The sequence below is a fragment of the Ipomoea nil genome, unplaced genomic scaffold, assembly GCF_001879475.1.
Source record: "Ipomoea nil cultivar Tokyo-kokei standard unplaced genomic scaffold, Asagao_1.1 scaffold2387, whole genome shotgun sequence".
Classification (NCBI taxonomy): Eukaryota; Viridiplantae; Streptophyta; class Magnoliopsida; order Solanales; family Convolvulaceae; genus Ipomoea; species Ipomoea nil.
The window spans coordinates 382,267-454,355 of NW_017618815.1; the positions used below are offsets into that span (position 1 = coordinate 382,267).

General features: G+C 36.8%; 6 protein-coding genes and 1 pseudogene across 7 annotated transcripts in view; 5 read left to right on the plus strand and 2 right to left on the minus strand.

Moving 5' to 3' along the window:
• Nucleotides 1–15,182: 15,182 nt before the first annotated feature.
• LOC109152124 (cytochrome P450 CYP82D47-like) lies at nt 15,183–16,805 on the plus strand. The gene is made up of 2 exons (XM_019299699.1): nt 15,183–16,088; nt 16,182–16,805. Exons 1-2 carry the CDS (start codon nt 15,183–15,185, stop codon nt 16,803–16,805), a joined length of 1,530 nt encoding a protein of 509 aa, XP_019155244.1.
• A 6,170-nt stretch (nt 16,806–22,975) lies between these two features.
• LOC109152155 (cytochrome P450 CYP82D47-like) lies at nt 22,976–38,044 on the plus strand. Its single transcript, XM_019299724.1, has 3 exons — nt 22,976–23,054; nt 33,222–34,181; nt 37,283–38,044. The coding sequence occupies exons 2-3, from the start codon at nt 33,249–33,251 to the stop codon at nt 37,907–37,909; spliced, it is 1,560 nt and encodes a 519-aa protein (XP_019155269.1). The 5' UTR covers nt 22,976–23,054; nt 33,222–33,248; the 3' UTR covers nt 37,910–38,044.
• On the plus strand, nt 23,006–25,239 carry LOC109152154 (cytochrome P450 CYP82D47-like). Its single transcript, XM_019299723.1, has 3 exons — nt 23,006–23,506; nt 23,696–24,187; nt 24,261–25,239. The coding sequence occupies exons 1-3, from the start codon at nt 23,063–23,065 to the stop codon at nt 24,882–24,884; spliced, it is 1,560 nt and encodes a 519-aa protein (XP_019155268.1). The 5' UTR covers nt 23,006–23,062; the 3' UTR covers nt 24,885–25,239.
• Nucleotides 38,045–40,658: 2,614 nt separating the features above from the next.
• On the minus strand, nt 40,659–43,317 carry LOC109152164 (auxin response factor 9-like). 2 transcript variants are annotated; one of them, XM_019299733.1, is made up of 8 exons: nt 43,149–43,317; nt 42,965–43,057; nt 42,743–42,882; nt 42,175–42,269; nt 41,939–42,040; nt 41,559–41,645; nt 41,426–41,482; nt 40,659–40,801 (listed from the first exon to the last, which is right to left on the minus strand). In XM_019299733.1, the coding sequence occupies exons 4-8, from the start codon at nt 42,175–42,177 to the stop codon at nt 40,718–40,720; spliced, it is 333 nt and encodes a 110-aa protein (XP_019155278.1). In that variant the 5' UTR covers nt 42,178–42,269; nt 42,743–42,882; nt 42,965–43,057; nt 43,149–43,317; the 3' UTR covers nt 40,659–40,717. The 2 variants fall into 2 exon arrangements, with proteins under 2 accessions (XP_019155278.1, XP_019155277.1); XM_019299732.1 differs by having other exon boundaries at nt 40,659–40,804.
• A 2,758-nt stretch (nt 43,318–46,075) lies between these two features.
• On the minus strand, nt 46,076–47,935 carry LOC109152163 (annotated as a pseudogene).
• Nucleotides 47,936–55,017: 7,082 nt separating this feature from the next.
• On the plus strand, nt 55,018–56,742 carry LOC109152159 (cytochrome P450 CYP82D47-like). The gene is made up of 2 exons (XM_019299728.1): nt 55,018–55,987; nt 56,082–56,742. The coding sequence occupies exons 1-2, from the start codon at nt 55,052–55,054 to the stop codon at nt 56,703–56,705; spliced, it is 1,560 nt and encodes a 519-aa protein (XP_019155273.1). The 5' UTR covers nt 55,018–55,051; the 3' UTR covers nt 56,706–56,742.
• Nucleotides 56,743–65,636: 8,894 nt separating this feature from the next.
• The window catches only part of LOC109152161 (cytochrome P450 CYP82D47-like), a 6,923-nt gene continuing 470 nt past the window's right edge, over nt 65,637–72,089 (plus strand). Inside the window, exons 1-3 of the mRNA XM_019299729.1 lie at nt 65,637–66,453; nt 71,612–71,760; nt 71,884–72,089. The exon at nt 71,884–72,089 is cut by the window's right edge and continues 470 nt beyond it. Of these exons, the coding sequence (XP_019155274.1) occupies nt 65,658–66,453; nt 71,612–71,760; nt 71,884–72,089 (1,151 nt within the window). The 5' untranslated portion in view covers nt 65,637–65,657. The remainder of the gene's footprint in view (nt 66,454–71,611; nt 71,761–71,883) is intronic.

The window sequence follows — 72,089 nt, forward strand, 5'->3', positions numbered from 1 at the left end:
ACACTTTACCCTTCCCCATTCTAAAACCCTCCCCCACTTATCACTTCACAAGAAGTGCGTCGAACTCTAACTTAACATTCTTATAAACGCTAACCAGAAAGACGATAGCATGGCACCGAACAGAAGGCAATCCAGAACTCCAGAGCCCGCCACAGACGACCCCTTGACCCAAACCCTACAGCAACTAACACAAGTCGTACAGGCACTAAGTGATGCGGCCCTTCGCAACAACAGGCCCCCACCGCCTCCGTCAAACGCAAACTCGGACGTCGCACGACAAGTTTCAAATCACCGACCACCCACGTTTTCGGGAGAAGAGGATCCCGCGGTCCTGGAAGAATGGATCCGGACTCTTGATAAGATTTTTGGAGTAGTAGAATGCCCGGAAGGACGCCGCGTAGAGATAGCCTCGTTCTACTTCGGGCACGAGGCCGATCTCTGGTGGATCCACGAGGGGCCCACTTATCAACAAGAACCGGGGTTCAATTGGGAGAACCTCAAAACACGACTACGAGAGAGGTTCTACCCGACACACGTGAGAGCGTCCATGTACGAGGAGTTTCTCCATCTGAAACAAGGGACAGCGACCGTTATGGAATACCACAAACGATTCCTTGAACTAGCACGCTTCGCACTCGAACTCGTCCCCACCGAGGTAACCAAAATAGAGAGATTCGTATTGGGCCTCAACTTTGAAGCCCGAAAAGCACTAGTGGTAAGCAGACCCCGGACTCTCAACGAGGCTTACTCCAGTGCCGCCAATCTCTACCGAATCCAACTACTCCAACGCGGGGTTCAGGAGCAAATGCAGAAGAGGAACCCCGGAGGAGGGGCGCCACCAGTAAAAAGAACAAGGAGCGACACCAACACGAGACCCGGCAACCCGACCAACCAAAGGCCACCTCGGGAAAACAACGACGCCAGCACCAGGGGCTTCCCTTGCCCGAAATGCAACAAGAGCCATAGAGGCAAGGATTGCATGGGCAAACCCTTGCGATGCTTCAACTGCGGAGAAGAAGGACACAAGGCCTTCCTTTGTACCCAACCCCAAAGGCCACGCACTACCACCATGGGACAACATGGGGGCACCACTCATCAAGGAAACTACGGCACTCCCGGAAAAATATTCGTCATGAGCCGCACTCAAACCGACCTCGGGAACGAGGGCGATCTCGAGGAAGGGAACCAAGGCCCAGAAGAAGAGGACCACGCAAATCCCGTGGGAGAAAGCCAAGAAGACGAATTCTGCCTAGGTTAGGTTGGCAATTTCTTGTAATCACCTTCGTAGTAGAGTTACTTACTTAGCTTTATTACTTGGAAATATTATAAATAAAAGATTAGTTCATAATTCGGTTCTACTTGCAAACTAGCCAAACCTCACCACTAGAAGCCGGAATAAGGAAAAAGACAAAGGCCCCATCATCAAAGAGCCTAGTGTTGCCAATGAGAATTGAACTCTAGACCTCCTATTTACAAATCCAAGCCCCTAACCACTAAGCCATGAGTGTTTCTTGAAACCTCAAGAGAATACTCCCTTGTTAAACCCCTCCAAATCCCTAAAACCCACAAAACCCCCAAATCAAAAACCCTTCTTCTTCTTCTTCCTCCCCTTCTTCTTCCCCACTCTTCCCCTTCTCCTTCTCACACACCTCACCGCCCCACCCCAAAGAAACCAACAACCACCCATCGTCACCGCCGATCGACCGCCGCCGCCGGCCGAACACCACCGCACCAACGCCGAACCTCCACCTCGCCGCCGTCCCCCTCGAAAACAAGAAATCACGCCGCCTAGAAGCTCGCCGGAAAAACGCGCCGGAGCATCGTTCACCCCGCCGGAAAAACACGCCGGAGCCCCGCCGCCGCCTCGCCGGAAAATCGCCGGAAAATGTCGCCATCAACCGAAGCACCACGATGCCAAAGAAACCCCTCGGAACCCGCACCCCGCAGTGGAGCAACGCCGATTACACCGTGATCGGAGGTAAAGCACTTGAACCCGACCAATTCTCTCCGAAATTGGTTGATATGCTCAAACATCAAGGGCTTTTAGATACGTATCTCACCATCAAAGGGGATACGTACCCCGAATTGGTGAAGGAGTTCTATCAACACCTTGTAGCCACCAAACGGGGGTGACAAGGTAGAAATCACCACCAAGGTCCGTGGCAAGGAAATTGTGCTTTCCGAAGGCCGTTTGGCCAAGCTCTTGAAATTGACCACCACGGGTGTGTCTAACTATGACCGAAAGGGGTGGATTGATACCCAAACTACGGGATACAAGGACTACCTCGGGTACCTACTCGGGAAGGAGGACGGGTTCACCTCGGCCACTCGACCAAACCGAAAGTGGCTATCGGCGGAGCAAAAGATATTGGTTATGATTGTAACCGATAGCCTCTTTCCCACCAATAACAAAAGCAAGGATGTGGGAAGCTTGGAGTGCACCTTTGCTTACCTCCTGAAACATAAAATCAAGTTCAACCTGCCGGCACTCATGTTAAAACACATGGAATTCTGCAAGTCAAACAACCGGCTTAGCCTACCCTACGGGATGATCCTAAGTTGGATCATGGAGAAAAAGGGGGTAGACCTAAGCCACACCGAGGTCAAGACCGCAAATGGCATGGTTTTTAACGCCCAAAACCTCCGCCGCAACGACATCTACTACACCGAAGGGGGACATTACCTCACCCTCGAAGAAATTTGCCAAAAACCCGAGGAAGAGCAAAGGGAATTGGTCGACCGACTGGACATCTCCAACAAAAAGCTCAAACGAGCCATGCAAGACTGCGGAGGTTTGGAGGGACATGAGGACCAGGAGGAGGAAGACGAACCCAACCCAACAGTGCAACCACAATCAGGAGGAAATCCAAGGGAGCAAGACGAGGACTCAATCCATGAACGCATACTCGCGTAGCTCAACCGATAAAACCAAATCATGGAGGAAGGATTCTCATCCCTGATCCGTACGACACGCGCACTAGATCAAAGGGTGGCAGCAATCGAGGCCACCTTGGGCACTCGCGGGGCACCCAGCTCGGGAGCAGGAGACCGAGGTAGGCCTTAAACCCTTTCTATCGCAACACCACCAGAAATCCAGTCTACCTCAGCTAAGGCAAAACGTGGGGCCACATTCCTAACCAGGAGGCCAAAATGCGGGATGCCTGGGGGTGAAAGAGTGGATTAACACACCGGGCTTCGGGGACGAAGCCCCTCATAAGGGGGGGAGAGTGTAACACCCCGTGTTACGACCCCCAAGATCAATTAAATCATTTAATCAATTACCCAAAAGAAAGAATTAAATCAAAATAATTAATTAGGAGGCCCACCATAGTCCACGGGCCCTTATCCCTAAACCCAATCCCTAGTCCCAAAAGAAATAGAATTAGCAAGCCCATAATATTAGTTCCTAACTAGGACTCCTAAATATATAAATAGGGGACTTAAGAGGCACCTAGAAACCCCCCACCACAATAAACGCCCACCACCCCAAAGAGCTCCAAGAATCCCCTAGAAGAAATCAAGAAAGCAAGAAAGCTTAAAGAAAGACCCTTCATAGCCAAGGAATTAAATAAAGGCTAAGAGGTAACCCATGTCTCAACAAAACCTATTTTCGTAGCTATGATTTCCCCCGTAGGATTTCCCCATATTATTGTGTATTAATGACTTGTGATGATTATGATGGATGATTGATGTGATGATCCCATGGGGGATCTTGATAATCTTGATATTGGGAGATTCTTGATAATTATGATGTTCTTGATGATTATATGGAGTTCTTGATGATTATGTGTTGTTCTTGATAATTGTATGATGCCCTTGATGCTTATGTGTTATTCTTACCGAATCTTGCAATTAGAAGGCGAATCGTATTCTTGTTGATATAAAAGTGATTAGAACCCTAGGTTGTATCGTATGATGTTATTCTTGGGTTATCGGGTGGGGTAATCGCATGTTTGGGTGTTGATTATGTTTAGAAAAGCATGATAGGTTATGTGTCGTTCGTTTCTCGTATTTGATCCGTTAATTGTCTACGTGTTGTCGTTGATTGCTTTGCAAAGTGTCTAAGCATGGTTTCGGGTTCCGCAATGGTTCCCGGGGCGAATTTGTATGATAAGAGTCAGTGGGGGGTAGGTGGGGGGGTAGGGGACCCGCCACCTACCCACGGCCGGAATAGTGATCTCGGCAGCGGGCAGCCGGCGGGCGGGCAGCTACCCGCCGGCGACCCGCTGTCCGGAATAGCAAATCCGGCGGGCAGCCGGCGGGTGGCCCCCACCCACCGGCTACCCGCTGGAATTTTCCCCATCTTGGGTTCCCGGCCTCCCCGTTTGATGTTTCCCCGTCCCCCGTGGTGTCCCAACGGACTCCGTTAATCGTGCCTATGTCTAGTTTGATATTTCGGGTACCGTTCGTAGGTTTATGAGTCTATTATATTGCATTCTAGTTGAATTGGTATCCCGTTGACCTAGGTGGACGCAGTATGAACCCCTTAGGACTATTCTTAGTATGTGATGGATCACGCATAGGTTTCGTTATACGTTTTCTCCCCCTTCCCAATGTGTTAATGTGGGTTGCATGTACTTGCTATGTGTTATGTGTGCATGTAACCCCGAGTTGGTTAAGATCAATCGGGTGGGCTGAGAACCATACCGGCTGTTAACCAGGCTGGTAGAGACCGGTCAGGTATATAAATATTATATAGGACTAAGTTCCACTATACGGGCAGTCGGGTGGGCTGAGAACCATACCGGCTGTTAACCAGGCTGGTAGAGACCGGTCAGGTATATAAATATTATATAGGACAAAGGTCCACTATACGGGCAGTTGAATGGGCTGAGAACCATCCCAACTGTTAACCAGGCTGGTAAAGACCGGTCAGGTATATAAAGATTATGTAGGACAAAGGTCCATCAATCAGTTGCGATCGGCTCCTCCGTAATGTGAGACGGGCAGGGTGCTGCGGGGCCGTGTCATGCGCTAACCCTCATGTATGGGCATGCGATTGGTCCTGTGGCGCCAACAAAGTGTGTTATGTGATGAGATATGGAGGAGTTGTGTTTATGAGTATATTGGGGGATGTGACTAAGGGGTTTATGCTGGGGATTGTTTATGTTGGGTTGTGATTATTAATTGTGCTTATCTTTATCTGTCTTGCCTGTTGTGGATCATATACGCTGGTTATAACTGTTGCTTGTGTCTAGCCTTATCTGTCGAGTCATTCCCGGTTTTAAAAGTTAGGGTCTCGTAGGATATATCTTCATGCTTCGAAATGACTTTTCGTATATCTATATATATATCTCTATAAGTAATGTATTTCAACGCGTTGGAGTGGGTTACCAGCATCTATCGCTGAACAGATATATTTGGCTTTCAGGCACAGAAGATTAAGTCACTGGAGTGCGCTAAAGCTTGGATTATAGAAATAGTTAGTTTTCCTTTCGGCCTGCGTGCCATGTTTATGCATTCATATCTTTGAGACATTAGTTAGTTAGCCTGTGCACCTGAGTTCTCTAGCTCAGGTGTGGCATAGCACCCCGTACACTCGTACTCTGTTTGGGATTTAATGAGATTTCACCCTTAATTTATAAGTTTTAAATATCCTGAAAATCTGGGGTATTACAATGGGTATCCTCCACCCCTTCTACGAGTGGTGAAAATGAGTCTACGGTGAATTTTTACTGCTTTTATTAAAGTTAAGGGGGCGGACCACCTTACAAGATAGAAATACTGGAAGTACTTGAGCGGGTGCTCGGAGTTCCATACTCTATCTAGAAGAGAAGGTGTTATATTACGAGGAGGACCATGTAGGTCTCTGAATTGGACTTCTTGAGGTCCTCCACCCGGGAAATCTTGGAGATTTGTTCGGGACCAAGGTTGAGGGGTTGGGCCGAGTAGGTCCCCTAGTGTACCTCCTCAATGACTGCCTTGCCTCCTCGGGGTATAGGTATCGCAATAGGGGGTCGTTATAAGACTTCTTGTAGAGTATATCACCGAGGAGCGAGTAGGTTCTCCTTACCTGCTCGACCTCGGCCTTGTCAAGGGGCAAGCAGCCCGTAATAGGTTCTTCCGTTAGGTAGTAGTGAGCGGGGGCGTCCCCCGATACTACCGTTAGGGAATGTCAAGGTCGGGCCGGCGCGCACGACCGCAACCATGGGTTGATAACTCTTCTTCCTGCTAGGCGAGGTTGGACTTCGCCGATTCTACTAGGGAGAACATATGCCGTTGTTCGGGGTCAAGCCCCCCACTTTGGGCTTCAGGGGTGAGGTCTCTAGGTGCCCCCTTTTTTGGAACAATGATATTGCTCGTCGCGGCCCAAGCCCCCCGGGTAGGTCATGGGGTACGCCTTGTTGATGTTGGTGTGGTCCACGCACACCCTCTAGGTGGGCAGCTTGGGGTTTAGGACCACGTTGGCGGGCCACCCGAGGTACATGACCTCCTCAATGTGCTCTATTTCGCGGAGGGCGTTGACCTACCTCTTCACGAACTCCTTCCTCTCCGCGGAGAGGTACCTCTTGCATTGTTGCACTGGCTTGATTGTGGGGTCGATGGCGAGCCTGTGGGTGATGACATCCCTGTTGAGGCCCGGCATGTCCTCGGGTCCCCATGAATTAAAAAAACACCTCCTTGTAATCTAAGACTGCCCGGCATGTCCTCGTTTACATCAGTTTATGTTAACATTATTATTGTCTAACATTTAGGGGTCGTTTGGTTCACGGAATGTCAGATTACCTTAGGGAATGTTAGATTCCTGTGTTTGGTTAAAATTGGGGTATGTAATATAATCATGTTTGGTTCAGGTTATCTTTTATACACACTATAATATCCTTAACATATTTTCATATATTTTAATAAATTTAAAAATTAAAATTAAAATAAATAAATAAGATAACGGTATCATATATAATTACATGATTTTAAAATATTAACTAAAATCTTAAACTTGAAAAACAAAATTATTTTATATGCTAACATAACATAATAAAAATAAAAATATATATATATAATTACAAAAATTATATATATATATATATATATATATATATATATATATATATATATATATATATATATATATATATATATATATATATATATATAAAATAAACTAACATAACCAAGGTTATCTTACATTACCTAAGATTTTGAAGGGATTCACATTCCCTTCAAAATCCTATGTGGAGGGAATGTGACATTCCTTGGGAATATTAGATTCCCTAAGATAATATGAACCAAACACCGAAATGTGAGCTTTGGAATGTCACATTCCCTTGGTTATGTTATATAACCTGAACCAAACGCCCCCTTAGAAATTCGAAAAATGACTTTTGAAAATTATTTTTTGAGTTGTTATTGTTTGGTTAGAGGGGATAATGGAAGACAATAAAAAATAGGAGTGTGGTCGATGGAAAATAGGGGTGATCGATTTTCTAGAAAATGACTTCCTCTTTTTTTGGGTGAAGTCATTTTCTGTTTGCAGCAGTGGAGCAACCAATCACCTGTCGTCGCCGCCACCACCACCATCATTGTATATTTTAAATATTTAAAAATTAAAAATTATTATGTTCCACACCAGGACAGATTTCTAGAATGCAACCAAATACTGAAAAAGAAAATATTTTTTAAAAAATAACTAATTTTTCAAAAGTCATTTTCTTGCTTTCCAAAGACACCCTTAAAGACACTCCAAAAATTGAATAGCAATTCAGCCAACCGCTTAACTCTATTCGGTGGGGCAGAAAAGTGCCCACACCAAATTACTGAGAGCCCAACGAAGATGCAATTTAATGATTTTAATCTATGTATCTACATAATGAATAAAATTAAGCTTATAATGGAAACTAAAAAATATTCATCTAATTATTTGATGAAATGAATTCTTCATATTATTTTGATTTTAATATTTTTTTTCAAAAAAAATTCCTACTATATTATCCATTATATTTTTTTTTTCTTAAATACACTCGCATTCCGTTAGTATAAACTTTAGTAACTGAATATTTCGTTAACTATTTATTATTCTTAACATACTCATTGATTTCTATAAGAAATTAAAGGTCTTAGCTTCAAACTCCATACCAATAAGAGTTGACATAATTGTTGAACATATACTACTGCCAAATATCAACACAGGCGCTTGCAAGATAAAGAGTTCATAGTACAACTAACATCTCAGTCATATACACAACAAGGCAAATTCATAGCTTCCTACACCATAATCTTATTGCATGACGACGCTGCTCTCTATGCTACCATTGGTAACGGTAACCCAATTGTACATGTTATACTATCAATTAAAAAAAAAAAAAAAAAAAAAAAAAAAAAAAAAAAAAAAAAAGAGGACACGTATTGAAGATGAAGATAATGACAATGTTAACCAAAAGAGTAGAATTAAGAAGACTTAGAGATATTCAAAGCAAAAGTAGAATTTATTTATATTATTTTAGACTAAGTATATTTAAACTAGCGTTTTTACAAACTTGTAAACATTTATTTTAATGATAATTATAATCAATCACTCATATATTATCTTGCATTCATATACTTTGAATTACCAATTTAAATAAACAAATTCAACAGTCAATTACCTAAATATCATCTCCTATATAATCTCATATTGATATACTTTGAAGTATTTATTTAAAAATAAATATTAGACATTATCTCATTCGCGCAAATGCGCAATGTGGGTGAAAGATTATATATACAGGGGCGGACCTACAGTGGGGGCAGGTGCCCCCACTCACCCCATCCCCACCCCATATATAACCCTTGTATGTATATGTGTATGTATATATAGTACACGATTTAGTATAAGTAATAGAAAACAACTATAGTTAATAAAATAGTAGTCAGCTCAGATGGTAGCTAGAGCTTACACTTTTGCCTAAGGAAGGGCAGGGGTTCAAATCTTTCTAATGACTTGAACGCGTAATTTGTAATGTGTTTTCGATTCGAACTATTGTATTTTACGCGTAATTTGTAATGTGTTTTCGATTCGAACTATTTTATCTAATTAATTATGTTTTATATTTTGTTTTAAATATTTTTTATTGTGATGTATTTTTAAGTTTTCATCTTTATTTATGGCTAGGTCTCTAAGTGTTTTTTTTTTTTTTTTTTTCAACATATCTCGTTAGTAAAATTCTCGCCCCCACTGGAGAAGATTTCTGGGTCCGCCACTATATATATACTTCCACTACTGGAAATTATGAAATTTCCGACCACCTGAAAGTGATCTTAAATCAAGTCGAAAGCCTTGTTCCGACCACTTTTGGTATCCGAAAAAACCTTTGTTGCTATTTCCGACCACTTTTTGGTATCAATTTGATTTAAGATCACTTTCAGGTGGTCGGAAATTCCTTAATTTCCAGTAGTGTTCTTCTTTTTTTTTTTTGAATGCTACTGGCTCTATTACATTGTAGTATCTGTTCATATACTTTCTCAACCTACTTGATATCACAACCTTCCAAATGAAAATCTAACCCGGATACCATTAGACCACATAGTCTTGGTATATATATATATACTTCTTTATATATATGTTTAATCAAATACAGGAACTGTTTTAAAAAAAAATACAGGAACTATTTATTGAACTAAATTGCTAATAAAACAATAACACGTCTCCTATCAGTTACAAAGTAAGTTTAAGGCAGCTATGTGTTACAGTGGCAGTCAAGGTTAAAGGAGCAGTTGTGGCGTTCTACATTTATTTAGACAGTTTTGTTTGCGCCCGCCCACATTCTGAAATAGGCGAGGTGACCTGCATGCATAACAGATGTCTCTTGTAGGCCGGATAGATCATAGAATATTCAAATTTTATTTTGAAAAATTATAGTATATGTCGGCTAATAACTCTAATAATAGTATAATCAATTCCAGAACTTTTAACAATTATATTTCTTCTAAAAGATCGAAATGGTAGCATGCATGTTAACTATTTTGTTTTATCAATTCCCACCTTTTTCATAGTGTGAATAATATAAGTTTCGACTCTAGAATTGTTCACAATTTTTGTACAAAAGACGAATAGAGAAGGTAAAATATAAGATGTGCTTCTACAAACTTCTAAATACTTGTATACCTAATTGATCTTGAACCATTTATTTGTTCATCTATTTTTTTATTAGCTAGTACTCACAACTACAATTATATGATTTATATCAATTTTTTCCTAATTTATATCTATTATTAAAGTGACGTAAAAGGTATGTACTAACATAATATAAAATTAATTTAACATGAACTTTGGCGAAATAATTAGTCCGACTAAATACATAGCATTCAAAGTTGAGCCTTAAAGATTACAAATAAGGAACCTTGAACTTATATTAAAAATAAAAAAAAAATTAGGATATGTTTTTTTTTCTTTTCTTTTTCATTTAATTTTTTTTGAGTGTCACTGGCTCTATTACATTGTAGTATTTGTTTTTTTTTTCATTTAATTAATCTTATTATTATTATTATTATTATTATTATTATTATTATTATTTAGAACAAGACTCAATATTTCAATTATGCTTTTGCATTATTGGAAATGATTTAGATCATTATGGTATTAATACTTTTTGTTTGTATTTCTATAATGGTACAATTGTACATCACATTACAAATATTGTATTATTATTTTTTATCGGATAAAATTGTTAATTTAACATCATTGTCAGACATGCGTGACATAACTACAAAATCAATGGGTTGCCTTCATCTGTCGGAGAGCTCTTCTCCGATGAATAATCCGGCGCGGCAAAATCAGTGTTAGAACAAACAAATTTTAACAATCTAACCTACCAAACATAGATCGGAGCTTAGGCGAACAACGGTGGTGCTAGGAAACAACCAATTAGTGAAAAACCTATCTAAATTTGTAGATATTAAAAAAAAAAAAAAAACAAAATTTGTAGGAACAAACAGTTACTGTCATTAATGGCCCAAGAGTCAACCGGTTGCCTTCATCTGTCGGAGAGCTCTTCTCCGATGAATAATCCAGCAACACCAGCCACTGCAAAATCAGTGTTAGAACAAATAAATTTTAACAATCTAACCTACCAAACATGGATCGAAGCTCAGACGAACAACAGTAATGCTATGAAAAAACCGTTTAGCGAAAAACCTATCTAAAATCACTGCAATTTCTATGAAAGGGAGTTAGAGAGATGTTGGAGAATGAAGGGTGAGAAGAAGTGAAGAACGTTCTAGAGAGAGACAGAGCAGCGTATTACGTAGTATACTCATTGTCAGCCCTTACTCCTTTTCTCCTTTAGTGGGATTAATTTTAAAATAAAATAAATTAGAATGTGTATATTGAAAAGTTTAAATAAATATATTTTAGATAAATTTAACAACTTCAAAATTGTATTGACTACTCAATAAAACTTTCTTATTTTGTATGGTTGTAATTATGGTTGATATTCATACATCTTATTTTGTATGGTTGTAATTATGGTTGATATTCATACATGTAATTAGAACCTTAATTATTCATGCTCGCGGGCAACTCAACTGGTCATAGAGGTATAATTGTATTATACTTTTTTAAATTGAGTGTCAAACTTTAATTACTTAGCCAGATTTACACAAATTAAACTTAATTACTAAAACAGTTATAAGTTGTTGTAAAAATTGAACAACGTAACTCCGGGCAGTAAATATATGTGCAGTCCATTATGGCGGTCATAATTCATCCAAAAATGCAGGTCAAATTAAACCACGACAAAGGATGAGTTATCTAGAAGTGTTAAGTTGTACGTCAATTGTAAGATTATGTTTCTTTGTATATTGTCAAATTATAAACAGTATGTTACCTTCAAGGGTAGATATGTTAAGAAAATACTTAGTGTACTCTCATTTTAAACTCTCAACTTGTATTTTTTCTCACATGTTTTAGATGTAGACATTTTTTTGTGAATTCACATGATGAAAATAACTAATTCTGATTTGTCACCTCAAAAAGTATAAATAAGGGAGCAGAATTTTAGGAGTCGTAATAGAACTCTGGCTGCTTCGTCAGACTGTCATTGTTGATAATGGTTAAAGGATTTTTTTTCTAGCTAGGCTCTGTATCTCCGAAGACTAAACTGCTCCATATATAATTGAACAACATCTTCATATTCGACCGATCACAATGGACTAAATTATTTCAAAATTGAACAGCCATCGAACCGCCTACGTCTCGGCTTTTGCCATGTTGCACAATCCTCACTCTTTAATTTATCCATTTAGAAAGCATTAGGTCCAAGAAATTTCTTATTATTATTATGGGAAACTGACTGAGTTATATACTTTACTTTTTATTCCCCTGAATTATTTAAGTGGCAGTTTTTCCCATTAAATGTTAAATAGACATATTTATCGTTAAAATAAATATTTCATTTATTTTTCTTCTCTAACAAATAATGACCACGATTCGGTTCAAACCGAACAGACACTATAGGAACGAAACTTAAATATTTCGATAACAATTTAGAATCGAAATCCGATATTTAGAGTTTATTAAATTCGCGAATCGAAATGCTCGGTTCATGTTTCGAACTAAAAAAAAAAAGTACATTTATTGTTGAATTTAGACTATTTTAAAAATAAAAAATAAAATTTTAAAATAAAGTTTGAACCAACCGTTTAAACTGGATCCGGAACCGTGAACCGGCAGTTCAAAATCAAAACCAAATCGCGATCATATATACTTATATGTGAGAATCAGAATAAATGTAAAAAAGAACATACACTATTTGTAAATATTATAATTCTAATTTTAAACTAGTGCTAGTAGTTGTTCCATTCGAACCGCAGGTTCACGGTTCAGGATCTAGTTTTTTCGATTCATGATTTTAATAAACTGAAATCTAAATATTGGGTTCTGGATTTGAATCATAATCGAAAACTTTCAATTTGATTGCAATAGTGTCCGGTTCAGTTCGAATCAAACCGTGGTCATCCCTACGTATAAGCAATAATTTGTTAGAAAAGAAAAATAAAGAAAATATTTACTTTAAAGGTAGAGATGTCAATTTAATATATCAGGGAGGAAAAATCGCCACTTTTAAAATTGAAGGAGGTAATATATTTACATGAATAATTAAGGAAGAAAATGTGCTATAAACATATAATAATTCATGGAAAAGTGTCATTCCCTATTATTGGTTATGTTAGATTACATTTCTCTAGTACATATGTCTGGGAAAGTGTACAATGTTTGTTTAATTTCTATGTAAATGCGCTCTAATAAAATGCGCATTTTGATTTCGAAAATCAATAAATTCAACTCAATCGTCAAGAATTTTACCTAACTAATTGACCAAATAAAATATATGAGGCACATTTTGGACAAAACTATAGCAAATTAGACTTAAATATAGTATAAAAATATGTACGACTATACACTTATTAGTTATTCACTATATACATATGAACGTACTTTCATGCATACAGTAATACGAATATGCAGGTAGTCTTCGAGCACCAAAGTGGTAATACTGATGATACATTAAACCATGCGTATAATTGCAAATTTTACTATTTAACCATCAAAATTTGTTTGGCATTATTATTTTATACGGAGTAATTAATTTGAGTGTGGGGTCATTATTAACCTTTTACTCATTCTTCCAAAAGGTTGAATCCCAACCCAACATTTGAAAGGATGTAAATCATGGTAATTCAACTGAACAAGAAACCACAGAAGCTATCCCTCACTGTTGTTGGTGAAATTCAATCCTTAGTCATTCTTCTAACCTTTCACCTCTATGACCAGTTGAACTGTCCATGCGCATATTAACCGTTTACTCATACTTTTATGGAGAATGGTTAGGCTTACGTACTCACCGAGAATTAGTGAAGTTCATCCATGTATATAGAAGAAAGCAGGCAAGGCTTATTCTTATAATATTTTTATCACTTTCAAAAATAAGTCTCATTTTTATATCATCATTTATAAATGTTTATTATTATCTTTACATCTTTACAATATTTATTTTTCACTTTCAAATGTGGTCACACTTATATTATAAATATAATAATAAAGTAATAATAAAATAATAAATATAAAATTTAAAAATAAATAAGGACAAAAGACTGCCATGCCTGATCTGATAGCCTTTTTCAAGCCACGTGGCTTACCAAAAAAGGAAAAAAAAAACACACATCAAATTGAAAGAGGCACAATTGTAGATAATAAGGATTATTGCTGCTTAAGAGCAATTTTATTACTGAGGTATTTGGGTGATTTTTTAGTTTTTGTCATAATTATGTAGGAGAGAAAGGGTAGACGGTCACACATTGCTTTGCTTTTTTCCGTTAGTAGATCCTATCAAAATTGAGTACGTTCTTGCGGAAGGAAAAACTATCTAAAAACTCATTTTTCATTGACGAAAAATCATTTCCAAAATTTTTCATCTGAACAAACCAAGCAAAAACCTAGAATTAGGGATGCTTTAAGTTAATTAAACACATAATATTATTGAAAATTCAGAGGTATAGTACGTACACATGCAACAAATGTAACGTTGAATTGTGTCATCTAGATATGTAACTTTCATTATCAGAGATTTCAAGCCGTATTCATTTTTTTCTATTGACGACTGCTGATCATCAGCCAATGAAGGAACGAAAAGTGTAATCAAGTACAAATTAGTATACCTAATCAATCCTTTGGTTCTGATATATATATATATATATATATATATATATATATATATATATATATATATATATATATATATATATATATATATAAGAGCGCTCATATGCGGCGGGGTCTTACGGTGCGGCGGTGCGGTCAAATTCCAGAATACACCAACAGTGTTAACAATATGCACCAACAGTGTAATAAAAACACACCCCAATGAAATGTAATAAAACATCACAAAATACACTACAGACTCAAAAAAATACACCATATAACTCACCACCCCCAATGGTGTATTTCCGAACAGTGTATGGTGTTTTTACTCACACCTAATGGTGTGTGTTTGGTGATGCAGGGCTCTGTTTACTCTGTTTTGTGTGGTGTATTTCTTAACGTTGATGGTGCATATTTGGTGAACTATTGGTGTTGCCGCACTGTAAGAAATAACCACACCGTAAGACACTGCCGCACCTGAACCCGCCTCTATATATATATATATATATATATAATGATATCTTGGCTGGCCTCAGCTCCATCGAGATTAACTACATACAAATTAACCATGGATTTCCCTCTACCAGCAAGCCTTATAGTAGCGGCGGCTTTTATACTTGTCACCTTCTTCTTCCTCTTCCGTAACAAAGAAGGTGTCCCCGAAGCAGGCTTGGCATGGCCTATAATCGGCCATTTCCACCTCTTGGGCGGCAATGATAGAATGCCCCACAAAGTGCTGGGCGACTTGGCAGACAAATACGGGCCTTTATTCCGAATGAGGCTCGGCGCACACCAAGTGCTGGTGGTGAGCGACTCGCACACCGCCAAACAATGCCTGCAGGGCCCCAACGACCGAGCACTCGCCGGACGCCCAAAGGCCATAGCTTCCGACCACATAGGCTACAACTACGCCGACTTCGGGCTAGCCCCACACGGTCAGTTCTGGCGCGACGTCCGCAAGGCGGTCATGCTCGAGCTGCTGTCCAACCGCCGGGTGGAGGCGCTCCGCCGCTTCCGGGAACTGGGAGCAAAAACATTCGTCCAAGACATCTACTCGAGTTGGGCCAATCAGAAGAACCAGTCCAACGTTGTTGAGGTGGATATGAAGGAGTTGTTTGGGAAACTAATCATAGACTCCATGTTACACCTGCTCTTCGGGCATCGGTACGAGGAAGTAGGGAGGTGGGTGACAGCCACGTTCAGGAGAACCTTTGAACTGCTGGGGATGTCTCTTGTGGGTGATTTCTTGCCCTGGTTAAGATGGTTGGACATTGGAGGATATGAGAAGGCCATTAAGGAGAACACTAAAGAGATGGACAGGGTAATGCAAGATTGGCTACAACAACATAAAAACAAAACTACTAATGAACAAGACCAACAAGACTTCATGGAGGCATTCCTTTCCCAAATTCATCGTAACAAAGATATTCTCAATGGTTTTGATTCTGACACGGTTGTCAAAGCCACTTGCACGGTATGCGCCAAATTATTCAGTGGGAGAATTGAAGCTAAGATTCTTCTTAAATAGATACTCTTGTTAAATATATTTTGATTATACATATTGCAGGCTTTATTGGCAGCAGGTACTGATACAACTTCAACAATGTTAACCTGGGGACTTTCTTTAATTTTAAATAATGATAATGTGTTGGAGAAAATTCAAGGTGAGCTAGACAACGTTGTCGGGAGAGAAAGGCACGTCAACGAGTCTGATCTTGGAAATTTGACTTATTTTCAAGCTGTCATCAAGGAAACATTTCGTTTATATCCTCCAGGCCCCCTCTTAATTCCACATGAAGCTATGGAAGATTGCATGATCAAGGGCTATCACGTCTCCAAGGGTACACGCGTATTGATAAATGTTTCAAAGATTCAACGGGATCCGAATTTTTGGGCAGATCCGGATGCTTTTAAACCCGAGAGATTTTTGATGGAGCACAAGGATATTGATCTGAGGGGCAATCATTTCGACCTAATCCCATTTGGTAGCGGAAGAAGAATTTGCCCTGGGATGTCTTTAGCACTACAAAGTGTGCAATTGGGCTTGGCTGCTGTCATTCATAGCTTTGATATAAAAAGATCTTCGGATGAACCAATTGACATGACAGAGGCTAATGGCTTGGCGGTTGGCAAGGCAACTCCACTCCAAGTTCTCCTTTCCCCACGCCTACCTTCTCATCTCTACATTTGACTTCTTCACCTGGCCTGTTCCTGGATGCAGTTTCAAGTTGTTTAAAATAATATTTATAGTTTATTTTATCAATTCGAACTATGTTATTTCATATAAGAGCATATATATAATAAAAATAATTAATAATATAGTAGTATGTAACTTTTGATGATGAATAAGATTGGAAATATGTATCCAAGAATTTCTTTTGTCGGACAAGTCTTAGAATAAGTTGGAATCTTTGATTGATTGAAATTACCTTACATGCATGGTGGCATAGCCAAATAATGATAGTCTTCCCTTATCACCACGTCCATGGATGAAGACAAATTAAATCTCATCCTAGCTCCACAAACGTACGTGGGAGGACAAGAATAAATTAAACCTCGTTCTCTACAGCCATGAGTGTCGAACTATCGAGGACCTCCCATCCTTGTCCACATCTGGGATGAGGAAGAAGGTTCTCATGTTCCACAACCATAGACCATTATATTTTGTCCACATCCTTCATAATTATGGATTCCTAGCTAGCCTCTACCACCATCATGGCTTGCTAAAGAATCCAAGAATCACTGGGAAATAAGTTGTCAACATAAATTTGTTACTCGTTGACAAAATGTGAAATTCCTTGACCCATGCATGGTAAATTTGTTACTTTGGATAGAGGATGATGCACTATATATTATAAGAAAAATTGAATTTACCTATAAAACATTCCTAAATAAACTAATATAATTCGTTGGTATTTAACTTACCAATAGGTTTATGTAGGTACATCAATAAAATCATTAGGTATTTGTTTCAAGTTATATAAGATAACTAAGATTATATACTGTTGGTTTTGTTAGGACCAGATCCACCATAAACCGCGCCGGGTATAGAAGTACATAACGAGGTAGGAAAGTACAAATTTAAGATCAATCATGCACCGCGCGTCCTTTTTTTAAATGAAAAGAAACGGTGTTTGTTTTCCGCCGTTTCGCACCCTTTCGCAAAAAGTAACATTGTTATTCAGTGTCATTTTGTATACACTGCAGTTTCAGTTCAACACAACTACAGTTTCATTTCGATATAACTATAGTTTCATTCGATATTTATAGACTCAAATATGTGAAAATGTTATTTAATTTTATTTTATATACAATAGTTTCATTATAACACAACTACATGATCATTTTGATATAATTACAGCTTCATTGTACAATATACACTCAAATATGTGAAATGTTATTCAGTTTCATTTTATATACACTGCAGTTTCATTTCACTATAACTACAGTATCATTTTGATATAACTGCAGTGTCGGTTTAGATATACTGTAGTGTCAGTTGATGTTTAATACACCAAACAAGCGGACTCCGTTAATTATAACGGCGGACCGTTTCTTTACTTAAAGAATCGGCGCCGTTTTTTACCGCGGTGCACATGCACCACGGTCTATGATATAACGACCATTACCTGAGGCGCTAGGCCCAAAGTGTGTGCGTACAAAGCCCGAGCCCAAATAATAAATAATATAAGTTGTAGCCCCAAATTGTGGGCTAGAAATAATAATGTAGGCACTGGAAATCAAACCCTAGTATATATATGAGCTAAATGTTGGACCTCAAGCCACTAGACCAGGGGGTTGAGTAAACCTAGGGATGATGTCTTAAGGAGGGAATAAGGATGTCTATTTGCATCATCAAAATCTATAAACAATTATTCCAAACATACACATTTAAGTTATTCCTAACACATTTGAGTTTTTTCGCACCCACTTTTGGTCTCACGAGTATTGTAGCACTAATAATGTTAATCCACGACTTTCAAAACTTGCATAATTGGTCCACGAGTATCAATTTTTTAACGCAAATGGTCCTTCTGGTGAAATCTCCGTCAATTTTTCACCGGAAAAATTATTTTCCCTTTATAGCAAGGGTATAATGGTTTTCATTTTGGGGTATAATTGTCTTTTTACCAGAAGGACTATTTGCGCTAAGAAATTGATACTCGTGGACCAATTAGGCAAGTTTTGAAAGTTATGGATCAATATTGTTAGTGCCACAATACTTGTGGGACCAGAAGTGCAAAAAATTCCAAGGGGAAAACGTGGTGATAAAAGGAAAAGAGCATTATACCCCTACTATAAAGGGAAAATAAATTTTCGAGGAAAAATTGACGGAGATTTCAACGGAAAAACTATTTGCGCTAATAAGAAATTGATACTCATGAACCAATCTTTGAAAGTTGTGGATCAACATTGTTAGTGCCACAATACTTGTGGGACCAAAAATACGAAAAACTCTTAACACATTTTATCTTGGGAAATTAATACTACAACGCTTCTAGTATTCTCAGGAGGTAGCAAATTAGTTTTAAGGAGAGTGTCAGTACTGGATTTGGATTTCCGTTTGAGATTATTTTCTCAGAAATTAAAAACTCATTTTGTTTATTATTATTTTTTTACTCTTATTCTAAATATGTACACATATCCTAATTAAGTTGATAAAGCAAACTTTTCATTCTAAAAGACTCAATTACTCGAATTTGTCCGTATGCGTCATGTCGGCCAAGATTTTGTGGGGAAGTCTATCATTGACGGTGAGTAGGTGGAATAGGAAAATCCATTGTTTGAACGAGCTTTTTTCTCAATGCTAGAGAAATGAAATGAATACAAATTATATAGTTTAGTTGTAAAAAGGATGGCTCCCAATCTAGAGGATAAATCAATCTACATATATATATGAATAAATGAATTAGCCATGAGTCAAGCCTTTTGCATGTCTTACGCATTAGAGAGTCTATAACCTATACAATTCAAACATTCATAAAAAAAAATTTGTATATATATTAGTGCAAACACACTTCTTTTTGGAATGTGGGACAAACGGCTCATTCAAAATCTTTCGAACTCCAATTTTCCCAACTTAAATGAGTACATTTTGAAAATCAATTTCTCATTAACTCATTTATTATCCCTTTTGAGTGCATTATATATCAAATTAAATCTCTCACTTAGGAGAACACGAAACCACCTTGACCCGACTCAAATCAGAAGTTTACACTCAAAAATATCTCTGAAAAGGATCATTTTACATACCAAAATAATAACGTAACTAATTTTCTAACAGTTGTTTGATGTTTAATTTTGTTCTTCGTTATTAATTATGTGCGGATCATATCTATAATCACCTATTAATGATAGAATCATCAAAGTTAATATCTTTTTATTGCCAATTTTTGTCCTGACAATAAAATGTATGTACAACACTCAACACCAAATTCTCATTAAATATATTTTATATGTTGAGAAAAGCTTCAAAGTTTCAATAGAGTTGAAGAAGAATTGGTGGAGGAAATTGTACGTAGTATTAGTAATAACTAGTAATTCACCCAGGCGATGCACGGAAAAAAATTATGTTATTATAAATATAAATAAAAAATAGAAAAACTAAAATATTTTAAATTATTTAATATAATAATATTTTTGAGCATCCATTCGTCAAGTATTTATTATTTTTATAGAATACAAAATTACAATTAAAATTAAATTTAAAATTATAATTATAATTTTCTATGATTAATATAATCTCTAATTATGTGCATATTCAAATAAACTTATAGAGAAAATTTACATAATTACATTGATTTATTCTTAATTGTATTTCATCTATATTATAATTTTCACAATACGAATAATAACTAAGATAATTACATTTGGAAAATAAATTTCAAATTTTGTATGTGTAAATTTAAACTCTAATTGAACACATTTTTTATATGATTATATAATATATAGCTATTTTATTTTTCAAAAGTATATTTTTTATATGATTATATAATATATAGCTATTTTATTTTTTAAATGTTGTGTTTTTTTTTTATTTTTTATAATAAAAGATGTTGTGGCATTAATTGTAACATTAATTATTTCCCAAACCATATAGCTTTATTATATAAAGGATATTTTAAAAGTGATGAAACTGAAATAAGTGTCAACTATCATGTTGTATGATGATATTTTAGTTATCATTCTAATTGGGTGATCATAGGTTCGAATTTCAATGGTGGGACATAGATTTTTTGGATTGAAAATTTTTGAGAAAATATAGAACGAATTGATACTACCTTGTAAAAAAATTACGTGTACTTTAAAAGAAATTGAAAAAAAAAAAAGAACATTTATAAAAATTTCCAAAAAGTATTCAAATAATGCGGTTGCACGACTACACGAGGGACGGCACCTATATTCAATATTATGTAGTTTGAAAAAAAAAAAAAGTATACTTGCACACATATAATGTGAATGCAAATTCTATCATATTTGAAGTTTATGTTATTTTTAGCTAAACGGAGGGATAGGTTAAAGTCACAACAAAAATAAAAAAAATAAATATAAATTATAATATTTAAAAGTTAGTAAATAGAATTAAATTATAAAAAAAAAAGTATAAAAAGAAATAAATTTACAAAGAGGAATTTAGTTGAGCTAGGGGAAGCTGATATCAGTGATATGGGCATGAAAAAAAAGATGTCTACTTTGTGACGAGTAGTTGGACGTTAGGCAAAGGAAACTCAAAACGATAAGCCGTCTATCTTGAAAATATTGATTTTGCAACCTACTCGTACGTAACTCATGTTGCACGCGATCTTGTATTTAAGTTAGTATGCAACATTATACTAACGTTAAAAATTATTACATGCTTTTAATTATGTATTATGTACAAATAATACCTATATCATGAAGATCCATGTTACATTTGATTCCTAGCTAGCGTAAGTGAGACTTGTTATACTATGGATTAGGGTTCACCTTGCAAAGTGTATCCTTATCCTAAATGATATATAAATTATGTATTTTTAGTATTAGAATTGTGAACTTCTAGAATATAAATTGTTTTTTCTAAGTTAAAACACATAACAACTGTCGGTGAAAGGTTCCCTTGCGGATGAATGCTTCTCGTGCGGATGTGCGGTGGATTAATGTGCGTGAGATTTGTACTCAATGTGAGTGAGTGTTGTGCTTAATGTGCCTGAGATTTGTACTTAATGTGCGCGAATGTGTAAAATGCAGCAGAAAATATTGATGTCAGCTTCTTCCCCATCCCCAGTAGCCATTGCCCCCTCCCTGATGATGATGATGCGGAGGCGGGCTTTGGTGGTTAAGAATTATGCATGGGAATAATACAACAAAAATCCACACTTAGCTGTTGTGCAAATTTTACTGTGCGTGCGTCATCTATATAAGCATTCAACTGCACTGAAGGTAGCTGATAATCCATAATCCATGGCCAAATTGAAGGAAGAAGTAACAAGAAGCTTGGGCGTTAATGTGCGTGAGTTTCTGTTCTGCTTCCTTCTGAGCTCGTAATTATGAAATACTCACGCATATTAAGCACAAATCTCACGCACATTAAACACAATACTCAGGCACATTAAGTACAAAACTCACGCATATTAACATGACGCACATTAAGTACAAGTCATGCACATTGAGTACAAATCTCACGCACATTAAGTATAAACCTCACGCACATTAATCCACCACATATCGGCACGGGAAGCCACAAATGCACCTGATCCCTAAGGAAATTTGTCAATACACGCAATACAGGGTCATCCTGCAGTATTTAAAAGAAACTTGTGGATAAAAAAAAAAAAAAAAGAAAAATCAATTAGATATATGTTAACACTGTGTGTTCGTAGTATATAAAACATGAATTTTAAAAGATAAACTATGAACATTTTGACCGTGATCTACAGAATAATTTACGTATAAGTGATCTATTGTCTTTCTTAATTTGAATAAGATAGCTCAGCTATATGAGCAACTCATATGTTGATTTATCACATTATAATTTTTCATCGCGTAGGATCTCAAAGTGACCAGAATTTAATGAGGATACACTATCATCTGGTTTCTCTAATCACTCAGAAAGATCTACATAAAACTATGGATACATATTCATAAAAATAATATTATATATTTATAAAAAATTGAAATTTATAAAAATAATATAACAAAATCTCGAAAAATGACACAAATTTATCAATATCACTTAAATATATTTATTAGTTAGATCGGTGGACCGTGGACGCCAGCCATGAGCTAAGCATTCTTTTCCCCCAAGAAGATAGGCGTGCAGTGGTCCAGATTTTGGAATTTGGCAAAATTATAAACATAAAAAATTGACGCCAAAGATCAGACATACAACATTAACCTTCCTCGTCTGTCTGTATTTGTAAGCAATCTACAAAGTAGCTAGCTAGGTGACCACAAGCTTCAAATTAAACCATGGGGGATTTCACTCTGCCATCCATTGTAGCAGCTTTTGCTACCACTCTTCTACTTGTCCTTCTTATCTACCACTTTTTATTTGATAAAAAGTCCGGCCAAAAACCACCGGAAGCAGGCGGCGCATGGCCAATAATCGGCCATCTCCACCTCCTCGCTGCCCCACGACCCGCCTTCAAAATCTTGGCCGACATGGCGGATAAATACGGGCCTATATTCCGGTTAAGACTCGGCGCGCATCAAGTCTTGGTGGTTAGCAACTCGCAAATCGCCAAAGAATGCTTTACCACCAACGACAGGGTCCTCGCTAGCCGGCCCAAGGCCATAGCTTCGGAGGTCATGGGATACAACTACGCCATGTTTGGGCTGGCCCCGTACGGACAGTACTGGCGCCATTCCCGCAAGGTTGTCATGCTCGAGCTACTGTCCAACCGCCGTCTCGAGGTGTGTTAAAGATTAATTGTATTAATTTCTTCTATATTTGCTGTATTATTTAATCTTCATGTTGTTGCAGTAACTCTCCTTTAAAATATTTCATTTTAACTTAGATTCTATCTTTTTTTTTTCGTAACTTCACTGGAAATAGCCAGTACTTGCTGTGATTAATATATATAATTTTCTCACATTTACAAGGTGCTCCGGCGGGTTTGGGAATCTGAAGTAAGATCGTTTACCCAAGACATCTACCGAAGCTGGGCGAGGGACAAGGATAATGAATCCGAAGATGTAAAGCTGGACATGAAGGAGTGGTTTGGGAAACTAACCATGGACATCATGACGAAGATGCTTTTCGGGCAGCGGTACGAGGAAGAAGGGAACCGGACAGTAGTGACGATGAGGAGGTTCTTTGACTTGATGGGGGCGTTTGTTGTGGGTGATTATCTGCCATGGCTAAGATGGATGGACATAGGAGGGCATGAGAAGGCCATGAGGGAGACTGCCAAAGAGATGGACAGTTTAGTGGAAGGTTGGTTACAAGAACATAAAAGGAAAAGAGATACGAAACCTAAAGAGGAAGAAGACTTCATGGATGGACTGCTGTCCAGTTTTCATGGTGCCGATGAGGATGGCAATGATATTCCAAAGGATTTTGAAGCCGACACAATTGTGAAAGCTACTTGCATGGTATGTCACTCTTCTGTTGTCAATTATATCATGACATTTTGTCAATTATGTTATTTTTTAATCTTTATGGCAGGCTGTGCTATCAGCCGGTACAGATACAACTACGATAACATTAATATGGGCCATCTCTTTAGTATTGAACAATTATACTGTGTTAGAGAAGATCCAAGCTGAGCTAGACATCCATGTCGGGAGGGAAAGGCACATCAACCATTCCGACTTAAACAACTTGACTTATCTTCAAGCGGTTGTGAAAGAAACTTTACGTTTGTATCCCGCTGGTCCTCTAATATTACCACACGAATCTACAGATGATAGCGTTATAAATGGCTACCACATCCCAAAGGGTACACACATATTTGTGAATGTTTCTAAGGTACATCGAGATCCAAATTTTTGGTCGGATCCCAATGCTTTTAAGCCAGAGAGATTCTTGAGTGAGTATAAGGAGATCGATGTTAAGGGCAATGATTTTGAGTTAATTCCATTTAGTAGTGGAAGGAGAATGTGTCCGGGAGTTTCTTTAGCGCTACAAGTTGTGGAGTTCACTTTAGCTAGTCTTATTCAAGGTTTTGATTTAAAAAGGATTTCTCGTAAGCCTATTGACATGACAGATGGTGCCGGACTAACGAATATGAAAGCAAGCCCACTCTGTGCTTCTCTAACCCCACGCCTACCTTTACACCTTTATAATTGAGTTGCTTATTATATAGGTTCTTTCTTTTAATTTATGTAAGCACAAGTTTCGCATCCTTTGACATATATAGAATGAAATTGGGGACAAACCAATGTCATTCTTAAAGGTAAAGAAGAAGGGTGTTTCGGGCTGGGATTGAGGATTCAACCGGGGGTGTTGACCATCCAGAAGACATGGAATGAGATATATAGTCATATAACCTATGAGCTATGGTTAGAGCTTAATTAGTGTACTGTCTAGATTATATATTGCATTTACCTCTTTCTTTTACAATATGCTAGTGATAAGATTATATCTAAATTGATCCAATAAACTCATTTGTTGTCTGTACATTTAAAATTGAATGCCTTTGTACATGTATTGGTGTGTCATCTTTCCAATAATTTTGTTCATGGTAGACCAGCTGTGTAGTGATGATGTCATCTGTAGAATAAATCTCGAAACCATGTCCAAAGAGCTTATACGATCCATCCCCGCCGGGTGTTTAGTATATGGTTGTTGTTTAGTAATAAGTGCTTTATTTCATACTTCATTATTAATTACGGGTGAATTATATTTATAATCAATTATTAATAGTAGAACCATCAAAGTCAAAATCTTTCAATTACCCCTTTTTGTCTTGACAATCAAATCTAAATGCAACACTCAACACTCAAACTCTCAATAAATTTATTTTATATGTTGAGAAAAGTTTTAAATTTTCGATAGAGTTGAAGAACTGGTGATGGTGATCGATAAAGTAGGAAATCTATTGATGAGGTTGTAGTACTAGTAATAATATTAAAAAATGATGAAAGTAAAACAACTTAAAAAAAAAAAAAAAAACATTTATGAAAATTTCCATGATACTTTAGTTAGTTTCTAAAAGTAGTCAAATAATGCGGTTGCAGGAATGTACAATGGACGGCACCTATATTCAATATCGTGTAGTAGTTTGAAAAAAAAAAAAAAAATATATATATATATATATATATATATATATATATATATATATATATACTTACACATGTATAATTTGAATACGAATTCTATCATCATATAATTCTATCATCATATAATTCATTTTGTTTGGAGAAAATAGTTAAATAGGCTCCTAAATTTTATTTAAGATTAATTAATTTTTTAAACTTTTAAAAGTTAATATTAAACTCATAAATATGTTATTATTTGAAAGTATTAAAGTCCAAAAACCAACTGATAACTGTAATTATAGGTTACGTAAAGTTCCGCCGACCCTTTTCATTAGCACAATTTTCTAGCCATAATCATCGGCGACCGAACGATCGTCGGTCGCGTTTGGAGGAGGCGACCAATTGTCGCCTTCACTAGCAATTAGAGAAGGCGACCAAACTAGTATTGGGCATCTGATCACCGAAGAAGGCGACCAAACTTGTATTATTATTGTTGTTGTTGCTGCTGCTGCTGCTAGTGCAGTTGTTGTTATTGTTATTATTATTACAATTACTATTATTATTATTATATGAATTGAGCATCCAATTCAACCAAATATATTAATGTAGGGGTGTAAATGAGTCGAGCTACTCGTGAGCCGCTCGCGAGCGGCTCGGTCAAAATTGAGCTCGAGCCGAACTCGAGCGCCTCGTTTAATAATCGAGCTCAAGCCGAGCCTAATTATTCTAGGATCGTGGCTCGTCGAGCCGCTCGCGAGCCTTGTATATAATATAATAATAATAATAATAATAATAATAATAATAATAATAATAATAATAATAATAATAATAATTAAATTTCTACTCTTCTAATCTTCTATCGCTTCCCCAACTCCCCATTACCCAAGCCCTAGCTCAAGCACTCATCCGACAGAAGACGAGACACGAAGATAGTCGAGTAGTCTCCGTTCTCTGTCAATTTACTTAGCCGACAACTACCAATTATGTATGGATAAAACAAAGTAGTTTATTTTTAATTGGAACATGAATTTAAAATCAAACAAGTCAAATTTGAGGTCAAATTCAAGCCCGAACTCGAACCCAAAATCGAGCTCGAACAATCGAGCTGCTCGAGTCGAGCTCGAGCTTCTCGAAAATTGCCAAGCTCGAGCTCGAGCTCGAGCATTAGTTGTTGAGCTCGAGCTCGAGCCGAGCCTTCCTTAACGAGCTCAAGCTCAAGCCAACCCAAACTCGAGCTCAGCTCGACTCGTTTACACCCCTATATTGATGTAGTATTTCAATCACATTTAACATACATGTGATCTGTGGTGCACACGATCTTGTATTAACTTAGTATGCAACATTAAAAATTACATGCATCTTTTTAATTAGAGTTAATTTTACTTTTGAGTTTTGATCGTAGGTTTATAGGTGGCAGGCATTTTTAGTTCTTTTTTTTCAAAATATTTATTTTTGGTCCTAGTATTATTGTGGCATGATCATTTTTGATCTTTTATCTATAAAATAGTTTAAATGTTGTTGAATAGAAGAGCATTTCGGTCTTCAATTATGAATTTTAAAAAATAAATAAACATAAAAATATAGCGAGTCAACCCACTTTGTATGAAAAAGATCAAAATGCTCTTATATTTAACAACATTTCAATGATTTTGTTGACGGAAGATAAAAAATGGTCATGCTACATTGCTACAATAATACTAGGACCAAATGAGGATGTTCTGATAAAAAAAACTATAAATGGACTACCACCTATAAATCTAGGACCAAAAATGAAATTAACTCTTTTTAATTATGTGTCATGTATGAACCATATCTGTAATTAGTTATTCATGGTGACAGATTATATCATAGATCATGTGTTGAGATTAACAAGAATAAGAAATAATAATAATGGCAAATAGGGTAAAGAAGACAAGATTTACGTGGTTCGGCAATGTGCCTACATCCACGGGAGTGAAACAATACTCTTATTATTTGATGGTGATAGTGGTGACACACAACCCTTTAGGGATACAACCAATATATTTATAGGCATCCACCTATACAATAGGTCTACCCGTTTCACTCCTACTCCTAGTATGAGACAAACACTTATTCCTAATCCATATATGAGACAAACTCAACAATCTCCACCTTGGCGAATATGTTCTTTAGGAGAAAAGATAACTCAACAATTCTCCATCTTGACGAATATGCTCTTTAGGAGAAAAGACTTATCTCACCATCTCCACCTTCACATATATGCCCTTTAGGAGAAAAGACTTCTCCACCTTCGCAAATATGTCCTTTAGGAGAAAAAGATAACTCAACAAATCTCCACCTTAGCAAATATGTCCCTTAGGAGAAAAGACTTATCTCACCATCTCCACCTTCACAATTATGCCCCTTAGGAGAAAAAAAACTTATCTCACATATACACATGGGTAGGAACAACCATGCTCATCCCAACTAGCCAGCCACATGCATACGCAGCATCAAACGTTACCCAGTGCATGTACACGAACCGCTTTGTTCCAAGCCATTCGCCCCTCAGCCGTCGACCTGTTATACCGCCGCGACTCATGCTAACTGCCCTGTTTAGCTGACTTCCTGCATCCGGCCCATACCAGGTCCATATCCCCTCCTGGTATCCACGCTGCCCCAACACAACAGCGCCCCTGCAAAGTCACACTAAACTCGTGTGCCTTGCCCAATGCTCCACTAACCAGCAATTACCACTGGTCAGCAACACGCACCACGCAGCATCAAACGTTTCCCCGTGCATGTTCACGAACTGCTTCGTCCCAAGCAATCCGTAACACCAAGCCATATTAGCCCAGCTCATACCAGCCGTGACTCATGACAAGCTCGACTCATACCAGGTCCATATCTCGTGACAAGCCCAACCCATACTAGCCGTGACTCATGACAAGCCCATCCCACACTGACACCAGGTCCACGGCCCCTCCTGGTATCCGCGCTGCCCAACACCACAGCGCCCCTCAAACACTTTCTCATCTAGCATCTAGAAGCATCCAACAAGTCCAAACAATGTTCGAACTTGTTGCTTGTTACCGCTAGAACATCACCTTCACTATAATAAGAGTCATTAGCTTGAACCATGTTCATAGCTTCCTGCTTTTTCAACTCCTTCCAATCAGCCTCTTCCAGATTTGCTGGATTTTCTGCCCTCAAGGTTTTCAGAAGGCCCTCATATGCCAACAAATCGTTTACCCTAGACCGCCATAACCCAAAATTCCCTATACCATCAAACTTTGATACCTTGAATTTTATACTTGAACGGACCATCTCAACAGTGCTCTGATACCAATTTGTTGAGATTAAACAAGAACGAGAAAAATAATAATGGCAGTAAAGGATAAAGAAGACAAGATTTACGTGGTTCGGCAATGTGCCTACATCCACGGGAGTGAAAGTATTCTCTTATTATTTGTGATGGTGTACAAGGTGATGAGATACATTGATTATATTTATAGGCATATAATCTCCCTTTCACTCCTATTTCTTATATGAGACAAACTCATATTCCTAATCCTTATATGAGACAAACACAACAAATGGTTTGTACTCGACCTGATTTGGCTCGACCTGAAACAATACTCTTATTATTTGATGGTGATAGTGGTGACATGGATAATAGACGTTCTACAACAGGTATGTTTTTACTCTTGGGGGTGGTCCTATTTGCTGGAGATCATCAGTTCAGTCTATTGTAGCTTTGTCTACAACTGAAGCAGAATACATGGCTGTGACTGAGGCAGCTAAAGAGGCTTTGTGGCTTTCAGGTTTGATTAAGGAGTTGGGTATTGAGCAAGATGGAGTTCAATTACACTGTGACAATCAAAGTGCCATTTTCTTAGCTAAAAATCAAGTATACCATGCTAGAACCAAACATATTGATGTAAGGTTTCATAAGGTCAGAGAGTTGGTTGCTTCTGGTGAGATTTTGTTGCAGAAAATTCATACAAGTGAGAATGCAGCAGACATGTTGACAAAGGCAGTTACTAGTGACAAGTTCAAACATTGTTTGGACTTGTTGGGTGTTTCCAGATGTTAAATGAACATGGTGGTCCTAATCCAGGGAGACTATGAGATGAGTTTTTTCTCCTAAAGGGCTTATTTGCGAAGGTGGAGATGGTTAGATAAGTATTTTCTCCTAAAGGGCTTATTCGCCAAGGTGAAGATTTGTTGAGTTATCTTTTTCTCCTAGAGAGCATATTCGCCAATGTGGAGATTTGTTGTGTTTGTCTCATATAAGGATTAGGAATATGAGTTTGTCTCATATAAGAAATAGGAGTGAAAGGGAGATTATATGCCTATAAATATAATCAATGTATCTCATCACCTTGTACACCATCACAAATAATAAGAGAATACTTTCATTCCCGTGAATGTAGGCACATTACCGAACCACGTAAATCTTGTCTTCTTTATCCTTTACTGCCATTATCATTTTTCTCGTTCTTGTTTAATATCAACATCATGATCTATATACATTATGAACTCATATTCATAAAATAATATTGTAACTTAATAAGAAATTCAAGTTTGTTAGATATATTTAATATAATATATCTATATATAGTTGAGAGAGAAAGAGTGGAATATGAAATAATAATGTTTATATTGCACTTACAATGCTTAACATACAAACTATTTATAACAAATATAATAGAAATAACTAGAATGCTAATTTAATCCATCCATACTACACGCTGCAATCCCACGTACTAAGCAATTCAAATAACCCCACGTACTGCTGCAAACAAGGCTCCATGTACTGCTATACCATGACCCATGTATTGCTCTAATTTCTAACAAACTAATTACTACTTGGTTTAATAATTATAATAATAATATTATGAGCAAATTACACTTTTGGTCCTGTGACTATTGGGAGTGTGTTAATTTGGGTACGTGACTTTTAAAACTAACAATTTAGTCCTTTAACTATCATTTTTTTTAGCAGATTTGGTCCTCCCGGCCAAATTGCCGGCCAAATGTTGCCGGAAAAAGACAAATATTTTTAAATGGTTTATTCATAGGGGTAAAATGGTCAATTTAAGTTTTTAATGAAAAAGGAGAAAGTTATGAAGCCAACCACCCCTTCTTCTGCAAATCCCTCTCGATATCGTCGACGTCATCTCCTTCTCCGATGACTGGTCATATACCAGAATAAGGAATAAAACCAAGAAGGCTGAATAATTGGCAAAGAAAGCACAATATTTTTTTTTTTTGACAAAGCATGATTTTTGTTTTACTTTGTATCACATAGTTGATTTAATATTTAACTTTGTATGGAAAGTTCTTGCCGTGGAAAAGTGGGATTTGTGATAGTTAAACTTGTTTGTTTGGTTCTTTTCTAGTATTTTGTTTGAACCTATTGTGGTTGGAGGATTGCTCTAGGTTTGATTTTGTGACGAGAGAAACCAAGATAAATTACTCTGGCCTGGTTTCATGAACAGGGGAAGCAAGTTCTGTACATGGCATTCGGGTCTCAAACAGAGATATCGTCCGAGCAATTGGAGGAGATTAAAGTTGGGTTAGAGGAATCTGAAGTGAATTTCTTGTGGGTGGTTAGAATGAACGAATCGGAGCTCCGCGGCGATGTGTTCGAAGATAGAGTGAAGAACCGAACGCAGTATTGGAAAGCACAGGTGATGTTCTTGGTGAGAATAGGCCGCGTCTTCAACAATTCTAAGTGCGGCGGCGGCGGAGGAGCTACTCCGGGAGGAGAACACCAGAGAAATTATGCTGGGAACCGACATCTCAACCTCCTTGGTCTTCTTGAAAATGGATTGAGGGAACCGAGAATACACTTTAGCTTGCTGGTGGCAATGATGGGTCCGGAGCTTCGACGCTCCGACTGAATCTACGACGGAGGATTCCTTCCATAAATGGTACAGAGATCGCCGGGCCTTGAAGCCATTTCTGAGGCTCATTTTTCTCAAAAGCGGAAACTTTACCAACCCCTTATTGATTCTGGGTTTGGGTTCGGGAGAGGGAGAGGCGTTCTTTGAATTTTGGTTGTGTAATGCTGAAAACTGGGAATGGGTTGCTAAGAAACGAAAAGAACAGGGGAGGACCAAATATGCTAAAAAGACAGAATTACCCCCACTATTATATGATTTATTAATTCGAACATCTTTCCGGCCGAATTCCACCGGCAATTTGGCCGGGAGGACCAAATCTGCTAAAAAAATAATAGTTAAAGGACTAAATTGTTAGTTTTAAAAGTCACGTACCCAAATTAACACACCCCCAATAGTCACATGACTAAAAGTGTAATTTGCTCTAATATTATTATAACAAAGTTCATAAAATTAAAATAATGCTGAAGACTCATAAAATGACACTATTTGATAAATCATCACTTAAACATATTGTTATTTTTATTTATTTTTATATAAATAAAATTAACGTATAAACATATATCTTTAAAAATAGAGTTAATGCCCATTTTGGTCCATCGACTATTCAGTATTGCTTAATTTAATCTTTGACTTTGAAAATTATCAATTTGGTCCTCTGATTTAAAAAATCTCAATAAATTTGGTCCTCTATTACAAAATCTATCCAAATGACTTTAATTTGAAGGGCAAAAAGGTTCATAAAATTAAAATTTTTAAAGTAATGCTAATTACTTACGTTGATTCCAACAATTTCAAAACCTTCGATTAGGATTATCAAAACTCCATGAGATTTGAAGGGTTAACTGACCATTACCACAGTACAATTATTACAATGGAGAATTAAAATTACTTCTTTAAAGTGTAATCTTTGCTTCACTGAGCCAGAAGATGATGAAGAAATCTCCCTCTTTTGCTTTCTCCCTTGTAACGACATTCTTCGTTGAGAACTTCTGGCAATGGCCAATGGGGCAAAGCTAGGACTAAGGATATGGTTGCTCTGTAATCGAGTTAGAGAAAAAAATGGGGTGATTACTCGACAAAAGGCTGATTAGCTTAACGGTTGGATGGCCGTTTTTGCCCTTCAAATAATGGTTTGATGACTTTTGTAACGGATGACTAAATTGAGTGCGATTTTACAAGTCATATGATTGAATTGGATAATTTTCAAAGTTTGAGACTAAATTAGACAATACTTAATAGTCAAGGGACCAAAACGAGCAGGGTATTAACCCTTTTTCAGGCAAGTGATAGCTGCCAAATTACCTTGCCACGACCACTGATGATACTGTTGGCATGAGTAAGCGCAAAAACAAGAAAGCAGCTTCTCCTAACCCTACGCCTAACTTAGCAACTGCAGTCCAACTACATTACAAATATCAAGATTTTTAGCCAAAATTAGTGATCTCTGATAAGAGATTGAAGCTGAGGCACAAGTTTGTCCGGCTGTCAATTTAATAAAATATGTCGTGATGCCAAAGACAACATTGTATATATGTAATTGAAACAATCTATAAAGTTCAAACTTCAATTCAAATTAAACCATGGATTTCACTGTGCCAGCCCTTGTAGCAGCTTTGGTTGCCACTTTGCTATCACTCACCTTTCTCTACAACCAGTTATTTCACCAGAGATCAAACCAAAAACCACCGGAAGCCGGCGGCGCATGGCCTATAATCGGCCATCTCCACCTCCTCACTGGCCATCGTTCGCCCTTCAAAGTCTTGACCGACATGGCAGACAAATACGGGCCAATATTCCAATTAAGGCTCGGTGCACATCAAGTCTTGGTGGTTAGCGACTCCCAAATCGCCAAAGAATGCTTTACCACTAACGACAGAACGCTCGCTGGGCGGCCCAACGCAATAGCTACGGAGACCATGGGATACAACTACTCCATGTTTGGGCTGGCTCCGTACGGTCAGTATTGGCGCCATGTCCGCAAGGTTGTCGTGCTCGAGCTGCTGTCCAACCGCCGTCTTGACGGGCTCAGGCGGGTTTGGGAGTCGGGAGTAAGATCATTTACCCAAGACATCCACCAAAGCTGGCTGAGGGACAAGAACAATGAATCCGAGGATGTGAAGCTGGAGATGAAGGAGTGGTTTGGGAAACTAATCATGGGCGTCATGATGCAGATGCTTTTCGGGCAGCGGTACGAGGAAGAAGGGAACCGGACAGTAGTGACGACAGTGAGGAGATTCATTGATCTGTTGGGGGAGCCTGTTGTGGGTGATTTTGTGCCATGGTTAAGATGGTTGGACATAGGAGGACATGAGAAGGGCATGAAGGAGACAGCCAAAGAGATGGACAGTTTAATGGAAGGTTGGCTACAAGAACATAAAAGGAAAAGAAATACGAAATCTAAAGAGGAAGAAGACTTCATGGACGGATTGCTTTCCAGTTTTCATGGTGATGGGGATGACAAAGATATTCCAGAACATTTTGATGCAGACACAATTGTGAAAGCTACTTGCATGGTATGTGGCTCTTTTATTGTTACATCATTTAATTTCATTTTTACATGTGAACCAAATTTAATATATATATATATATATATATATATATATATATATATATATATATAATAGGTTTATAGTATTGCATTTTTAAAATATACTAGTTATAATCTGTGTATTGCGCGATTAAATTAATACCGAATAAAAAATTAAAATATGAAAATAGTTAGTATATTTTTAAATATTAAATAATTAATATAAATAAAAATAATTATTTTCAATATAATCAAAATGAGTATTTTAAACTCTTAATACAAGTTATAGCATATGAATTCATAAGTTTTATTTGTGTATATGATTGAGACCTCAATTGTTGTTATATGTGAACTATTCATCTTGTAACTTTCATTGATGAGCTAGTAATAACATGTACATTTTAATTAAAGCAATATTGAATTGGAATAGAAAATTAAAATGTGTGCTACAACAAATAAGCTTTGATTTAAGTAAAGCGAAGATAATGTATTTTTAGAATAATTATAGTATCACATTCATATTCTTTTAGGATGATAAAGATTCAAAAAATAATAGTTTTTATTTTATATATATATATATATATATATATATATATATATATATATATATATATATATATGGGTTCCCGTGCGGTTGTGGAGTGAGACGAAAGCCATTATATTGATCTTGTCAAGATCAACGTCCAGGATTAACAAGATTTAAAAAAATACACGGTGACAATTTGATCTTTTTGCATCTAGTTTAAATTTAAGGTGCATGGTTTTTGTGCTGTGTGCATAAGGTGCGTCAGTTTTTAGAAACTTAACTATATCAGTCTAAAGCGTTAAGTGCGTGGTTTTGTGTTGTGTGCTTAAGGTGCGTTAGTTGCTAGAAACTTAAGTGTCGGTTTAAAGCTTTAGGTGTGTGATCTTACTTCTTAAGGCGCATGATTTTCCTTTTTAAGGTGCGTGGTTTGTGTGCTTAAGGTGTGTCAGTTGTTGAAACTTAAGTTGCGTAGGCCTAAAGCTTTAGGTGCGTACGTTATTTTCCTTCTTAAGGTGCGTCGGTCTAAAGTTTTATGTTCGTGAGTTTCCTTCTTAAGGTGCATTGTTTTCCTTCTTAAGATGCTTTGTTTTCCTTCTTAAGGTGCGTTGTTTTCTTTTTTTAAGGTTCTTTGTTTTTCCTTGAGAAAAATTAAAATAAAATGAATTTTTATTAATTCCATAAACAATTTCATGAATATCTAGATTTAATCAATAACTTAGATCTAACCCCAAATCCCAATTTTTATCTGGGAGCAACCCTGCATCAGAACTCATCCCTATATATATATATATATATATATATATATATATATATATATATATATATATATATATATTATATTAAATTAAATCTACAATTAAGTTATCAATTCACATTATTATACCAACATAATTTTTATTTTCGTTATAACTGGTGTAGCAAAAATAATTAAGATGTGAGCTTGAGTGTTTTATATCGTCCTCAGGGGATTGGGGGTTCTGGCACGTAGTCACGTAATATGCAATCATAAGCAGCTAGACACTAATCTCACGAAATGCACAGGAAGCTAATCAATTCATAACAAGTTTTAAGGCTACAATAACTAAACAAAGTAACACAAACACATATTAACACAATATAAACACGAAATAAAGAAATATGACTCAAGCTAGTGAGCATTATAATCTAGATTCAAAATACAACCTAAGGATTGGGGGAGAATCACACAACCAAGGGATAGAGGGGATGCACGTAGGAATCCTAGTCTAAAAGTCATTCTTGTGATCAATAAACAAGGATTAGAACAAGGAATTGCCTCACTCTCATGATGCATCAACTCTAAGTTCTTTAAGCACACTAAACATCAAAGCCCCCAAATTTTCCCTATTTTCATAGGAAGAAATTGGGTTTATGCAAGAAGTGGCTTGGAATCTTGACCCAACTCTCATTGGGGCAAAAAATCCTCCAAAACATGCTAATGAATGTTGTACACCAAGCATTAACAATATACAAACACAAATCCTTCATAAACTCATGAACCCTAGGTTAGAGTTCTTCCCCTTTTTGCAATAATCACAAATTAAGTATCAAGATAAATAATACAACCCTAACACAAGTTCAAAAACTAACTACTCATGATTAAATAGCATAAAGACCACAAAAACATAAGTAATAAACATAAACACTAATGCATAGGAAAAGAGATAAGAGAAAGAAAACTTCTCTAGTGAAATGGTTGGTAAGTCTTAGAATCTAAGTGTTGAATCCTTGATTACAAGCTTCAAATATATATGTTTAGGAACCTAAATCTAAGCCTAATCTAACCTAGAAATATGAAAGGAAGTGAAAGAAAAAGACTAGGATTTGAACATAGGTCAAAACCATGGAGAAATGAGTGAAAACCGACTTAAATAGGAGGCAGGTTGGAAACTGCAAATCTGGGGGGCCTCGACGCGTCGAGCATTTCGAGAACACAAATGGGAGCTTTCTGCCCATTCTTGATGCATCGAGAGCCTTTCTGCAACGGAACAATTCTAGGCTGAGATATGGTCCAAATACTAAGACGTCGACGTGCAGTGCGGGAATTACAATGCCTTGATCTTTGTCTTCTCTTTCGCTTTGGTTTGACCAAAGACCAAGACCATTGAAAACACCACTCTTAGGCTCCCTTGGATGTGTTTTATCCATTCTCTCAGCTTCTCCTTGGCTCCCATGGATTCCTAATGCATCCAAAACGCTTCATTTGACTCCAATGCCCACAAAAATGCATGCAAATACTATCTTTGCTTTCAAAGCTTTCCAAACCAAACTTCTTGCAAAATAACATAATTTAGTCATAATCTCATGAAATTTGAAATAATCTATAAACAAAATGACTTAATGAAAAGGGCTAAAATATAGACAAATAAGCACTTATCAATAACCTTACCATCATTAGCTATTATTATTATATGTAGTAGACATAATGACAAGATAATTATTGCAAACTCAATACAACACATTGTTTCATTCAAGTTGAATACACGAAATAATTATCTAAATTATGTGTTGTTATTTATTTTATTATGTAATCTTTATGGTAGGGGGTGCTATCAGCGGCCACGGATACAATTATAGTAACGTTAACTTGGGCACTCTCTCTAGTATTGAACAATTATAGTGTGTTGAAGAATATCCGAGTAGAGCTAGACATTTATGTTGGAAAGGAAAGGCACGTGAACCAATTCGATCTAAACAACTTGACTTACCTTCGAGCAGTTGTGAAAGAAACTTTACGTTTATATCCTGCTGCTCCTCTCTTACTACCACATGAATCTACAGACGATTGTGTGGTGAATGGTTATAAAATCCGAAAGGGTACACGAATATTGGTGAACGTTTCAAAGATTCATCGAGATCCAAAAATTTGGTCAGACCCCAATGCGTTTAGGCCAGAGAGATTCTTGATGAGTGAACACAAGGAGATTGATGTTAAGGGCAATCATTTTGAACTCATTCCATTCGGCAGCGGAAGGAGAATATGTCCAGGGATTTCTTTAGCACTACAAGTTGTGGAATTGACCTTGGCTAGCCTTATTCATGGCTATGATTTAAAAAGGATTTCGGATGAACTTATTGACATGACAGAGAGTGGTGGACTAGTGAATATGAAGGCAACTCCACTCTATGTTTTCCTTAGTCCAAGCCTGCCTTCACATCTCTATAATTAAGTTGCAATAAACTAGTGATATACCAAAATTGCGAGCATTAATGTATTTCCGTGTTTGTGTGTGATGAATATTGTGCTTTTGTTATATGAATATTATATTGTTGTGGACATCAATTCAAGTCAGTTCATTTCTATATGATCAAATAAACACAATATCCATGCTAGTAGATTAATTAACTACTAAGCTTCTGATAATACTAATTTCTGCAATAGATTTTTTTTTTTTTTTTTTGGAAAACATTTCTGCAATAGATTAATAAGTGTAATGTTTAAAACAAAAATTCATGTGATATTAAATTATTAGATGTGCCAAATGCCAAATGATGTGTAGATCAAAAGTAAAGTGGAATGAGTTCTTTACACCGTCTTTTAAGTGCAATTTATATTTTTTGTGTGATATATAGGTTATTATATATTAGCTAGATTTATCTCAATATATATGATTGAGTAGTGAGATAGTGATTATGAATTTTTTTCGTCTAACAAAAGCAAAGTGTAACACGTACAATTAGAATAAATATATTAATATATTAATGATACCTGCAGATTAGAGATTGACGTACGTCCCAATTTTAATTTGTTCTGCAGGCCAAAAATCGAATTAAATTTAATAAACTTTATTTATTTTAATTGCTTATAAAGATTAAAATATGATGTCAAAGTCAAGGTTAAGTATGTATTTGTAAGCACTAAGCAATCAACCTTCAAACCTCCATGGATTTCACTCCGCTAGCCCTTGTAGCAGCTTTGGCTACAACTTTTCTGTTTCTCACCTTTCTCTACAACCTCTTATTTCACAAAGGAACAACCCGAAAACCACCTGAAGCTGGCGGCGCATGGCCTATAATAGGCCATCTCCACCTCCTCGCATGCCCTCGACCGCCCTTCAAAATCTTGGGCGACATGGCAGACAAACGGGCCTATATTCCGAATAAAGCTAGGCGCAAATCAAGTCTTGGTGGTCAACAACTTGCGAATCGCCAAAGAATGCTTTACCACCAACGACAGAGCGCTGGCTGGCCAGCCTAAGGCCTTAGCTACGGAGATCATGGGATACAACTACTCCATGTTTGGGCTGGTTCCGTACGGTCAGTACGGGCGCCATGTCCGCAAGGTTGTCGTTCTCGAGCTGCTGTCAAACTGCCGTCTGGAGGTGCTCAGCCGGGTTTGGGAAATGGCCGGGAGTAGGATCATTTACCCAAGAAATCCACCGAAGCTGGCTGAGGGCCAAGAATGAATCCGGGGATGTAAAGCTGGACATGAAGAAGTGGTTTGGGAAACTAATCATGGGCGTCACGATGCAGATGCTTTTCGGGCAGCAGTACGAGGAAGAAGGGAGCCGGAGTGTTGAGATGGTGAGGAGATTATTTGATCTGCTGGGGGTGCCTATTGTGAGTGATTATGTGCCATGGCTAAGATGGTTGGACGACATAAGGAGGACATGAGAAGGCCATGAAGGAGACAGCTAAAAAGATGGATAGTGTAGTGGAAGGTTGGCTACGAGAGCATAAAAGGAAAAGAAATACGAAATCTAAACCACTGGAAGAAGACTTCATGGATGGATTGTTGTCCAGTTTTCAGGATGAGAAAGATATTCCTAAAGATATATACCATGTAAGGAAATGAAATGTTGTATTATTGATGTAAAACTATCAGGTATAAACAGTATACACAGGAGAGTAAGTAGCACTGCTGGAAATTTGTCATTTTCCGACCACCAAAAAGTGGTCGGAAATGGCCTTAATTAGGTCGGAAAAGCCTGTTCCGACCTCTTTTCCGACCAATTTGGGTATCCGAAAAAATCCCCCACGCTATTTTCGACAACCAGAGAGAGTGGTCGGAAATAGCGACCACTTTACTAAGACCGTCGCAAAAAACGGCCAAGAAAATAGTCAGGCAGAATCCAAATTTTCCGACCACCAGTAGTCGGAAATTCGACCAATTTGGTGGTCGGAAAACTGGACGCAGTCAATAAAAAAAATTCTCATTTCACTACAAAGGATCCCTCCGTAATGAAATATATATATATATATATATATATATATATATATATATATATATATATATATATATATATATATATTGTTGCACGAGTAACGCACTCATACTAAGCCCTTGCAATACCAATTACCAAATTCACAGAAACTCTAAATCCTTGAGAGAATTTGAGGATTTACCTTTTCGGGAGATACATTGGAGTAAACAAACATTGAACCAGCATAAAAGATGGTCAACTGAGTAGGACCATTCGAGGCGTGAGAAACTGAGAATCATTCCTACATAACAGATCCAATTCAACTCAGCCACTACATATGTGTACGTGTGTGCACTACAGAATCGAAATAGAGTATTATTGTTTCCAAAGACATACCGTAATTCAGTAGTGCCCACTACAGCACCGCTAGCAGGAACCATAGACACGGGATTTTGAACAAAACCGAGCTGGTTCTGTCCAGCAGCAGAAATAAAGGAGTGCTGAACCGGCATGATACAAGACGCTGATATTTGATTCGTTTGGTTAGCAGCTTTCACTTCATGAGAGCAACGAACCGAGTGTGCATAATGAACTCCCCCCAGTTTCTCAAGAACCATATTTTTCTACAAAATTCACAAGAGTAAAAACTAAAAACTAATGAAAATTAAGGAATATATTCTGGAGTATTATTAAGCTAAAAGATTTAAAAATCCAACCAATTAGACCAAAACATAGTCTTTCTACTGATAATATAAGTCGTAAACTTTCACTATACCTGTGGAATTCCTGAATATGGTTTCAGACTATAATCAACAGTTTCTGCACTTGTTATGATTACTGGTCCAGTTGATGCATGGTAGTGAAGAGGAGCAGATATCTTGTTTGACAACGATCGTCGCATTGTGGAACTTTGGACTGCTGCTGATAATACATCAAAACATCAAAAGCATGACGTTACCAAAATATCCTTACAAAGTATAGGAGAATGCAAGTAGAGAATGAAATCACTTATAACGCTAGGAAATGAGCCCAAGATGGCCTAATGACTGATTCATATATTGAGTTCTACAAAATCACTTCAGTCAAACTATGCAAGAAAATGGAGAAGACATTCGGGAAGATAAAATTCGACTCTATAATCAGGATATCATGTGTTAATATCAAACTCTATGGATAGTATAACATCTAGAACTTTCAACAAAAAGTGTGAAGTGTTTAGGTCAACAAGTAATATAAAGCAATTTTGATTGCATAATGATTCTTTCTCCCCCAACGTATTTAAGACAGTATAACTACAGTAAGATTTGCTCATATATGTTGATCTAAATGAAAAGTAATAGCTAGAATAGCAGGGCAACATAGAGGCAGTTGAAGGGAACCTCCAATGTAGAAGCATGTATAATCCAATGTATAATGACCAATACTGGAAAGAACAATGACCAATAGCAATGACAATTAACTGATCTCATAAACTAATAATCAACATCTTGTGAACCCACACAAGTACAAAAGCTTAAAGTTTTAAAAGGAGTTAAAACTTACATCTGTTTCAGGAAGCAAAGTTATTTGTGCATACACCTCATCTGTCTCTGGTTCAGCCTACATCACAAACAGAGGTACATAATTCAAACACAGGCAAAGGCTAATTATAACCAAATGTGTGAAATAAACTTACCTGCAGACGAACATTCAGAACTCTGCATAGTCTTCTCATCTTTGAACTCAATAACCTTCTAAAATTGGGTGGCACTTCATACCTTTGCTGCATTAGGGAGCAAAGTGCTTAGCTAATGAAAATATATCAGTCAAACTAAAATAGAAAGATTAGAGAAAAGATAAACATGGTAAATGAAAATATTTCAAGAAAATAAAAAATTGTAAATGAACACTGGCCAGCGATTGAGGCAAAAATAAGAAACCTCTTCCTTGTGGTCTTTTGGGTCACAGAATGAGTTTTGTCTAACTTCTCACTCTCGGATAGTGTTTATGAGTTTTCTTCGTAAAAAAAAAAAAAAAAGAAAAAAAAAAAACCTCAGGATTAAAGGGGGCACTAACATGATCAACAACTTGGTTTGCTGAGATCCATGCCCACTTCCCAAATTCAGGCTTCTCAGTCCCATCACCCAGAAAGTTGATTTCTTCCTCCTTTCCAGTAAACTACAAGAGGAACCTAAAGAGTTTCAAATCCCAGGTAGCAACAATTGTCAAGAACATATCGTTCAAATGCAACAACATATGGTAAGGAACTGATTTATGCTTAAGCAACTTGAAGGGAAATTGCATATACTAACCATTTCTGTGTTTGACCCTTCCAGTCAGTTCCCCATTTACGCTTAACTTTTTACCTGACATCTGATGGGTAATCATATGTTATCCAGTACGACATCTGCAAGATCAATTAAGAATTGCTATTAGACTCCTGCAAGCTAAGTGGATATAAACAAGGCATCATGCACTAAAAGGCAAATATATTTATGAATAAGAAGGATAAAATTTAGAATTTAAGCTTAGACCTCTACAAGTCACAGACATATTTAAGACATCTATAATAACTAACAAGCAAACATGATTCTAGGACTAGGATTGTCCATATGACTATAACAAAGCCTACATATAAGTTGTTGCAGAAACTGAGAGAAAAATAAAAGAACATAGAGATCTGAACCCAGAGAAATAAAAAGAAAATGTACTGCAACCCAAATTAAAAACAAGGACAGCACTATCATTTATTCATTGATAAAGAACACTAGGAAATCTAGCAGTGAAAATGGACATAAATTCAAACAAGCAAAACCATTAAATGAAAAAGATCACCCAAACAAACAAAATCTTGCAAAGAGTGAAAAACAACAGACCAACCTCATATGCAAAGAGTGAAAAACAAGAACTTGATGGCCTTCAATTCTGCAGCTTCTTCTGGGTACTTCTCATATTCACCGAATTTGGAATTCCACTCGGCTTCAATTGCTGCACCCTCTGGGACATGGCGGCTCTAATGGCTGCAGGAAATAATCATCAGCATATTATCTAACTGTAATTCTGCTCATATTAGTGTTCAAATTGTATATGATGGAGTAGTACCTCTTCACATCATCAGGCACATCGAAATGCACTTCCATGAACATTGTAATTGTTTGCCTTGTTTGGTGAGCCAAACCCGATGGTTGTTGTCACCTACAAGCATTGGAGTTTAGCAAAGAACAAACTTGGGAGACAATAGAATCACTTTTTCAGTAAAAATCAATTTTGAGCAAAAGAGTCAAACCTTGATCATTGTGGGCTTGTCCTTAACAGCCTTTGCTTCCTTGATGGCAGCACGGATCTCATCATAACCAGTGTTACCATTCTTCACCCAGATAACATGCCATCCAAGAGCCTCAAAATCAGCTCCAACATCCTCAGTAAAAGCAATCTCAGTACCACCATCAATGAAGAGAGTTGCCTTAATAATTGATCACCAAATTACACGCTATATGAATGCCGAAAAAGAAGCAAACTACGCATTAAACGAGATAAACTACTTATATGGCAGACCCCTGACAACTTAACACAGAGAAGAAAGTAATGTCGATTTGCAATCTACAGCTCCTTAGCTTAAGAAGACTCTGGAGCAATATAACCATTATTACAATTAAAGCATAGTCCTTCAAAACAATAAAACATATGTGTATTCTTAACTAGGAATCTTCCATGGTTTCACCAAATGTAAATTACCTAAGGAAATGATAATCCAACCAATGACCAATCTGCAGTTGATGAAGAAGATTGTTGATGAGACATTGGAGTGGGTGGATTTGGACCTGTTTACAAGGCATTGAATTGTAAAATAATGTTGAGTTCTTAGGGAGTTGTAATCTAAGTAAAACAAGAGAATAAAAAATGCAGTAAAACTGCCAAAGCCATAAACCTTCCATCATATAAAAAAAATTCAAAAATTAATCTCATTTTGATTTGACTACAAAATTTCAAATACATACGGAGGTTTCCTTAGGGAGAAGTCAGATTTGGAGGTTGTAAATCACATTGTATCATAAATAGTAATATATACGATTCTCTGTAATCACAAATAGGAATTATCACATTGTATCATAGAAAACATATAATATTCAAAAATTAATCCAACAATCACAAGTGCAGAAAGAGGGGAGTATCACCATTATTCTGCTTACGGAGATTTTCAAAGGAGTCTACAAACCTTACAATGGCGGTGGAGACAGAGGTTAGTGGCGGTGGAGACGGAGGTCGTATGAACTGCTGAACTCAGGGAGTACTGGAGGCTGTAGCAGTGGAGCAGATTAACACTTCAGCGGTGCTGCGGTGGAGCCGTGACGCCGTGGTGGTGGAGAGAAGAGGTCGGAGGAGACGCCGACACGCAGGTCGCCAGGCCGGAGCAGCCGAGCAAGGAGTACTAGAGGAGACGGAGGTGAGCCACGCAGGTCGCAGGGAATTTCAGATTTGATTTTTGTTTTAGGGATTTTAGATTTTAGATTTTAGATTGGCCTTTTAGATTTTAGTTTTGTTGTAGGGACGAGAGGAGATAGAGGACTAGAACCGCAATTGTTTTAGTTGTGTTTTTAGCAGCGGTTTAAAGAATCGTCAGTAAAATACACATTGAATTAAAACGAAATTAATCTGACTTCCGCCAAAACTTGTCAAAGCTGGCTTGTTAAAAAATAATGGTCATAACATTTCCGACCATTATTTGAGAGTGGTCGGAAATACTATTCAGATTCCGACCACCTTATAGGGTGGTCAATAATTTAGAATAAAAATTAATTTACCATCCACTTTTCTGGATGGTCGGAAAAGTGGACGGAAAATGCCATTTCAAGAAATTGTAATAACTACTAAAGGAATACAATTAGAACCAATACAAAAGAAAACATCAGCCACATATATTCTTAACTGTTGACACAATTGTGAAAGCTACTTCCATGGTATGTGACTATTTTATTGTAGTAAATAAATGAAGAATATAATAGTCTTTATATGTTGGTTTTACAACTATCGAGCTAGTCAATGGACGGACTAACATGATCCATTGAATAAAGAAAAGATAAATAATGAAAATGAAAAATAAAGGGGACACAATATTTTTAATGTGAATTGGAAACCGAAAGATGAAAACCACTGGCCTTTTTGGATGGTGCCAAGCCAAAATTCCAACTACATGTACCTACAATTTGTGTTCTCTGTGGAGAGATGTAGAGGTAGAGGGGTAAAGATGATTGACTGATCTCCATTTCTTGTATTGAATACGGCCTTTTGTAGTAGAAGAATAAGCACACCCAAAAGATGTGCCTACTACTCAGCGAGGGGATTAGTCACTATGTTCGACAGTGGAAACTCCTGGTATACCTAAAAAAAATAGTAGAAGAATAACACTGCATTTGGTAAGGTAATATGCTTATGGTAATCGAGTATTTATGAAATTATGATAGAGTGGAATATTTTATGAGATGTAGAAAAATTTAGAAAATATAAAAGGATTTAGGCAATATAAAGATATTTAGGTAGTGGAGATGATTTGGGGAATAAAATGATATTTAGGAAAATCGTTTATATAGATTGACTTGTCTAATTTCGTGATTGCCACTTTAATTCATTCTTCCACTATCAAAGTTGACTGGTCACCAAGATCGATGACTGGCTACCAAAACAAACTAATTATAATCCGAGTGCCGAGTGTCAAGTGTCAAGTCACTGTTGGAAATCTGCATTTTTCCGACCACCAAAAAGTGGTCGGAAAAGGGAGATTTCCGGTCGGAAATGCAGTTTCCGACCAACTTTCCGACCACTTTATGGATTCGGAAAAAACACCCTCGCTGTTACCGACAACTACTTAAGGTGGTCGGAAATACCGACTTCTTTACTAGGAGGTCGGAACTATTAGTTGTCGGATAAGAGAGCATATTTCCTACCACTAGTGATCGGTAATTGGTCGGAATTACCATCCACCGGTGGTCGGTAAGATTTACAAAGAAAAAATTAAAAAAATTTGAATTACCGACCACCCACTAGGTGGTCGGTAAGATTTACTAACAAAAAAAAATAAAAATTTAAAATTCTACAAATATCAAATGAATTAAACCTGTTACAATTATACAAATTTCAGCACCATAATATTAAATTCTACAATACAATTAACAATTTAAGGAAATTAAACATTAGTCAATCATTTAAATCAAGGTGTAGCAATTGTTTCACCATCAAAAATACATTTGTCAAAATATTAGCTAAACATGCATGCTAATAAGGTTTTGTAGCAATTGTTTCCGCATCCAAACTTAACACCAGATTCCCTTTCTATCCTAGAAATGTTGGACATCTTAGGATCATAAAGCATTACAACAACACCAGTAATTCCTGGAGAATATAGCAACTCGTGGAAAATAAAAATTCCCAAAAAAAAAAAGATTATTCATGAAACAATAAGATAAACAATTCACCTGCCCTTCCTGTTCTTCCAGATTCATCAAAACCAAGAGCTTTGAGAGCAGCAACCTTCAATGCACCCCTAAGTTTATTCACCACCAAGGTTGCAAGAGCTTCTTGTTCAATATCTTCAGCAATTATCAGAATGGGAAATGGGAAAACCACTTCTGATGGCACTTTCCAATACATTATTAAGATCCCTTGCATTTGTTATTTTTTTGTCAACCAATAGTAACTGCACCGACATACTCATCATTACATATCAACAAACCGTACTAGAGACATGCATTTAAACAATTAATGAACATTGAAGTTCAAAGAAAACCACTTACCTTACCGTTCTCATATTCAACAGCCATTTTCTCACTATCAGTTACAAAGTATGGTGAAATGTAACCCACAGTTTTGGTTTGCCATTTGCCTTTTAACCCTTTCTACTACTACTACTACATCTCTGGTAAACAAATATAAGCTGGACAATAACAATCACTTGGCACAAGTGTTAGCTTCTTTACCTCTTTTGACATGTTTTTCAGCTCAGACACTAAAGCTTTTGTGGTCTTCTCAATTCCTCTAGTGATCAAGACAGGGTTTGCACCAGCTGCAACAACTTGCAAACAGAATATCAATTTGTATAAAAAGAGTTCCATGACTTACAGCATGTCCATATAATTTGAAGCAACTTAGCTACCTATGAATTTTTCATATATACCTTGACGCCTTCAGCAATTAGGCCTTGTGCAAGAACAACAGATGTTGTTGTCCCATCACCTGCCAAGTCATTGGTTTTGGCAACAACTTGTCTTACCAGCTTAGCACCTATGTTCCCTCCACAGGGTCCTCCAGCTCAACCTATAAGAGATTATTATAATCAGAGTTATTGCACTTAACTTACTTCAGAACCAAAAAAAGGACAGAAATATATCTATGTCTACAGTGTCGAAAAATAATGGGACAGACAAAAAATATATCACCAATACCCATCAGTAAATGGAAAACAATAGGGATAATTTGTTACAGTGCCAACCAAATCCATTTTTATTACTCGGAAAAAAAATTTAATGTACAATTCGTAAATGTGGAAAACACCTGAGTTTGATAACATAAACTTAATTGCTAAACATAATAAAGCAGAATGCACCATTACTAAAAAAACAGAGTACTGGTTTAGATCATATATACCTCTAGCCACAGTAACTCCATCATTGACAATTTTTGGAGCACCATACTTGCTCTCAAGAACAACATTCCTTCCCTTGGGACCAAATGTGACCCCAACTAGATCAGAAAGCTTATTAACACCAATCTGAAACAGCAAAAAATAACATTAACAACAGTCCAGAAAAATTCACACAAAAAAATAAAATAAAAAAAATCCACAAGCATAGTCAAAACAATACTTACTTGGAGTTTCTTAATAGCTGATCCATCCTTGTTGAAATACAACTCCTTGGCTGCAGCTGTTATTTGGCAAGGGCGTGTTTTGCATAGAACAACATTTTTCCTCCTCCCAAATGAGCTTGAAGAAATTGCAAGCCTGTTGTCCTTCATGCAACTGCTAGGAGCAGCCAATGAACCAGCTGAAAACATGCCAGCAAAGGTAGAAGCCATTTGCACCTAAAAGGAAAACAAGCAAATATATATATATATATATATATATATATATATATATATATATATATATATATATATATATATATATATATATATAACACCACATGCAACAAAAATATCAAACTAGCTAGCTATATGATATGCTTGGATCGTTTGCCAATTGGGAGTCGAAGACTCCTTTGTACACGCTCCCGAACCCACCTTCTCCTAGTAGATTGGATTCCTTAAAATTTTGGGTGGCTATTGCGAGTTCCTTGAAGGTGAAACTACGTGCCACATTGCTCTTTTGCCCATTACTCTCCCTATAATTCCCTATCAAAGAACCTCCTTTCCTCCTTTGATGTTCTGCACATATATATATAATTATTAACATATCCAGAAGATCATATCATAAAAGATGTTATTGTAAATCTAAAATCTTCCATCATATAAATTAAATATACAATGATTCAACAACACATATATAGAATGATAATCTATCGATCGAATTCTTAATTATTGACGAACTAATACCTGATGAAGAAACATCTGATCCATGAAGCAGATCCTCATCATAATCCCTGATGGCTTCCTTACGGGAAGGGCTAATGCAAGGAAAACAATTCATCATATGTTCAAGCTTTAATTTAGTTTCTCTTTTTCTTTCTTTCACTAAATTATCAGAAGCACTCATAATTTTCAGAAAGCACAATTATATTTAATGTTATACTTTTAAAAGTATAACATTATTATTATTATTATTATTATTATTATTATTATTATTATTATTATTATTATTAATTATTATTATTATTATTATTATTATTATTATTATTATTATTATTATTATTATATATTATTCACCACCCCAACTCGATCAGTAATAGAAATCAAGGTTACATCTACAACATAACAATGTTCAGTTTTCTATCAATCCATTTGTATAAACCACAAACACATCTTAACTCAAGTGTATTGTCTAATTTTAAATATAAACCAAGGAAAACAAACCTCATTGGTCTTGTTGTAAAACTGAGGACAATTCGTCTTGAAGCAGGGCTAGAACTGACAACTCTACACTTGACAACTTGTTCAATATGATACATCGAGCTTATGTCAGACTCAAGATCTAACCCAAGTTCAGATCTAGAAAGATAAATGTGGATGTTATTTATTAGTGCTATAACAGCTGAAGCAAATATGTAAATGTCTATTATACACAACATTACATCATTTTCTGATCTTGGATAAAATGTATGTTTTCCAAAGTTAAAATGCATTGAAATTAGCAGAGACCCATTTTACAATAACACTGACATATCTTTGAGTATAGTTTTCCTTTTTAAACATATTCCTATGGAAGCCTTGAAACAAAAATAATTGTTAAACAAAACAAACACTGCTGCCTTTTCAAGTGAATTGAGCATACCTGATCAAGATAAACACTCCACAAGTCGATTCGTTTTGGATACTCCTTAAGCATTTTTTCAAACATGGATCTTCCCCTATCAGCCACCCCACATTTAAACTCCAGAATTGCTATTTGTGTTATAAATTTTATGTGCTTATGCCTGGGCAGACATACGAGAGCACAGTTTACAATAGACTAACTGTTGTCGTGGTTTTGCTTTAATCCCCATTGTATACGCCTCAGCCAAACCTGAATGAATAATTACAATAAAAATACTATTAATAATTACAAACAATAAAAGTAGAGCATAACCACGAGATTTCGCAAGTCATTTCAGGGCTTCAGGCATCACTACCTTGCAGGAATGCTTGAACTTCTTCACCATTTTCTCTAGCAGCTCATCACCCGCCAGCTTGTGCTGCTCAGTCCGTTCATACACACCCAATAAAGCCAGCTGCACCTTCTTCGAATCACAATACTGCAATGCTCTTTGAAACACTTTCATAACCGCTTCCTGAAGAGGATCATATTTCTAAGCACATACAGGAAAAGAAAAAAAAAATAGACTTAAAAGAAGAATCTAACAACATCGAACATTTTTGTTCCCAAATACCTGTGGAGGATTTCCATATTCGACTTCCAAATTAAAATAAACAACCCAACCATTTAGCTTTTCAGACTCTTCTCCAATGTTTATTGTACTCAAAGCCTTTCAGGGAAAAATAAAAAGGATAAGTGTAAATTTAGTCATTAAACCAAAGGAAAACAACCAATAATAAACATATATATCACCCCAACTCAAGTGCAAACCATTTGTATAAACCACAAACACAACGTAACTTAAATGTCAAAAGTAAAATTCAATCTAGAACATATTCATCATCCACATTTTTATAGCATATATATAATCCTCATCTTTTTTTATAGCAAAATGCATGTATCAATACAAGTAGAAAGTCATACATACTATTTTCTGGATTCTCTATCATAGATAGCCTGCCTGAATGCCTGATAGATTTTCCTGAAGAAGCTATTTTCCCCAATTCGAAGTGAAGGCCAATGCCCTAATTATTTCGAATCAGATCCGGAGCTTTGTTCTTTTATACCTCCCTAATTATATGAAAAATAACTAAAAACTATAGATTATAAAATAAAGAACCCTAACAATAGATTAAGAAATACAGAACCCTAATCATTACGTCGTCGATCGAGGAGAAGAGCAAAGGAGGAGAAGACGTTGTCGATCGAGGAGAAGAGCTAAGGAGGAGAAGGCGTTGTCGATCGAGGAGAAGAGCTAAGGAGGAGAAGACGTTGTTGATCGAGGAGAAGAACTAAGGAGGAGAAGGCGTCGTCAATCGGTAGAAGAGCAAGGGAGGAGAAGGTGTCGCCGTTCAAGGAAAAGAGTTGGGTAGGAGAAGGTTTAAATCTGCGTGGTCAATTGAGAGGTTTAGATCGCAGATGCTAAGAGAATCGAGGGCTTCATCAGCGTAAATGATCTAGGGCAGCTGTGCAAAAGAGCTAATAAATTATAAATGTATTTTGGGCCTGTTTGCGTTTTCGAAAAAAAAAAAAAAAAAGACTTCCGACCACCGTATTTGGTGGTCGGCAAATGAGATCAGTTTTAAAAATTGGCAAAAATTTTCCGGGAAATACCGACCACTTCGTAAAAGTGGTCGGAACTTTCGACGAATCTCCGACTGCAGTAACTCTTTGACGAAAAAACGAAAAAAAGCCAGTTTTTGTGACCAATTTTTCGAGTGGTCAGAAAAGAGGTCGGAAAAACGAAAATTTCCAGCAGTGTGCTAGGTCCGACTGGCTGCTAGTAGCGCCGACTGGGTATTCATCTATCCATTATATAGAGTTTAGCTAATGCTTAGAGTTAGACACCCACACAAAACTTTGGACCCAAATCAAGTACTACTCTATTGTTATCTAAATTTAATTTTGTCTTCATTTGTGTTATTGTACAATTTTGTTTTCCAGGCTTAGCTACCACGGATACAACTACAATAACATTAACATGGACACTCTCGTTAATATTGAACAATTATGGAGTGCTAGAGAAGATCCGAGCTGAGCTAGACATCAATGTTGGGAGGGAAAGGCATGTGAACCAATCTGACAAACAACTTGACTTATCTTCAAACAGTTGTGAAATAAATTTTGCGCTTATATCCTCCTAGTCCCCTTTTACTGCCCCGTGAATCTATAGACGATTGCATGATCAATGGCTACAACATCCAAAAGTGTACACGCATATTGGTGAATGTTTCTAAGATTCATCGAGGTCCAGATTTTTGGCCGAATCCTAATGTGTTTAGGCCAGAGAGATTCTTGAGTGAACACAAAGAGATTGATGTTAAGGGCAATCATTTCAAGCTAATTCCATTTGGTAGCAGAAGGAGAATGTGCCCAGAAATTTCTTTAGGACTACAAGTTGTGGAGTTAACATTGGCTAGCCTTATTCATAGCTTTGACTTAAAAAGGATTTCAGATGAACCTATTGACATGACGGAGAAGATAGGGCTAACGAATATGAAGGCAACTCCACTCTATACTCTCTTTACACCATGCCTCCCTGCACGTCTCTACAATTGAGTTGCTTAATTGTGGAAACCTAAGTACTTTATTCCCTTTATGTAAGCACAAATTTGGTTTCCTTTGAAAATATAGAATGACATTGGGGCCAATCTAATGCCATTGCTAAGGTAAGGAATAATGGTGTTGTCCATCATGAATCGTTAAGAAATGGAGTAATATATAATCCTTAGGGGGGCGTTTGGTTTACGGAATCTTGGATTACCCCAAGTAATAGCTAGGATTACCTCCAGGAATGTGAGATTTTGGGAATGTAAGATTACCTTATGTGTTTGGTTTGTATTGTGGAATATAATGTTACTTTGTTTGGTTAAGTGTTATATTTTAGGTTATATGAATGAATTTACTATAATGTCCTCAATAATATATATTATTTATTTATAAGTGTGTGTATTTATTTATTTATATCTATGAATATATATCATCAATGTTTAAATATTAAAAAATTAAATATATAAATATACACACATGTATATTTAATTATATAAACATATACTTATTATTATTATTATTATTATTATTATTATTATTATTATTATATAAAGATAAATTAACAAGGACAAAGTTGGAATAATCTAATGTAATCTAAGACTACCTAAGAAAATGAGAGTAATCACATTACCTTGAAGCATTACCTCTACATCAGCTTTTAGGTAATATAACATTACCAGGTAATCTCATAATTTGAACCAAAGAAGATAATATAACATTACCAGGCTCAAATTACCTAGGTAATCTAAGGGGGGTGTATTCAATCACGACTTTTGTAGAGTTTTTAAAGACTTTTAAAATGATAGATTTTAATAAACTTTGATTGACTTTCATAGAGTCGTTCAAAACTTTTTAAAACTTTATAAGACTCTATAAAAGTCTATATAAAAAACATTCATAGAATTTTATCAACTTTTTATTTTAAAAAGTCTACAAAAGTTATTGAAATTCTAAATTGAATACATCATTACAAACTTTAAATAATTTTGATTCTTATCACTTATAATTTTCTTACAAAAAATTTATAATATATCATAAAATTCTTCTTATTATATAGTTCTTCACTCACAACAACATTCTCAACATTATTATTTTTATACATAGTATGCTGAGACTTATATGCTAATTACTTATATATATTATTAATAAACATCAACAAAAAAAACTATTTCATTAGAAATTCATAACAATATTGAACAATAAAATTTATAATAAAAGAATTGATCAAATAAAATATTTAAAAATATAATTACAAGTTCCATAAAATAAAAAAATTAAAATCTAATATTAATAATATATATATAAATTATACTTCATATATTGCTAGGTGTCACGCAAAGAACTATTATTTGCAATAGCAATTTGAGACTGCGAACAACAATAAGGTGTTACTGTTTGCAATCTCAAATTGTTGTTGCGAACAGTAATTCGCTATTCGTAGTAACCTGTTGTTTAATATATATATATATATATATATATATATATATATATATATATATATATATATATATATTACGAATACAAACATAACAAAAAATCAAAATAAAAATATATAGTATTTATATGAATATTATGAAACATATAATAAAATTTGACGATTAAAAATTTACTTTGTTCATTTTATTTAGGGAGAATTAGAGAAAGTTAGGGATGAAAAATTCATAGAAAAATAAAAATCAATATAAACAAGTAATAATGAAGTAAAAATAATATTATTTTGAATTTTTAGAGAAAGATTGTAAAGATCTGGAGAAAGAGAAAAAATGGTAGAGTTTAGGTATGAGGAAAATATAGGATAATGAAGAAAAAAATAATTTTATTAAATTTAGATAGGTTTATAAAATTTAAATAGGGAGAAAAATAGAGTTTAAATAGAGAGAGAAAACATTCAAAGTTGTTAGAAAGAAAATTTTGAAATATTGGGGTTGATGGTTGGATTTCAACTATGTATATTTGACAAGGAAAAGTCTACAAAAGTCCTAAAATTAAAAAGTCTACAAAAGTTCATAACTTTTTGAATACCACATGACTTTTAAAGACTCTTTAAAAGTCTTAATCGAATACCACACGACTTTTAAAGACTCTTTAAAAATCTTGATTGAATACCGCCTAACTTTTAAAAACTCTCTAAAAGTTTAAATTGAATACCTCTAAACTTTTAAAGTTCATAAAATCTTGATTGAATACACCCCCTAAAATTACCTGAACCAAACGCCCAAAACTTATGAGCTACTATATAGTTGGAGGTTAATCTCTAGATTAATGCATTTATATCCCCTTTTCTTCTCTAGATTAATGCATTTATATCCCCATTTCTTCTCTAGATTAATGCATTAATCTGCTTCTTCTGTTTGCAGCTTTTACTTTCAATATGTTTTTACATATATATTATAGGAGTTAATTCCACCAGAGTTCTTTTGTCTTTTGTGACAATTTCAAATTTAATTTCAAACTTTGTCATTTAACACCTTAGACTATTATTTTTTGGACACTTTTAATCATTCTCATATGACTTTTCTTATTTTTAGTAAGGACATTTTTCTCTTTTCATATTTTTCTTTTGTTATTTTTCCGATTTCAACAGGTTTAATTGGTTTAAAACTTTAGGTAACTTCTCATTTTTAGTAACCATATTTTTCAACTGATTTTTTTTAGTAAAGTCTACTAATTAAACCGGTTGAAACCGGAAAAATAACAAAAGGAAAATATGAAGAGACAAAAATGCTTTTACTAAAAATAAAAAAAGTCATGGACTAAAAGTTTTCAAAAAATAATAGTATGGGATGTTAAAGGGCAAAAACGATAATCTGGAACTAAATTCGCAATAACACTAAAAACAATGGAACTCTGGTAGAATTAACTCTGTTAATATTCTCTTTGAAAGAGAGATTTTTTTTTCTTTTTTGTTTTTTTTTTTTGGGTTAAAATCCCTGGCAAGATTTTTAGCCAACGTGATGTTCACATTCCAGGAAGCAGGGTGCGTGCCTGGTGGCATTAAAAATGGAGGTCAAAAGCTGGAGGACTTAAGAACATGAGCACACTGACATCTTCGAAGTTTCTTATTTTCCTTTACATATAATATATTTGTATGCAATAATCTATAAATTAGGCAATGACAAAATCAAACTTCAATTCCAACCATGGATTTCACTATGCCAGCCATTGTAGCAGCTTTAGCTACCATTTCTCTACTACTCCCCTTTATCTACAACCTCTTATTTGACAGAGGGTCCAACCAAGAACCACCCCAAGCCGGCGGTGCATGGCCAATAATCGGTCATCTCCACCAACTCGCGGCACCTCAACCGACCTATAAAATCTTGGCCGACATGGCGGACAAATACGGGCCTATATTCCGATTAAGGCTCGGCGTGCATCAATTCGTGGTGGTGAGCGACTCGCGAATCGCCAAACAATGCTTTACCACCAACGACAGAGCGCTGGCTGGGCGGCCCAAGGCCATAGCTTCGGAGATCATGGGATACAACCACGCCATGTTTGGGCTGGTTCCGTACGGTCAGTACTGGCGCTATGTCCGCAAGATTGTCATGCTCGAGCTGCTGTCCAACCGCCGTTTGGAGGTGCTCGGGCGGGTTTTGGAATCCGGAATAAGATCATTTACCCAAGACATCCATCGAACCTGGCTGAGGGACAAGAATGAATCCGAGGATGTAAAGCTGGACATGAAGGAGTGGTTTGGGAAACTAATCATGGACATCATGATGCAGATGCTTTTCGGGCAGCGGCCCGAGGAAGAAAGGAGATGGACCGTGGTGACGGTGAAGAGATTCTATGATTTGCTAGGGGCGTCTGCTCTTGGTGATTTTGTGCCATGGCTAAGATGGTTGGACATAGGAGGACATGAGAAGGCCATGAAGGAGACTGCCAAAGAGATGGACACCATAATGGAATGTTGGCTACAAGAACATAAAAGGAAAAGAAATACAAAATCTGAAGAAGATGAGGAAGAAGACTTCATGGATGGATTGCTCTCCAGTTTTCATGGCGCTGATGGGGATGATAAAAATATTCCTAAAGATTTTGACGCTGACACAATTGTCAAAGCCACTTGCACGGTATGCATTGCATGTGACTATTTTGTTCTCTGATCTATAGTAACCAAATATTTATCTAAGTTGTATTTGGCATTCATGGTATTTTTTATGACAGAGTGTATTATTAGCTGCGATGGATACGACTACGATAACCTTAACATGGGCACTCTCTTTAGTATTGAACAATTATAGTGTGTTGGAGAAGATCAGAGCGGAGCTAGATAATCATGTTGGAATGGAGAGGCATGTCAACCCATCCGACCTCAGCAACTTCACTTATCTTCAAGCAGTTGTGAAAGAAACCTTACGTTTATATCCTGCTGGTCCTCTTTTAGTGCCACATGAATCTATAGATGATTGCATGGTCAATGGCTACACCATTCTAAAAGGTACACGCTTATTGGTGAATGTTGCTAAGATTCATCGAGATTCGAATTTTTGGTCAGATCCCAACGTGTTTCGACCAGAAAGATTCTTAAATGAACACAAAGAGATTGATGTTCGGGGTAATCATTTTGAGTTAATTCCATTTGGCAGCGGTAGAAGAATGTGTCCAGGGATTTCTTTAGCACTACAAATTGTGGAGTTGACCTTGGCTAGTCTTATTCATAGCTTTAATTTGAAAAGGATTTCAAATGAGCCTATCGACATGACTGAAAGCTTCCGGCTGACGATTATGAAAAAAACTCCACTATATGCTCTCTTTACCCCATGTTTATCTTCACATCTGTACTGTTGAGTTGTTTTATTGTAGAATTGTAAATTTTTTTCCTTTATCCGTGATTGGGATCGGATCAAATTCTCCCAATTCTCAAATACGTACTCATTAATTAAGATAAAAAATAGGGAGAATCGCACTTTTGGTCCCTCAATTGTTCCTAGATTTGCAATGTAGTCTCTCATTGTCAATTTTGTAAAATTAGTCCCTCAAATATTTAAACCGTAGTCAATTTGACCCTTCGGTCAAATTTCTCTCAAACCAGGGTTAATACCATGGATAGTTTGATAATTTCACAATGTCCTTAGTTACCCCATTCTCCAACCACGCCATTTACCCCTAATTCATTTCTGCCCTAGCTTTCATCTGGGATTAAATTTGTTTACCCCCAAATCCTTGATCCTATTGCTGCGAAGAGGAGCCGGTGATGTTGAAGACCTGGAAGGCGGAGGCCATTTTCTGGTTTAGGCTGTGAGGGAGGGCGTTGAGCAGCGCCGACGTGTAGATTCCTAAGCATGAGTTTACGAGGTGGGCGGACATGGATTCCGAGAAGTACGCGGCGACTCGCTGTACGGAAGTTCCGTATGGGGTTGAGAGCTCTGAGACTTGGAGGAGCATTCTGTTTGCTTCGTCTAAGTTGTCGGCGACGACGACTTCCACGCATTGTAAGTAAGGTTAATAGATGGAGGCCTTCTTCGAATTTTTTCTGTTGCTCAAGATCTTCCTTTTCTCTCCTGATAATCAGGGACATCTGACAAAATTGGAACGAAATGGCCCAAATGTTTTGCTAAGCTGTTGCGGATTCCTGGTTCTCTTGTGAAGTTTTACTAAGCTGCTTTTGAATTATGAATTTCCTTAAATTTTAATAGAATTGAATGTGCAGCAAATAGATTCTTTACCTCTAATTGAAATCCAGAGTGGATTCTTTGAAAAGTGTTTCATGCATTCTCTTTCTACTTTGGCTACAATGAGAAATTGTTCTATAATTGTGCGTGTCTGGGTTCTAGCCTTCGGCGACAAAGTCTAGTGGTGAAGCAAATTAATTTTTAACATCGCAATTCCAGTCTGCGGCAACGATTCTGGTCTGCGGCGGAATCCATTCGTCGGCAGCGACAACAGTCTTCATTCGGCGGGAATTAACTCTGATCTGGTTCTCTATCTTTTTACATATTGTTTTTTTTTTTATTTCTTTTCTTTGGAAGAAGTGTATTCATTTAATATTTTTGCCATCTGCACATCCGAACCGCCGCTGGTCGACCTCGACCACAGCGGTGCTGCCGTCACCATGGATTCCGGTGTGAGACAAATCTGAAAAGCAAACGCGGGAGGAAGAAGGAATTTGGGGATAAAATTTAGTGGGTTGTGAAATTACCAAACTGCCCATAGTATTAACCCTAGTTTGAGAGAAATTTGACAGGAGGATTAATGACTACGGTTTAAATATTTGAGGGACTAATTTTACAAAATTGATAATGAAAGACTACATTGCATATCTAGGAACTATTGAGGGACCAAAAGTGCGATTTTCCCTAAAAAATATATCTAATATAATTTTTATTTATATTATATATATATAGGGTTGCATTCACATGCAAATCCCTTAAAATATAAATGTGGACAAAATCTAGTCATGGGATGTGATAAGATGAATGAATTAGATGGAGTCTTACTTGTGACACACGGATTGTTAATTACTGAAACCAAGGGCAATACTGTGAATGCACTCATAACGTAAATAAGGAATGAATTCTATTTGTCTAATATGCTATAATTAAGGAATTTTAATACTCCAAGGATTTGAAGACACCATCGGCTACGAAACTGCTTTCACGAGAAAAGGCAATTGCTCCGATGTGCAACCATGGATGCGAGATCGGCCTCCATGGATGATGCAAACCTCAGAAATTATGATGCCAACTTAGACGCCATAGATGATGTAAACCCAGGTAATTACACCGTATACTTAACCGCTATTATTTTATGTCGTTTTAGTGGAGAAAAACACCATGCGATGCGTGGTATAAATTTTTTGGAATCAGAAGTAGTGAAAACTTGATTGAAATTGTACTCGTAGTGGATGTTTTTGAATGTTGTGAATACAAAATTGCAAAAAATATTAATTATGGAGTAACTACGATGTGGGGGTAGGGGTTGTAACATTTTTTTCCCCGAGTGCACACATTAATAGTCTCGTATGCAACCAGTTTTGAATATTATGAATACAAATCTGCAGAACTAGCAATTATGGAGTGACTACGATATGGGGGAAGGGGGTGGACTAATTTTTTTACACGAGTGCACGCTTTATTAATTAGTTGTGTATGCACACACCGGAACCTAGATGCGTAATGTGCAAAACTGGTTGAACAAGTGCGCATTTATAGTTTCGTTTCTTATATTGTATGAAATTCTAACAGTGTTGTCAGTGCCGAATAATGCAACTAATATTAACGCAATAACACTTTTGGTTTATAGGCGAAGAGCATAGCGGAGCAAGAGCAACGGATTGCAACATGGTCATATTACCAAATGGAACGAAACAGTGGTTACATACTTGCAAAAGCGAATGCACATCGTACCTTGGGCAACAATATGCAATAGAAGACGGACTAGACTTCTACCGGGCATACGCAACCATTGCCGGTTTAAAACAATACGAATACTAAATTCATTTGAAGTTGAATTAAATACTCGTCAAACTTTTGAATTTTACCCATGGTTGGTATTTATTTAGTTGAGCTATGCACACTACTGGAAATTATGAAATTTCCGACCACTTGAAAGTGATCTTAAATCAAATCGAAAGCAAAAAGTGGTCGGAAATAGCAACAAAGATTTTTCCAGATACCAAAAGTGGTCGAAACAAGGCTTTCGACTTGATTTAAGATCACTTTCAGGTGGTCGGAAATTTCATAATTTCCAGTAGTGGCACACTGTTTAACACCATTGTGCACACGCGTTTTTTATTACTAAGGCTATAAGCTAATAGTGAACTACTCACTTTTGTGAAATATATTTAATTTTTACACATGGTTGAAATTTATTTAGTTGTGCACGCACACTATTTAACGCCAATATGCACTCACATATTTAAAAACTAAACGTATAAGATAATATTGAACTAGTCTCTTTTCAATTTTACCCATGGTTGGTATTTATTTAGTTGAGCTATGCACACTGTTTAACTCCATTGTGCACACACTCTTGTAATTACTAAGCCTATAAGCTAATAATGAACTACTCACTTCTGTGAAATTTATTTAGTTTTTACCCATGGTTATTGAAATTTATTTAGTTGTGCACGCACACTATTTAAAGGTAATGTGCTCTCACGTATTTAAAAACTAAGCGTATAAGATAATATTGAACTAGTCTCTTTTGTGAAATTTATTTAATTTTTATCCATGATTAAAATTTGTTTTGTTGTTCATGCCCACAGTTTAACGCAACTGTGCACACATGTGTTTATTAACTAAGCCTACAAGCTAATAGTCACTTATGTAAAATTTATTTAATTATTATCCATGGTTGAAATTTATTTAGTTGAGCATGCACACATTTTAACGCCAATGTGCACGCATGAAATTTATTTACTAAGCCTACAGACTAATAGTGAAGAAGCCATTATTTGTGGAATGTTTTAAGTTGTGCATGCACACAGTTTAACACTAATGGGAACGCGTAAATTTACATACTAAGCCTACAAGCTAATAGTGAAGTAGGCACTTCTATGAATGTTATAGTGGTGTGCGTGCACGCAGGTTACCATCACTGTGCACACACGTATTCATTTACTAACAGTATAAGTTAATACGCAACTAGCCATTCCCATGAAATTTATTGAGTTATTATCCATTATTGAAATTTATCAAGTTGTGTCGGCTTGCGCATATGGTAATATAAATGTGTGCATCCGATCATACACACAAGACACCCGCCACATAATGGACATAGAGATTTTAATAACATAAATTTTTAACTAATAAACCGACAACCAATTGTGCATAAATAGATCTCTTGGAACCTAGTGTGAGTACGTGGGTGCATTCCCACATATAAAAAATTGAGTACCTAACCAACTACAAGCTAGCTCCGGAATGTCAGACTTCTGTTGAAAGCTCAAATCCTTTAAGGTGTTAATCAATATCACAGACTGTGCCCTCATCTTCATTGTATGATATAGAGAATCCTCCTCAACAGTGAGTTCATAATCGGGGGCATTCTCCTGTGGTGGCTCTTGCTGAACCCTGGAAAGGAACACCCGAGGCGACGACACAAAGTCACTATCATCCTCAGATATTCCAGAAGGACTAGCATCTGAATGGGTGCGCTTGGATTTTTTTAGCTACAGAAACAAGCCAACACGCATAAGCATATGAACCAACCACAATTCCCAAAAAAAAAAAGAACTAAATCCACAAAGAACATACGAGCATATGAAGGAACCACAATATCATAAAAATATAACTCACACAACACTAAGCACTATGCACAAATTGGCACCCAGAAGTGCACACACCTGAGTAAAATAAGAAGCTAACTAGCTACACTATAAAGCACAATCCGAAAGAAACCTAGGACACATTGACCAACATAGTACACATATAGAAAAATAGCAATGCTCCGTTTGTTCACATGCGTGGACACATCTGATAAATTACTTTATATTCCAATATTCCCACTAACCAATACTTTAATTAAATTTATCAATCCCATTTAACTTTTATTTGATAATTATAAATGGATTTAATATGCTAAATAATAATACAACTAAATCCACAAAGAACAGAAACGAGTATATGAAGGAACCACAATACTCAAAAAAAACAAGATTCACATAAAACTAAGGAGTATGCACACATTCCCATCCAGAAATGCACACACCTGAGTAAAATACGAAGCTAACTATCTACACCATAGAGCACAACTAGGAAGAAAACTCGGACACATTGAGCAACACAGTGCACAAATAAAAAAACAGCAAAGCACCCATTTATTCACTTCCGTGCACACATCGAAAACAGTTGTTTATATTCCAACATTTCCACTAACCAATCCTTTATTTAAATTTATCTATGACATTTAACTTCTATTTGATAATTATAGATGGATTTAATATGCAAAATAATAACACAACTCAATCCATAAAAAACACACCCGAGCATATGACCGAACCACAATACCCAGAAAACATAATTCCACCCAAAACCAACGACTATGCACACATTCGCACCCGGGAAGTGCACACCCCTACGTAAAATACAAAGCTAACAAGGTACACCATAGAGCACAATCCAAAAGAAACTTTAGGTAAATTATCAATCCTTTATGTACATTTATCAATGTCATTTAACTTTTATTTGATAATTATAAATAGATTTAATATGCACAATAATAATAATAAAAAAAAATACACTGGACATAAGCAGAAAGCTCTCAAATAAAGGCAATGAAGCAGACATCTACTACAAAGCTTTAGACTACGACAATGAGTGTCCCAAAAACAAAGAATAAAACACACAGCCTCTACTGCCACAATAGCTCAAAATTCATTCGGCCGAAGAGGGCACACAGCCATGGCATAATGTCAAACATAAATGACCAAATTCAACTACCAATATAGATAGAGAATCAACCAATAGCATTACCCAAAATGAAATAAACAATTGACTTTGAAAACAATTAATAAGATTAAAAAAAAAACGCAGTGGCACTCAACCATTAGAAAATCCAACCAAGGTTGAACAGCCGCCACCAACCGCCCCACTCAAACAGCGTTATCTACCCCCAAACCCCACTCCCAGAGTCTTTCGAACATCCCCCTACTGACGCACATCCCTGCACCACCACACACCTCCCAAAAGACCCAGAATTGAGTAAAAATGTACTGCACCAGTACATAAAAATGAAAAAAAAAAAAAAAACCCTAAATCTATTACACCTGCCCCAAACCTGCTGCGAACCACAGTAAGCCCCCCCCCCCCCCCCCCCCCCCCCCCCTTACTCACACAGAAATCACATGATGATAAAAACAAACATGAATAATCGCCCTCCCCCACCAAACGACAAACAAGCCAAACAAAACCGAGGCTAAAAACAACCAAAAAAATTGCAAAGGACAAAAGGGGTCGAAAAATTACCTCGACCTACACCTCGAGATGGTGGTCCCTGTCACTTGGCTCCACTGCGGTCCCCCCATCGACGATCATCGTCCGACTACTGATGAAGAACAGGATTCAACGGCGTGGGAGAGCCTCGGCAGACGCACGAACACGAGAGCGAGAGAGAGACCAGAAAAGACGTGGAATCTTATGGTGATTGAATTTGCCTAGGATTTGATCCGATTAAATAATAATAAAAATCCAAAAATACCCCTCTAACATAAAACAGGCGAACAATTATTTTTAAATCACTGTAAATAATTAAAAAAATCCTGGACATCCAATCTCAAAATCCAACGAACCAAATCAGTCAACACGTTAAGCACAGAGAGTCAATAGCGCCTCCACTAACACTTGAACTCACAACCTCCCATGTAAAATTCAACTTGGTATTATTGTCTATTGGACCACAAGATTCTTGGTAAATTGTATATATATATATATAAATTAATTTCCAAGCAAAGGATTGGCAAACACTTGTTTCCTTGAGTTTGTAGCTTATTCCAAATTTCTTCTTTGGTTGGTGGCGGACGTGGCAGTTGCTCGCCAAATGATATTGGCTCAATCTTTACATGTTCTTCTATATATCATTTTCTTTATCTATCTATATAGAAGAAAATGTGGTTTCTTGGAGGTGAATTTGTAGTGTAGGTTGCAAAAATTTTAGACATACTATTAATCCATAGGTATTAGAGGTGGCCAAATTCCGGACCGGACTCGGGCCTGGACTAGAACAGATCAGGACAGGCCCGAAACAACCTTGGCGCCAAGCCTATCGGGCCTGGCCCGAATTTTTTTTTCTATTTTTTTATTTTGTATATAAAATAATTATACATTCACTTTTTGTTTAAAAAGATATTTGAACCCTCCAACTTATAATTAACAAGTAAAGTTATTTTTAATTAAGCTACTTCCAACATTTTAATAAGGATCAAATAAAAAAGCTTCATCAGGTAAAAAATGCGGACAAGTTACATCCATAGATGCAATCCAAATCAACAACCCCAATTGAATTTTAATTAAAAACGTGCAGTGACATATTTGTAATTTTGAGTAAAATAAGTCAACTTGTGTTTTGGTTTTGAGTGGCGAGTTCACATTTGTCCTTCTTCAAGTGCACATTTTTCCTTCTTCACGTGCATACTTTTTCTTCTTTGAATGCATCACTTTTATTTCAGTGCTTAGTTTCTATTTTGAGTCCACATCTTTGTGCCTTTGAGTGTAAATCTTTTGGCCTTCAAGTGTATGTTTTGTAGCCTTCAAGTGTATGGTTTCCTTTCTAAGAGTGCATAATTAATTTCTTTTGAATTTTCCCTTTTAGTGTTTTTTTTTTTTTTCTCTCCCTTGCCTTCTAGTGATCCTCTTTATGCTTTCAAGTACTCAATTTAATGCCTAAAAGTGTATGTGTCTTACTATTGTGTAAAATTTTTTTTTAGAAAAAGCTTAGCATTCAAGTGAACCCTTTTTTCCTTCAACTTCTGGACAATATTTGTTATATCTTGTGCATTCTTTTCAATACATATAACTAAATTTCTAATGAAATTTGTGAGATTTACAAGCGATTTGTATGGGTAATTGGTTTAATAACACTTAAGTTGAATAACCTCCCTTTTTGGCATCATAAATTACATCAATTGCACATCTATTTGACTTTGAATTCAATTTTTTCACATTCAAATGCATGATTTTGAGCCTCTAAGTGCACCAATCGTATTTTCACATAGAAAATCTTGTGCGCAGCTGATCCTAAACCTATATAGAGAATTATTATATGAATAAGAGTAAGGGAGCGTTGTGTTGAGAACTTTTGTTGGTAAAAATGAATTGATTAAGGAATATACACTAGATAAAAAAATATTTTAAATAAAAAAATAAAGAAAAAAAAAAACTCAACCTCTAAAATTTCGGCAAGTACAAGGACCAAATTAATGGCCGTTGCACGTGCAATGGCCTAATTAATTTGACCATTGCACATTGCAAGCCTAAAGGTTAGCTACCACAGTATGGCAGTTGGCCTAAAATGCCCAAAATGGCATTTAAATTGTCATGGCAGTAAATATGGCCAAAAATGCCCAAAATGGGATTTTGTAACCACGTACCGACAACTTCCAATTTCGATATGATCCAATCGTTATATCGTGGACCACGGTGCATAATCGATTATACACCGCGTATTAAAACATCACCGTTTTTTTAAGTAAAGAAACGGCGCGCTGTTAATGTTAACGGAGTGACACTACGGTGTATCTAAACCGGCACTGTCTCACGTATTATTTTTATATTATCAAATGAAACTGCAGTTATATCAAAATGATATTGTAGTTGTGGTGAAATGAAACTGCAGTTTATATATAAAATGAAACTGAATAACATTTCACATATTTAAGTGTATATTGTACATTGAAGCTGTAATTATATCAAAATGATCATGTAGTTGTGTTTTAATAAAATTATAGTGTATATAAAATAAAATTAAATAACATTTTCATATATTTGAGTCTATAAATATCGAATGAAACTGTAGTTATATCGAAATGAAAATGTAATTGTGTTGAAATGAAACTGTAGTGTATATATACAAAATAAAACTGAATAATAGAGTTACTTTTTGCGAAAGGGAGAGGAACGACGGGAAACGGATGCCCTTTTTTTTTCATTAAACAAAACGACGTCGTTTTGATGCACGGTGCACAACAAAATTTTCCGAATTTCAATATGATCTTATTCTTCCTTACATGTATATAATGGTATGCAATCCACAAAGTGGGGAAATAAAAATATGTAGGTGAGCTCACGGTTCAAACTTCAAACCATGGATTTAACTCTGCCAGCCATTGTAGCAGCTTTGGCTATCACTTCTCTACTACTCATCACTTTCATCTACAACATCTTAATATTTCACAAAGGGTCGAGCCAGAAACCACCCCAAGCAGGCGGAGCCTGGCCAATAATCGGTCATCTCCACCAACTCGCCGCCCCAGGAGCGACCTACAAAATCTTGGGTGGCATGGCAGACAAATACGGGCCTATTTACCGAATAAGGCTTGGCGCGCAACAAGTCTTGGTGGTGAGTGACTCACGAATCACCAAAGAATGCTTTACCACCAACGATAGAGTGCTGGCTGGGCGGCCCAAGTCCATAGCTTCGGAGATCATGGGATACAACAATGCCATGTTTGGGCTGGCTCCGTACGGTGAGTACTGGCGCCATGTCCGCAAGGTTGTCGTGGTTAAGCTCCTGTCCAACAGCCGTCTTGAGGTGCTCGGGAGGGTTTTTGAATCGGGAGTAAAATCATTTACTAGAGACATCTACCGAAGTTGGCTGAGGGACAAGAATGAAACCGAGGATAATGTAAAGCTGGACATGAAGGAACAGTTTGGGAAATTAATCATGAACTTCACGATGCAGATACTTTTTGGTAAGCGGTACGAGGAAGAAGGGAGCGGGACAGTGGTAACGATAAGGAGATTCTTTGATCTGCTGACGACGTCTGTTGTGGGTGATTACCTGCCATGGCTAAGATGGTTGGACATAGGAGGACATGAGAAGGCCATGAAGGAGACAGCCAAAGAGATGGACACAATAATGGAAAGTTGGCTACAAGAACATAAAATGATGAAGAATAATGAGGCCTCAAAGTAGCAGCCAAGTCCCAGCCAGAGCTTTGGTCTTCTGGTTACTTCTAAGCCTGCTTAGCCTAGGAGGGTTTTTTTTTGTCTTTTCCCTTTCCTAGACGGTTATAACCGTTTTTTCATCTTCTTTCCCTCTTCTCCTGTGTACATATATATGCTTTCTGTTTCCCGAGCTGAGCTAATAACAATACACTTCAATTCTTTCTTCCTTTCTTTCTACTCTCACTATGAACTACCAAACCCTAAACATCATGATTGTGTAGCTTGAACATGGTATCAGAGCTACGTAAAAGCTACGCAGCAGCAGTCATGGCAGAGAACGTGGTTAGAGATGGAGATCGAGTGGAACAAGTAGCTGCCTCATCGAATCAGAGTCCGATGATCCAACGCAGCGATGAGTTCGACGATCCCTACTTCCTCCACGTTACAGAGAACCCCAACCTGGTTCTAGTTTCACCAGTTTTGACTGAAACTAACTACTCATCATGGAGCCGAGCCATGAAGATTGCCTTGGAGGTCAAAAACAAATTCGATTTTGTCAATGGAGCCTTGCCTAGTCCTGCTGAGAATGATTCCAGAAGTGCAGCATGGAGGAGATGCAATCGCATTGTGAGCTCCTGGATTCTGAAGTCTGTTAGCCCTGCTATAGCCGAAAGTGTGATGTACTTTGATAAGGCATCTGAGATCTGGAATGCGCTGAACAAGAGGTATTCTCAATCCGATCCACACAAAATATCAGAAATACAAAATGAAATTTATAGGAATGTTCAGGGAAATATGTTTGTAAATGAATATTTTACTAAGTGCAATTCCTTGTGGCAACAAATGAATGCTATAAGGCCTCTACTTCTATGTGAATGTGTCCCTAAATGCTCCTGTACTCTTATGGAAAGAATGCAAAAGGAAAGGGAGAATGATTATATAATCAGGTTTCTGGATGGATTAAGTGAGGACTATGAACCTATAAAGTCAGGTGTTCTTGTCATGGATCCCATTCCTGACATAGGTAGGGTTCTCAACATGACACTAAAATTAGAAAGGAAGATCAAGGGAAACATCAACCAGAAAACTACTGATCTAACTCAGGCCAATGCCATTCAAAATCAAAATGCAGAAGAGACACCTCTTGTGGCTTTTTCAGCTTCCAATAACAAGAAGAAGTTTAACAACAATGGAGGGAAGAATGTTCCTAAGTGTACTTTCTGTGGCATGCTTGGTCATACTGTGGAAAAATGCTACAAAAGAAATGGCTATCCACCTGGTTGGATTCCAGGTTACAAGAACAAAAATAAGGTCACTCAAGATGTGCAGCAGTTTGGCAATACCTCTGTGAATCAAATAGGAAATACAGGTTTATCTAATGATCAGTTTCAAAAATTGTTGTCCTTATTGCAGAGTCAGAACTTGGGGAATCAAACCTCTACTAATGCTGCTGTAACCCTTGCTAGTCCTGGCCTCAGATCAGATTTTAGAGTTGCCATAGAGGATCACAATGAAGGTAATCTCTATATCAATTCTGTTCAGAATTTACCTGCTATGTGGATTTTGGATTCTGGTGCTACAGATCATATTACATGTTCTGTAGAGTACTTTGAAAACAGTCACAAAGTGTATGGAATTTGTGTTAAGTTGCCTAATGGGGAATCTGCTAATGTTACACACATAGGGAAAATAAGACTTGATAAGCATATAATGTTGCAGAATGTTCTATGCATACCTTCCTTTACCTTTAATATTATCTCTGCCAGCAAATTAACAAGGAATTCAGGATACAAGATCATTATGGAAGCTGATTCTTGTGCCATCCAGGGCCCTCTTGGAAAAGTGGATGGTTTTGCTAAGGAAAGGGAAGGTCTCTACTTGATAACTGATCCCCCAGTGAAGAGAAAAGATAAATTTTCTGATGAGAAGCTCAGGACTCAATGTAACAGTTTGAGTATTGATGTATGGCATAGTAGACTAGGGCACTACCCTATTTAATAAGATTCCTTTTCTGAATGGAATAAGAGATGTATCTCCTTCTAAGAATGATGATTTTGTATGTGACATTTGCCATTTTGCCAAACAAAAAAGGTCTATTTTCCCTGTTTGCACTACTAGAGCTCAAAAGTCTTTTGATCTGCTACACATGGATGTTTGGGGACCATTCCATGTTGCATCCCTAAATGGGGAACATTATTTTCTGACCATTGTGGATGATTTTAGCAGATTTACTTGGTTGCATTTATTGAGAAACAAATCTGAAGTTAAGACTGTCTTTCAAAACTTCTATAACTATGCTTATACTCAATTTTCTGCTAAAATCAAAGCCATTAGAACAGACAATGACACTGAGTTTATGATGAATACTTTTCTTAATGAAAGAGGGATTGTTCACCAGAAATCTTGTGTATACACCTCACAGCAGAATGGGGTAGCAGAAAGGAAGCATCAACATGTTTTGAATACAGCTAGGGCCCTAATGTTTCAGTCTGGCTTGCCTATTGCTTTTTGGGGTCATTGCATTTTACATGCAGCCTATCTTATTAACAGGCTTCCCACTGAAGTCCTTAATGGAAAGACTCCTTTTGAATTGATGAATGGCACAAAGGTGGACTACAATCAACTTAGATCTTTTGGTTGTTTGTGTTTTGGGGCTACCATATCACAGGGAAGGAACAAATTTCAGTCAAGAGCAAGGAAGTCTGTATTTTTGGGCTTTCCAGCAAACACAAAAGGGTACTTGTTGTATGATTTAACTGATCAAGCTATTTTTGTTTCCAGGGATGTTAAGTTCTATGAATGTACCTTCCCCTTCAAAGGATTGAATCCAGATAGTATATCTGACCCTTGCATTACTGAGATACCTAATCCTGTGTTGCCTCTAGTCCCTATCACTACTGAAGTGTGTTGGGATTCTGCTGAAGCTGATACTTTTACTGGAAGTAGTCCCCAAAATGCTCCCATTTCAGATGTTGAGATTGAAAACAATAATGAAGGCATACTGTCTACTGATGCTTTGAGTGGTGAATCAACAAGTAACACACTGATTGATCAAAGTTTGTCAGACACAGCTGAACAACAGATTGATGAAGCACCCCAGATTGATATTGTCTTACCAAGTCCAGGTAGCCACTATCATGTTAGAAGATCTACAAGAACCAAGACAGTGCCTTCCAAATTGTATGATTACTATTGTCAACTCATGGTGACTGATGATTCTAACAGAAGGACTTCTCCTCATTCTATTCACAATTTCATTTCCTATGATAATTTGTCTGATAGCCATAAGTCATGTGTCTCTGCCATTACATCTGCACATGAACCTCAGTCTTATAATGAGGCTGTTAAAAGTCAAGAATGGAGGAATGCTATGCAAACAGAAATAGAAGCCTTGATCCAAAATAATACCTGGACCTTGACAGAGTTGCCTAGTGGGAAAACTCCAATTGGATGCAGATGGGTATACAAAATAAAGCATAGGGCAGATGGCTCTATAGAGAGGTACAAGGCCAGATTAGTTGCTAAGGGGTACACTCAGCAAATGGGGGTAGACTACACTGATACCTTCTCACCAGTTGCAAGGATGACAACCATAAGAACTCTTCTGGTTGTTGCCATTGCCAAGGGATGGGAAGTTCAACAATTAGACATTAATAATGCCTTTCTACATGGTGACTTAGAAGAAGAGGTCTATATGGTTCTACCACCTGGTTTCAAGAGTGATAAAGACAATCAGGTTTGCAGATTATTAAGATCTCTATATGGTCTTAAACAAGCAAGTAGACAATGGAATGCTAAGCTTACCCTTGCCTTACTGAAATATGGATTTTATCAGTCTACTGCTGATCCATCATTGTTCATCAAAAGGTCAGGATCTTCCTTCACTGCATTGCTTGTGTATGTGGATGACATTGTGGTAGCTGGCACAGATGCTAACCAAATCAAACAGTTGAAACAGTTTTTGGACAAGTCTTTTAAGATCAAAGATCTTGGTCAGCTGAACTATTTTCTGGGAATTGAAGCCTTTAGAAACCAGGATGGCCTAAATCTATGTCAAAGGAAGTATACTTTGGAAATCCTTAAAGAAAATGGTTTCTTGGAAGCTAAACCTGCCAAGACACCTTTCACCACAGGGCAGAAACTCACAAGTACTGATGGGAAATTGTTGGACCAACCTGAGATATATTGAAAGCTTGTTGGGAAGTTGCTATACTTGACTAACACAAGACCTGATATCTCATATGCTACTCAACAACTTAGCCAGTTTGTTGATAAACCTAGGGACACACACCTAATGGCAGCTCATAGGGTGTTGAGGTTTCTTAAAGGAACTCCTGGCAGAGGGCTTTTTTATACTGCAAATTCTGATATAAAACTTCATGGCTTCTCAGACTCTGATTGGGGGACTTGTACTGAATCTAGAAAGTCCATCACTGGTTATTGCATCTTCCTTGGGGACTCACTTGTCTCATGGAGAACAAAGAAGCAACCTACTGTGTCAAGATCTTCTTCTGAGGCAGAGTATAGGGCACTAGCTGCTACTACATGTGAGATTCAATGGTTAACATACTTGTTGAATGATTTGCAGATAAGTATGCATAGTCCTGCTGTCTTGTATTGTGATAACAAATCAGCAGTGGCCATTGGGGAGAATCATGTTTTTCATGAGCGTACTAAACACATTGAGATTGATTGTCATGTTGTAAGACAAAAAGTTCAAGAAGGAATGATCAAGCTATCAGCAATTCCATCAGCTAAACAGCTTGCAGATGGTTTCACAAAAGGCTTGTCTAAGCCTTTATTTGATGAGTGTCAAACTAAGCTGGGCATGCAGGACCTCCATACTCCAGCTTATGGGGGGGTGATGAAGAATAATGAGGCCTCAAAGTAGCAGCCAAGTCCCAGCCAGAGCTTTGGTCTTCTGGTTACTTCTAAGCCTGCTTAGCCTAGGAGGGTTTTTTTTTGTCTTTTCCCTTTCCTAGACGGTTATAACCGTTTTTTCATCTTCTTTCCCTCTTCTCCTGTGTACATATATATGCTTTCTGTTTCCCGAGCTGAGCTAATAACAATACACTTCAATTCTTTCTTCCTTTCTTTCTACTCTCACTATGAACTACCAAACCCTAAACATCATGATTGTGTAGCTTGAACATAAAAGGAAAAGAAATATTACGAAACCCAAAGAGGAATTAGAAGAAGAAGAAGATTTCATGGATGGATTGCTGTCCAGTTTTGAGGATGACAAAGATAATATTCCTAAAGATTTCGATGCAGACACAATTGTGAAAGCCACTTGCATGGTATGTGGCTCTATTTGTACATTGTTTTCGTTTCATCATATGTTATCTGTATGTGTCACTGTCATATGTTATATATCTAAATCATATATTGTCATTAATGTTACTTTTCAATCGTTATGGCAGGTTGTGATGGCAGCAACTACCGATACAATTACAATAACATTAATATGGGCACTCTCTTTAGTATTGGACAATTACGATGTGTTGGACAAGATTCGAGCAGAGATAGAGACTCATGTTGGAAGGGAAAGGAATGTAAACCTATCCGACTTAAGTAACTTGACTTATCTTCAAGCGGTGATCAAAGAGACTTTGCGTTTATATCCTCT

Bases quoted from the DNA above. Each gene is read 5' to 3' on its own strand.
- LOC109152154 (XM_019299723.1), top strand. From the start codon at position 23,063: ATGGGGGATTTCACTCTGCCATCCATTGTAGCAGCTTTTGCTACCACT. The intron at 23,507-23,695 runs GTGTGTTAAAGA...CACATTTACAAG, and splicing joins TGTCCAACCGCCGTCTCGAG to GTGCTCCGGCGGGTTTGGGA. The intron at 24,188-24,260 runs GTATGTCACTCT...TCTTTATGGCAG, and splicing joins TTGTGAAAGCTACTTGCATG to GCTGTGCTATCAGCCGGTAC.
- LOC109152155 (XM_019299724.1), top strand. From the start codon at position 33,249: ATGGATTTCACTGTGCCAGCCCTTGTAGCAGCTTTGGTTGCCACTTTG. The intron at 34,182-37,282 runs GTATGTGGCTCT...TCTTTATGGTAG, and splicing joins TTGTGAAAGCTACTTGCATG to GGGGTGCTATCAGCGGCCAC.
- LOC109152164 (XM_019299732.1), bottom strand. The intron at 41,646-41,938 runs GTTAGTGCCCCC...TCCCTAATGCAG, and splicing joins CAAACCAAGTTGTTGATCAT to CAAAGGTATGAAGTGCCACC. The intron at 40,805-41,425 runs GTAAGTTTTAAC...ATGTATTATCAG, and splicing joins CTTTGCTTCCTGAAACAGAT to CAGCAGTCCAAAGTTCCACA.
- LOC109152124 (XM_019299699.1), top strand. From the start codon at position 15,183: ATGGATTTCCCTCTACCAGCAAGCCTTATAGTAGCGGCGGCTTTTATA. The intron at 16,089-16,181 runs GTATGCGCCAAA...TACATATTGCAG, and splicing joins TTGTCAAAGCCACTTGCACG to GCTTTATTGGCAGCAGGTAC.
- LOC109152159 (XM_019299728.1), top strand. From the start codon at position 55,052: ATGGATTTCACTATGCCAGCCATTGTAGCAGCTTTAGCTACCATTTCT. The intron at 55,988-56,081 runs GTATGCATTGCA...TTTTTATGACAG, and splicing joins TTGTCAAAGCCACTTGCACG to AGTGTATTATTAGCTGCGAT.